This window comes from Gobio gobio (assembly GCF_949357685.1).
Source record: "Gobio gobio genome assembly, chromosome: 5".
NCBI lineage: Eukaryota > Metazoa > Chordata > Actinopteri > Cypriniformes > Gobionidae > Gobio > Gobio gobio.
In genome coordinates, this window is record NC_137101.1 from 53,656,014 (window position 1) to 53,728,102 (window position 72,089).

Here is a 72,089-nt window from a genome sequence, read left to right on the forward strand (position 1 = left end):
AACAAATTGTCCCGTCGATTTTAGGCAATCTAGGGAGTGGCCTGTGTCCCACCCACCACCTTACAAGACACACCCTAGTCCTAACTCAAGGTGCTGACTTGGGGTGAACAGTCCTCTCTCCCAAAATGGGCAGTAAGTCCCGCCCAGAGTGCTGCACCAGAGCTAGGAGCCAATACGTCAAAAAGGCCAATTCATCACAGATTTCGTATTTTAAAATATTTATATCTGGGTATTAGTTTTGCTTTGTCATTTGAACGTGTATTTGACTGTTTCATTACAAATGTAACTATATTTCAGATATTAGCTTCTTTAAAAAAATTAAAAGAATTGTCCCGTCGATTTTTGGCAATCTAGGGAGTGGCCTGTGTCCCACCCACCACCTTACAAGACACACCCTAGTCCTAACTCAAGGTGCTGACTTGGGGTGAACAGTCCTCTCTTCAGAAATAGCCAGTAAGTCCCGCCCAGAGTGCTGCACCAGAGCTAGGAGCCAATACGACAAAAAGGCCAATTCATCACAGATTTCGTATTTTAAAATGATTATATCTGGGTATTAGTTTTGCTTTGTCATTTGAACGTGTATTTGACATTGTTTCATTACAAATGTAACTATATTTCAGATATTAGCTTCTTTAAAAAAAAAGTAATAATTGTCCCGTCGATTTTAGGCAATCTAGGGAGTGGCCTGTGTCCCACCCACCACCTTACAAGACACACCCTAGTCCTAACTCAAGGTGCTGACTTGGGGTGAACAGTCCTCTCTCCCAAAATGGGCAGTAAGTCCCGCCCAGAGTGCTGCACCAGAGCTAGGAGCCAATACGACAAAAAGGCCAATTCATCACAGATTTCGTATTTTAAAATAATTATATCTGGGTATTAGTTTTGCTTTGTCATTTGAACGTGTATTTGACATTGTTTCATTACAAATGTAACTATATTTCAGATATTAGCTTCTTTTATTAAAAAAAAAGAATTGTCCCGTCGATTTTTGGCAATCTAGGGTGTGGCCTGTGTCCCACCCACCACCTTACAAGACACACCCTAGTCCTAACTCAAGGTGCTGACTTGGGGTGAACAGTCCTCTCTCCCAAAATGGCCAGTAAGTCCCGCCCAGAGTGCTGCACCAGAGCTAGGAGCCAATACGACAAAAAGGCCAATTCATCACAGATTTCGTATTTTAAAATAATTATATCTGGGTATTAGTTTTGCTTTGTCATTTGAACATGTATTTGACATTGTTTCATTACAAATGTAACTATATTTCAGATATTAGCTTCTTTAAAAAAAATAATAATAATTGTCCCGTCGATTTTTGGCAATCTAGGGAGTGGCCTGTGTCCCACCCACCACCTTACAAGACACACCCTAGTCCTAACTCAAGATGCTGACTTGGGGTGAACAGTCCTCTCTTCAGAAATAGCCAGTAAGTCCCGCCCAGAGTGCTGCACCAGAGCTAGGAGCCAATACGACAAAAAGGCCAATTCATCACAGATTTCGTATTTTAAAATATTTATATCTGGGTATTAGTTTTGCTTTGTCATTTGAACGTGTATTTGACTGTTTCATTACAAATGTAACTATATTTCAGATATTAGCTTCTTTAAAAAAAAATTAAAAAATTGTCCCGTCAATTTTTGGCAATCTAGGGAGTGGCCTGTGTCCCACCCACCACCTTACAGGACACACCCTAGCCCTAACTCAAGGTGCTGACTTGGGGTGAACAGCCATCTCTCCCAAAATGGGCAGTAAGTCCCGCCCAGAGTGCTGCACCAGAGCTAGGAGCCAATACGACAAAAAGGCCAATTCATCCCAGATTTCGTATTTTAAAATAATTATATCTGGGTATTCGTTTTGCTTTGTCATTTGAACGTGTATTTGACTATTTCATTACAAATGTAACTATATTTCAGATATTAGCTTCTTTTATTAAAAAAAAAGAATTGTCCCATCGATTTTAGGCAATCTAGGGAGTGGCCTGTGTCCCACCCACCACCTTACAAGACACACCCTAGTCCTAACTCAAGGTGCTGACTTGGGGTGAACAGTCCTCTCTTCAGAAATAGCCAGTAAGTCCCGCCCAGAGTGCTGCACCAGAGCTAGGAGCCAATACGACAAAAAGGCCAATTCATCACAGATTTCGTATTTTAAAATATTTATATCTGGGTATTAGTTTTGCTTTGTCATTTGAACGTGTATTTGACTGTTTCATTACAAATGTAACTATATTTCAGATATTAGCTTCTTTAAAAAAAAATTAAAAAATTGTCCCGTCAATTTTTGGCAATCTAGGGAGTGGCCTGTGTCCCACCCACCACCTTACAAGACACACCCTAGTCCTAACTCAAGGTGCTGACTTGGGGTGAACAGCCATCTCTCCCAAAATGGGCAGTAAGTCCCGCCCAGAGTGCTGCACCAGAGCTAGGAGCCAATACGACAAAAAGGCCAATTCATCACAGATTTCGTATTTTAAAATAATTATATCTGGGTATTAGTTTTGCTTTGTCATTTGAACGTGTATTTGACTATTTCATTACAAATGTAACTATATTTCAGATATTAGCTTCTTTTATTAAAAAAAAAGAATTGTCCCGTCGATTTTTGGCAATCTAGGGTGTGGCCTGTGTCCCACCCACCACCTTACAAGACACACCCTAGTCCTAACTCAAGGTGCTGACTTGGGGTGAACAGTCCTCTCTCCCAAAATAGCCAGTAAGTCCCGCCCAGAGTGCTGCACCAGAGCTAGGAGCCAATACGACAAAAAGGCCAATTCATCACAGATTTCGTATTTTAAAATAATTATATCTGGGTAGTAGTTTCGCTTTGTCATTTGAACGTGTATTTGACATTGTTTCATTACAAATGTAACTATATTTCAGATATTAGCTTCTTTTATTAAAAAAAAAGAATTGTCCCGTCGATTTTTGGCAATCTAGGGAGTGGCCTGTGTCCCACCCACCACCTTACAAGACACACCCTAGTCCTAACTCAAGATGCTGACTTGGGGTGAACAGTCCTCTCTCCCAAAATAGCCAGTAAGTCCCGCCCAGAGTGCTGCACCAGAGCTAGGAGCCAATACGACAAAAAGGCCAATTCATCACAGATTTCGTATTTTAAAATATTTATATCTGGGTATTAGTTTTGCTTTGTCATTTGAACGTGTATTTGACTGTTTCATTACAAATGTAACTATATTTCAGATATTAGCTTCTTTAAAAAAATGTTAAAAAATTGTCCCGTCAATTTTTGGCAATCTAGGGAGTGGCCTGTGTCCCACCCACCACCTTACAAGACACACCCTAGTCCTAACTCAAGGTGCTGACTTGGGGTGAACAGTCCTCTCTCCCAAAATGGGCAGTAAGTCCCGCCCAGAGTGCTGCACCAGAGCTAGGAGCCAATACGACAAAAAGGCCAATTCATCACAGATTTCGTATTTTAAAATAATTATATCTGGGTATTAGTTTTACTTTGTCATTTGAACGTGTATTTGACTGTTTCATTACAAATGTAACTATATTTCAGATATTAGCTTCTTTAAAAAAAAAGTAATAATTGTCCCATCGATTTTAGGCAATCTAGGGAGTGGCCTGTGTCCCACCCACCACCTTACAAGACACACCCTAGTCCTAACTCAAGGTGCTGACTTGGGGTGAACAGTCCTCTCTCCCAAAATAGCCAGTAAGTCCCGCCCAGAGTGCTGCACCAGAGCTAGGAGCCAATACGACAAAAAGGCCAATTCATCACAGATTTCGTATTTTAAAATATTTATATCTGCGTATTAGTTTTGCTTTGTCATTTGAACGTGTATTTGACATTGTTTCATTACAAATGTAACTATATTTCAGATATTAGCTTCTTTAAAAAAAAAGTAATAATTGTCCCATCGATGTTTGGCAATCTAGGGAGTGGCCTGTGTCCCACCCACCACCTTACAAGACACACCCTAGTCCTAACTCAAGGTGCTGACTTGGGGTGAACAGTCCTCTCTCCCAAAATGGGCAGTAAGTCCCGCCCAGAGTGCTGCACCAGAGCTAGGAGCCAATACGACAAAAAGGCCAATTCATCACAGATTTCGTATTTTAAAATAATTATATCTGGGTATTAGTTTTGCTTTGTCATTTGAACGTGTATTTGACATTGTTTCATTACAAATGTAACTATATTTCAGATATTAGCTTCTTTAATAAAATAAACAAATTGTCCCGTCGATTTTAGGCAATCTAGGGAGTGGCCTGTGTCCCACCCACCACCTTACAAGACACACCCTAGTCCTAACTCAAGGTGCTGACTTGGGGTGAACAGTCCTCTCTCCCAAAATGGGCAGTAAGTCCCGCCCAGAGTGCTGCACCAGAGCTAGGAGCCAATACGACAAAAAGGCCAATTCATCACAGATTTCGTATTTTAAAATATTTATATCTGGGTATTAGTTTTGCTTTGTCATTTGAACATGTATTTGACATTGTTTCATTACAAATGTAACTATATTTCAGATATTAGCTTCTTTTATTAAAAAAAAAGAATTGTCCCGTCGATTTTTGGCAGTCTAGGGAGTGGCCTGTGTCCCACCCACCACCTTACAAGACACACCCTAGTCCTAACTCAAGGTGCTGACTTGGGGTGAACAGTCCTCTCTTCAGAAATAGCCAGTAAGTCCCGCCCAGAGTGCTGCACCAGAGCTAGGAGCCAATACGTCAAAAAGGCCAATTCATCACAGATTTCGTATTTTAAAATATTTATATCTGGGTATTAGTTTTGCTTTGTCATTTGAACGTGTATTTGACTGTTTCATTACAAATGTAACTATATTTCAGATATTAGCTTCTTTAAAAAAATTAAAAGAATTGTCCCGTCGATTTTTGGCAATCTAGGGAGTGGCCTGTGTCCCACCCACCACCTTACAAGACACACCCTAGTCCTAACTCAAGGTGCTGACTTGGGGTGAACAGTCCTCTCTTCAGAAATAGCCAGTAAGTCCCGCCCAGAGTGCTGCACCAGAGCTAGGAGCCAATACGACAAAAAGGCCAATTCATCACAGATTTCGTATTTTAAAATGATTATATCTGGGTATTAGTTTTGCTTTGTCATTTGAACGTGTATTTGACATTGTTTCATTACAAATGTAACTATATTTCAGATATTAGCTTCTTTAAAAAAAAAGTAATAATTGTCCCGTCGATTTTAGGCAATCTAGGGAGTGGCCTGTGTCCCACCCACCACCTTACAAGACACACCCTAGTCCTAACTCAAGGTGCTGACTTGGGGTGAACAGTCCTCTCTCCCAAAATGGGCAGTAAGTCCCGCCCAGAGTGCTGCACCAGAGCTAGGAGCCAATACGACAAAAAGGCCAATTCATCACAGATTTCGTATTTTAAAATAATTATATCTGGGTATTAGTTTTGCTTTGTCATTTGAACGTGTATTTGACATTGTTTCATTACAAATGTAACTATATTTCAGATATTAGCTTCTTTTATTAAAAAAAAAGAATTGTCCCGTCGATTTTTGGCAATCTAGGGTGTGGCCTGTGTCCCACCCACCACCTTACAAGACACACCCTAGTCCTAACGCAAGGTGCTGACTTGGGGTGAACAGTCCTCTCTCCCAAAATAGCCAGTAAGTCCCGCCCAGAGTGCTGCACCAGAGCTAGGAGCCAATACGACAAAAAGGCCAATTCATCACAGATTTCGTATTTTAAAATAATTATATCTGGGTATTAGTTTTGCTTTGTCATTTGAACATGTATTTGACATTGTTTCATTACAAATGTAACTATATTTCAGATATTAGCTTCTTTAAAAAAAATAATAATAATTGTCCCGTCGATTTTTGGCAATCTAGGGAGTGGCCTGTGTCCCACCCACCACCTTACAAGACACACCCTAGTCCTAACTCAAGATGCTGACTTGGGGTGAACAGTCCTCTCTTCAGAAATAGCCAGTAAGTCCCGCCCAGAGTGCTGCACCAGAGCTAGGAGCCAATACGACAAAAAGGCCAATTCATCACAGATTTCGTATTTTAAAATATTTATATCTGGGTATTAGTTTTGCTTTGTCATTTGAACGTGTATTTGACTGTTTCATTACAAATGTAACTATATTTCAGATATTAGCTTCTTTAAAAAAAATTTAAAAAATTGTCCCGTCAATTTTTGGCAATCTAGGGAGTGGCCTGTGTCCCACCCACCACCTTACAGGACACACCCTAGCCCTAACTCAAGGTGCTGACTTGGGGTGAACAGCCATCTCTCCCAAAATGGGCAGTAAGTCCCGCCCAGAGTGCTGCACCAGAGCTAGGAGCCAATACGACAAAAAGGCCAATTCATCCCAGATTTCGTATTTTAAAATAATTATATCTGGGTATTAGTTTTGCTTTGTCATTTGAACGTGTATTTGACTATTTCATTACAAATGTAACTATATTTCAGATATTAGCTTCTTTTATTAAAAAAAAAGAATTGTCCCATCGATTTTAGGCAATCTAGGGAGTGGCCTGTGTCCCACCCACCACCTTACAAGACACACCCTAGTCCTAACTCAAGGTGCTGACTTGGGGTGAACAGTCCTCTCTTCAGAAATAGCCAGTAAGTCCCGCCCAGAGTGCTGCACCAGAGCTAGGAGCCAATACGACAAAAAGGCCAATTCATCACAGATTTCGTATTTTAAAATATTTATATCTGGGTATTAGTTTTGCTTTGTCATTTGAACGTGTATTTGACTGTTTCATTACAAATGTAACTATATTTCAGATATTAGCTTCTTTAAAAAAAAATTAAAAAATTGTCCCGTCAATTTTTGGCAATCTAGGGAGTGGCCTGTGTCCCACCCACCACCTTACAAGACACACCCTAGTCCTAACTCAAGGTGCTGACTTGGGGTGAACAGCCATCTCTCCCAAAATGGGCAGTAAGTCCCGCCCAGAGTGCTGCACCAGAGCTAGGAGCCAATACGACAAAAAGGCCAATTCATCACAGATTTCGTATTTTAAAATAATTATATCTGGGTATTCGTTTTGCTTTGTCATTTGAACGTGTATTTGACTATTTCATTACAAATGTAACTATATTTCAGATATTAGCTTCTTTTATTAAAAAAAAAGAATTGTCCCATCGATTTTAGGCAATCTAGGGAGTGGCCTGTGTCCCACCCACCACCTTACAAGACACACCCTAGTCCTAACTCAAGGTGCTGACTTGGGGTGAACAGTCCTCTCTTCAGAAATAGCCAGTAAGTCCCGCCCAGAGTGCTGCACCAGAGCTAGGAGCCAATACGACAAAAAGGCCAATTCATCACAGATTTCGTATTTTAAAATAATTATATCTGGGTATTAGTTTTGCTTTGTCATTTGAACGTGTATTTGACTGTTTCATTACAAATGTAACTATATTTCAGATATTAGCTTCTTTTATTAAAAAAAAAGAATTGTCCCGTCGATTTTTGGCAATCTAGGGTGTGGCCTGTGTCCCACCCACCACCTTACAAGACACACCCTAGTCCTAACTCAAGGTGCTGACTTGGGGTGAACAGTCATCTCTCCCAAAATGGGCAGTAAGTCCCGCCCAGAGTGCTGCACCAGAGCTAGGAGCCAATACGACAAAAAGGCCAATTCATCACAGATTTCGTATTTTAAAATATTTATATCTGGGTATTAGTTTTGCTTTGTCATTTGAACGTGTATTTGACTGTTTCATTACAAATGTAACTATATTTCAGATATTAGCTTCTTTAAAAAAAAATTAAAAAATTGTCCCGTCAATTTTTGGCAATCTAGGGAGTGGCCTGTGTCCCACCCACCACCTTACAGGACACACCCTAGCCCTAACTCAAGGTGCTGACTTGGGGTGAACAGCCATCTCTCCCAAAATGGGCAGTAAGTCCCGCCCAGAGTGCTGCACCAGAGCTAGGAGCCAATACGACAAAAAGGCCAATTCATCCCAGATTTCGTATTTTAAAATAATTATATCTGGGTATTCGTTTTGCTTTGTCATTTGAACGTGTATTTGACTATTTCATTACAAATGTAACTATATTTCAGATATTAGCTTCTTTTATTAAAAAAAAAGAATTGTCCCATCGATTTTAGGCAATCTAGGGAGTGGCCTGTGTCCCACCCACCACCTTACAGGACACACCCTAGTCCTAACTCAAGGTGCTGACTTGGGGTGAACAGTCCTCTCTTCAGAAATAGCCAGTAAGTCCCGCCCAGAGTGCTGCACCAGAGCTAGGAGCCAATACGTCAAAAAGGCCAATTCATCACAGATTTCGTATTTTAAAATATTTATATCTGGGTATTAGTTTTGCTTTGTCATTTGAACGTGTATTTGACTGTTTCATTACAAATGTAACTATATTTCAGATATTAGCTTCTTTAAAAAAAATTTAAAAAATTGTCCCGTCAATTTTTGGCAATCTAGGGAGTGGCCTGTGTCCCACCCACCACCTTACAGGACACACCCTAGCCCTAACTCAAGGTGCTGACTTGGGGTGAACAGTCCTCTCTCCCAAAATGGGCAGTAAGTCCCGCCCAGAGTGCTGCACCAGAGCTAGGAGCCAATACGACAAAAAGGCCAATTCATCACAGATTTCGTATTTTAAAATAATTATATCTGGGTATTAGTTTTGCTTTGTCATTTGAACATGTATTTGACATTGTTTCATTACAAATGTAACTATATTTCAGATATTAGCTTCTTTAAAAAAAATAATAATAATTGTCCCGTCGATTTTTGGCAATCTAGGGAGTGGCCTGTGTCCCACCCACCACCTTACAAGACACACCCTAGTCCTAACTCAAGGTGCTGACTTGGGGTGAACAGTCCTCTCTTCAGAAATAGCCAGTAAGTCCCGCCCAGAGTGCTGCACCAGAGCTAGGAGCCAATACGACAAAAAGGCCAATTCATCACAGATTTCGTATTTTAAAATAATTATATCTGGGTATTAGTTTTGCTTTGTCATTTGAACGTGTATTTGACTGTTTCATTAGAAATGTAACTATATTTCAGATATTAGCTTCTTTAAAAAAAAAAAAGAATTGTCCCGTCGATTTTTGGCAATCTAGGGAGTGGCCTGTGTCCCACCCACCACCTTACAGGACACACCCTAGTCCTAACTCAAGGTGCTGACTTGGGGTGAACAGTCCTCTCTCCCAAAATGGGCAGTAAGTCCCGCCCAGAGTGCTGCACCAGAGCTAGGAGCCAATACGACAAAAAGGCCAATTCATCACAGATTTCGTATTTTAAAATAATTATATCTGGGTATTAGTTTTGCTTTGTCATTTGAATGTGTATTTGACATTGTTTCTTTACAAATGTAACTATATTTCAGATATTAGCTTCTTTTATTAAAAAAAAAGAATTGTCCCGTCGATTTTTGGCAATCTAGGGAGTGGCCTGTGTCCCACCCACCACCTTACAGGACACACCCTAGTCCTAACTCAAGGTGCTGACTTGGGGTGAACAGTCCTCTCTCCCAAAATGGGCAGTAAGTCCCGCCCAGAGTGCTGCACCAGAGCTAGGAGCCAATACGACAAAAAGGCCAATACATCACAGATTTCGTATTTTAAAATAATTATATCTGGGTATTAGTTTTGCTTTGTCATTGGAACGTATATTTGACTGTTTCATTACAAATGTAACTATATTTCAGATATTAGCTTCTTTAAAACATTTTTAAAAATTGTCCCGTCGATTTTTGGCAATCTAGGGAGTGGCCTGTGTCCCACCCACCACCTTACAAGACACACCCTAGTCCTAACTCAAGGTGCTGACTTGGGGTGAACAGTCCTCTCTTCAGAAATAGCCAGTAAGTCCCGCCCAGAGTGCTGCACCAGAGCTAGGAGCCAATACGACAAAAAGGCCAATTCATCACAGATTTCGTATTTTAAAATAATTATATCTGGGTATTACTTTTGCTTTGTCATTTGAACGTGTATTTGACATTGTTTCATTACAAATGTAACTATATTTCAGATATTAGCTTCTTTTATTAAAAAAAAAGAATTGTCCCGTCGATTTTTGGCAATCTAGGGAGTGGCCTGTGTCCCACCCACCACCTTACAAGACACACCCTAGTCCTAACTCAAGGTGCTGACTTGGGGTGAACAGTCCTCTCTCCCAAAATGGGCAGTAAGTCCCGCCCAGAGTGCTGCACCAGAGCTAGGAGCCAATACGACAAAAAGGCCAATTCATCACAGATTTCGTATTTTAAAATAATTATATCTGGGTATTAGTTTTGCTTTGTCATTTGAACTTGTATTTGACATTGTTTCATTACAAATGTAACTATATTTCAGATATTAGCTTCTTTAAAAAAATTTAAATAATTGTCCCGTCGATTTTTGGCAATCTAGGGTGTGGCCTGTGTCCCACCCACCACCTTACAGGACACACCCTAGTCCTAACTCAAGGTGCTGACTTGGGGTGAACAGCCATCTCTCCCAAAATGGGCAGTAAGTCCCGCCCAGAGTGCTGCACCAGAGCTAGGAGCCAATACGACAAAAAGGCCAATTCATCACAGATTTCGTATCTTAAAATAATTATATCTGGGTATTAGTTTTGCTTTGTCATTGGAACGTATATTTGACTGTTTCATTACAAATGTAACTATATTTCAGATATTAGCTTCTTTAAAACATTTTTAAAAATTGTCCCGTCGATTTTTGGCAATCTAGGGAGTGGCCTGTGTCCCACCCACCACCTTACAAGACACACCCTAGTCCTAACTCAAGGTGCTGACTTGGGGTGAACAGTCATCTCTCCCAAAATGGGCAGTAAGTCCCGCCCAGAGTGCTGCACCAGAGCTAGGAGCCAATACGACAAAAAGGCCAATTCATCACAGATTTCGTATTTTAAAATAATTATATCTGGGTATTAGTTTTGGTTTGTCATTTTAACGTGTATTTGACTGTTTAATTACAAATGTAACTATATTTCAGATATTAGCTTCTTTTATTAAAAAAAAATAATTGTCCCGTCGATTTTTGGCAATCTAGGGAGTGGCCTGTGTCCCACCCACCACCTTACAGGACACACCCTAGTCCTAACTCAAGGTGCTGACTTGGGGTGAACAGCCATCTCTCCCAAAATGGGCAGTAAGTCCCGCCCAGAGTGCTGCACCAGAGCTAGGAGCCAATACGACAAAAAGGCCAATTCATCACAGATTTCGTATTTTAAAATAATTATATCTGGGTATTAGTTTTGCTTTGTCATTTGAACGTGTATTTGACATTGTTTCATTAAAAATGTAACTATATTTCAGATATTAGCTTCTTTTATTAAAAAAAAAGAATTGTCCCGTCGATTTTTGGCAATCTAGGGAGTGGCCTGTGTCCCACCCACCACCTTACAAGACACACCCTAGTCCTAACTCAAGGTGCTGACTTGGGGTGAACAGCCATCTCTCCCAAAATGGGCAGTAAGTCCCGCCCAGAGTGCTGCACCAGAGCTAGGAGCCAATACGACAAAAAGGCCAATTCATCACAGATTTCGTATTTTAAAATAATTATATCTGGGTATTAGTTTTGCTTTGTCATTTGAACGTGTATTTGACTGTTTCATTACAAATGTAACTATATTTCAGATATTAGCTTCTTTAAAAAAATAAACAAATTGTCCCGTCGATTTTTGGCAATCTAGGGAGTGGCCTGTGTCCCACCCACCACCTTACAGGACACACCCTAGTCCTAACTCAAGGTGCTGACTTGGGGTGAACAGTCCTCTCTTCAGAAAGCGGCAGTAAGTCCCGCCCAGAGTGCTGCACCAGAGCTAGGAGCCAATACGACAAAAAGGCCAATTCATCACAGATTTCGTATTTTAAAATATTTATATCTGGTTATTAGTTTTGCTTTGTCATTTGAACGTGTATTTGACATTGTTTCATTACAAATGTAACTATATTTCAGATATTAGCTTCTTTAAAAAAAAAGTAATAATTGTCCCGTCGATTTTTGGCAATCTAGGGAGTGGCCTGTGTCCCACCCACCACCTTACAAGACACACCCTAGTCCTAACTCAAGGTGCTGACTTGGGGTGAACAGTCCTCTCTCCCAAAATGGGCAGTAAGTCCCGCCCAAAGTGCTGCACCAGAGCTAGGAGCCAATACGACAAAAAGGCCAATTCATCGCAGATTTCGTATTTTAAAATAATTATATCTGGGTATTAGTTTTGCTTTGTCATTTGAACGTGTATTTGACTGTTTCATTACAAATGTAACTATATTTCAGATATTAGCTTCTTTAATTAAAAAAAAGAATTGTCCCGTCGATTTTAGGCAATCTAGGGAGTGGCCTGTGTCCCACCCACCACCTTACAAGACACACCCTAGTCCTAACTCAAGGTGCTGACTTGGGGTGAATAGTCCTCTCTCCCAAAATGGGCAGTAAGTCCCGCCCAAAGTGCTGCACCAGAGCTAGGAGCCAATACGACAAAAAGGCCAATTCATCACAGATTTCGTATTTTAAAATAATTATATCTGGGTATTAGTTTTGCTTTGTCATTTGAACGTGTATTTGACATTGTTTCATTACAAATGTAACTATATTTCAGATATTAGCTTCTTTTATTAAAAAAAAAGAATTGTCCCGTCGATTTTTGGCAATCTAGGGAGTGGCCTGTGTCCCACCCACCACCTTACAAGACACACCCTAGTCCTAACTCAAGGTGCTGACTTGGGGTGAACAGCCATCTCTCTCAAAATAGCCAGTAAGTCCCGCCCAGAGTGCTGCACCAGAGCTAGGAGCAAATACGACAAAAAGGCCAATTCATCACAGATTTCTATTTTAAAATAATTATATCTGGGTATTAGTTTTGCTTTGTCATTTGAACGTGTATTTGACATTGTTTCATTACAAATGTAACTATATTTCAGATATTAGCTTCTTTAAAAAATTTTTTAATAATTGTCCCATCGATTTTAGGCAATCTAGGGAGTGGCCTGTGTCCCACCCACCACCTTACAAGACACACCCTAGTCCTAACTCAAGGTGCTGACTTGGGGTGAACAGTCCTCTCTCCCAAAATGGGCAGTAAGTCCCGCCCAGAGTGCTGCACCAGAGCTAGGAGCCAATACGACAAAAAGGCCAATTCATCACAGATTTCGTATTTTAAAATAATTATATCTGGGTATTAGTTTTGCTTTGTCATTTGAACGTGTATTTGACTGTTTCATTACAAATGTAACTATATTTCAGATATTAGCTTCTTTAAAAAAATAAAAAGAATTGTTCCATCGATTATAGGCAATCTAGGGAGTGGCCTGTGTCCCACCCACCACCTTACAGGACACACCCTAGTCCTAACTCAAGGTGCTGACTTGGGGTGAACAGTCATCTCTCCCAAAATGGGCAGTAAGTCCCGCCCAAAGTGCTGCACCAGAGCTAGGAGCAAATACGACAAAAAGGCCAATTCATCACAGATTTCGTATTTTAAAATAATTATATCTGGGTATTAGTTTTGCTTTGTCATTTGAACGTGTATTTGACATTGTTTCATTACAAATGTAACTATATTTCAGATATTAGCTTCTTTAAAAAAAAAGTAATAATTGTCCCATCGATTTTAGGCAATCTAGGGAGTGGCCTGTGTCCCACCCACCACCTTACAAGACACACCCTAGTCCTAACTCAAGGTGCTGACTTGGGGTGAACAGTCATCTCTCCCAAAATGGGCAGTAAGTCCCGCCCAGAGTGCTGCACCAGAGCTAGGAGCCAATACGACAAAAAGGCCAATTCATCACAGATTTCGTATTTTAAAATAATTATATCTGGGTATTAGTTTTGCTTTGTAATTTGAACGTGTATTTGACATTGTTTCATTACAAATGTAACTATATTTCAGATATTAGCTTCTTTAAAAAAAAGTAATAATTGTCCCATCGATTTTAGGCAATCTAGGGAGTGGCCTGTGTCCCACCCACCACCTTACAGGACACACCCTAGTCCTAACTCAAGGTGCTGACTTGGGGTGAACAGCCATCTCTCTCAAAATAGCCAGTAAGTCCCGCCCAGAGTGCTGCACCAGAGCTAGGAGCCAATACGACAAAAAGGCCAATTCATCACAGATTTCGTATTTTAAAATAATTATATCTGGGTATTAGTTTTGCTTTGTCATTTGAACGTGTATTTGACATTGTTTCATTACAAATGTAACTATATTTCAGATATTAGCTTCTTTAAAAAAAAGTAATAATTGTCCCATCGATTTTAGGCAATCTAGGGATTGGCCTGTGTCCCACCCACCACCTTACAAGACACACCCTAGTCCTAACTCAAGGTGCTGACTTGGGGTGAACAGTCCTCTCTCCCAAAATGGGCAGTAAGTCCCGCCCAGAGTGCTGCACCAGAGGTAGGAGCCAATACGACAAAAAGGCCAATTCATCACAGATTTCGTATTTTAAAATAATTATATCTGGGTATTAGTTTTGCTTTGTCATTTGAACGTGTATTTGACATTGTTTCATTACAAATGTAACTATATTTCAGATATTAGCTTCTTTAAAAAAAAGTAATAATTGTCCCATCGATTTTAGGCAATCTAGGGAGTGGCCTGTGTCCCACCCACCACCTTACAGGACACACCCTAGTCCTAACTCAAGGTGCTGACTTGGGGTGAACAGTCCTCTCTCTCAAAATAGCCAGTAAGTCCCGCCCAGAGTGCTGCACCAGAGCTAGGAGCCAATACGACAAAAAGGCCAATTCATCACAGATTTCGTATTTTAAAATAATTATATCTGGGTATTAGTTTTGCTTTGTCATTTGAACGTGTATTTGACTGTTTCATTACAAATGTAACTATATTTCAGATATTAGCTTCTTTTATTAAAAAAAAAGAATTGTCCCATCGATTTTTGGCAATCTAGGGAGTGGCCTGTGTCCCACCCACCACCTTACAAGACACACCCTAGTCCTAACTCAAGGTGCTGACTTGGGGTGAACAGTCCTCTCTCCCGAAATGGGCAGTAAGTCCCGCCTAAAGTGCTGCACCAGAGCTAGGAACCAATACGACAAAAAGGCCAATTCATCACAGATATCGTATTTTAAAATAATTATATCTGGGTATTAGTTTTGCTTTGTCATTTGAACGTGTATTTGACTGTTTCATTACAAATGTAACTATATTTCAGATATTAGCTTCTTTAAAAAAAAAGTAATAATTGTCCCATCGATTTTAGGCAATCTAGGGAGTGGCCTGTGTCCCACCCACCACCTTACAAGACACACCCTAGTCCTAACTCAAGGTGCTGACTTGGGGTGAACAGTCCTCTCTCCCAAAATGGGCAGTAAGTCCCGCCCAGAGTGCTGCACCAGAGCTAGGAGCCAATACGACAAAAAGGCCAATTCATCACAGATTTCGTATTTTAAAATAATTATATCTGGGTATTAGTTTTGCTTTGTCATTTGAACGTGTATTTGACTGTTTCATTACAAATGTAACTATATTTCAGATATTAGCTTCTTTAAAAAAATAAAAAGAATTGTTCCATCGATTATAGGCAATCTAGGGAGTGGCCTGTGTCCCACCCACCACCTTACAGGACACACCCCAGTCCTAACTCAAGGTGCTGACTTGGGGTGAACAGTCATCTCTCCCAAAATGGGCAGTAAGTCCCGCCCAAAGTGCTGCACCAGAGCTAGGAGCAAATACGACAAAAAGGCCAATTCATCACAGATTTCGTATTTTAAAATAATTATATCTGGGTATTAGTTTTGCTTTGTCATTTGAACGTGTATTTGACATTGTTTCATTACAAATGTAACTATATTTCAGATATTAGCTTCTTTAAAATTTTTTTTAAAAATTGTCCCATCGATTTTAGGCAATCTAGGGAGTGGCCTGTGTCCCACCCACCACCTTACAAGACACACCCTAGTCCTAACTCAAGGTGCTGACTTGGGGTGAACAGTCCTCTCTCCCAAAATGGGCAGTAAGTCCCGCCCAGAGTGCTGCACCAGAGCTAGGAGCCAATACGACAAAAAGGCCAATTCATCACAGATTTCGTATTTTAAAATAATTATATCTGGGTATTAGTTTTGCTTTGTAATTTGAACGTGTATTTGACTGTTTCATTACAAATGTAACTATATTTCAGATATTAGCTTCTTTTATTAAAAAAAAAGAATTGTCCCGTCGATTTTTGGCAATCTAGGGAGTGGCCTGTGTCCCACCCACCACCTTACAAGACACACCCTAGTCCTAACTCAAGGTGCTGACTTGGGGTGAACAGCCATCTCTCCCAAAATGGGCAGTAAGTCCCGCCTAAAGTGCTGCACCAGAGCTAGGAACCAATACGACAAAAAGGCCAATTCATCACAGATATCGTATTTTAAAATAATTATATCTGGGTATTAGTTTTGCTTTGTCATTTGAACATGTATTTGACATTGTTTCATTACAAATGTAACTATATTTCAGATATTAGCTTCTTTTATTAAAAAAAAAGAATTGTCCCATCGATTTTTGGCAATCTAGGGAGTGGCCTGTGTCCCACCCACCACCTTACAAGACACACCCTAGTCCTAACTCAAGGTGCTGACTTGGGGTGAACCGTCCTCTCTCCCAAAATGGGCAGTAAGTCCCGCCCAAAGTGCTGCACCAGAGCTAGGAGCCAATACGACAAAAAGGCCAATTCATCACAGATTTCATATTTTAAAATAATGATATTTGGGTATTAGTTTTGCTTTGTCATTTGAACGTGTATTTGACTGTTTCATTACAAATGTAACTATATTTCAGATATTAGCTTCTTTAAAAAAAATAATAATAATTGTCCCGTCGATTTTTGGCAATCTAGGGAGTGGCCTGTGTCCCACCCACCACCTTACAAGACACACCCTAGTCCTAACTCAAGGTGCTGACTTGGGGTGAACAGTCCTCTCTTCAGAAATAGCCAGTAAGTCCCGCCCAGAGTGCTGCACCAGAGCTAGGAGCCAATACGACAAAAAGGCCAATTCATCACAGATTTCGTATTTTAAAATAATTATATCTGGGTATTAGTTTTGCTTTGTCATTTGAACATGTATTTGACATTGTTTCATTACAAATGTAACTATATTTCAGATATTAGCTTCTTTTATTAAAAAAAAGAATTGTCCCGTCGATTTTAGGCAATCTAGGGAGTGGCCTGTGTCCCACCCACCACCTTACAAGACACACCCTAGTCCTAACTCAAGGTGCTGACTTGGGGTGAATAGTCCTCTCTCCCAAAATGGGCAGTAAGTCCCGCCCAAAGTGCTGCACCAGAGCTAGGAGCCAATACGACAAAAAGGCCAATTCATCACAGATTTCGTATTTTAAAATAATTATATCTGGGTATTAGTTTTGCTTTGTCATTTGAACGTGTATTTGACTATTTCATTACAAATGTATCTATATTTCAGATATTAGCTTCTTTTATTAAAAAAAAAGAATTGTCCCGTCGATTTTAGGCATTCTAGGGAGTGGCCTGTGTCCCAACCACCACCTTACAAGACACACCCTAGTCCTAACTCAAGGTGCTGACTTGGGGTGAACAGTCCTCTCTCCCAAAATGGGCAATAAGTCCCGCCCAGAGTGCTGCACCAGAGCTAGGAGCCAATACGACAAAAAGGCCAATTCATCACAGATTTCGTATTTTAAAATAATTATATCTGGGTATTAGTTTTGCTTTGTCATTTGAACGTGTATTTGACTATTTCATTACAAATGTATCTATATTTCAGATATTAGCTTCTTTTATTAAAAAAAAAGAATTGTCCCGTCGATTTTAGGCATTCTAGGGAGTGGCCTGTGTCCCAACCACCACCTTACAAGACACACCCTAGTCCTAACTCAAGGTGCTGACTTGGGGTGAACAGTCCTCTCTCCCAAAATGGGCAATAAGTCCCGCCCAGAGTGCTGCACCAGAGCTAGGAGCCAATACGACAAAAAGGCCAATTCATCACAGATTTCGTATTTTAAAATAATTATATCTGGGTATTAGTTTTGCTTTGTCATTTGAACGTGTATTTGACATTGTTTCATTACAAATGTAACTATATTTCAGATATTAGCTTCTTTTATTAAAAAAAAGAATTGTCCCGTCGATTTTTGGCAATCTAGGGAGTGGCCTGTGTCCCACCCACCACCTTACAGGACACACCCTAGTCCTAACTCAAGGTGCTGACTTGGGGTGAACAGTCCTCTCTTCAGAAATAGCCAGTAAGTCCCGCCCAGAGTGCTGCACCAGAGCTAGGAGCCAATACGACAAAAAGGCCAATTCATCACAGATTTCGTATTTTAAAATAATTATATCTGGGTATTAGTTTTGCTTTGTCATTTGAACGTGTATTTGACATTGTTTCATTACAAATGTAACTATATTTCAGATATTAGCTTCTTTAAAAAAATAAAAAGAATGGTCCCGTCGATTTTTGGCAATCTAGGGAGTGGCCTGTGTCCCACCCACCACCTTACAAGACACACCCTAGTCCTAACTCAAGGTGCTGACTTGGGGTGAACAGTCCTCTCTCCCAAAATGGGCAGTAAGTCCCGCCCAGAGTGCTGCACCAGAGCTAGGAGCCAATACGACAAAAAGGCCAATTCATCACAGATTTCGTATTTTAAAATAATTATATTTGGGTATTAGTTTTGCTTTGTCATTTGAACGTGTATTTGACATTGTTTCATTACAAATGTAACTATATTTCAGATATTAGCTTCTTTAAAAAAAAATAATAATAATTGTCCCGTCGATTTTTGGCAATCTAGGGAGTGGCCTGTGTCCCACCCACCACCTTACAAGACACACCCTAGTCCTAACTCAAGGTGCTGACTTGGGGTGAACAGTCATCTCTTCAGAAATAGCCAGTAAGTCCCGCCCAGAGTGCTGCACCAGAGCTAGGAGCCAATACGACAAAAAGGCCAATTCATCACAAATTTCGTATTTTAAAATAATTATATTTGGGTATTAGTTTTGCTTTGTCATTTGAACGTGTATTTGACTATTTCATTACAAATGTAACTATATTTCAGATATTAGCTTCTTTTATTAAAAAAAAGAATTGTCCCGTCGATTTTAGGCAATCTAGGGTGTGGCCTGTGTCCCACCCACCACCTTACAAGACACACCCTAGTCCTAACTCAAGGTGCTGACTTGGGGTGAACAGTCCTCTCTTCAGAAATAGCCAGTAAGTCCCGCCCAGAGTGCTGCACCAGAGCTAGGAGCCAATACGACAAAAAGGCCAATTCATCACAGATTTCGTATTTTAAAATAATTATATCTGGGTATTAGTTTTGCTTTGTCATTTGAACGTGTATTTGACTGTTTCATTACAAATGTAACTATATTTCAGATATTAGCTTCTTTAAAAAAATAAAAAGAATTGTCCCGTCGATTTTTGGCAATCTAGGGAGTGGCCTGTGTCCCACCCACCACCTTACAAGACACACCCTAGTCCTAACTCAAGGTGCTGACTTGGGGTGAACAGTCATCTCTTCAGAAATAGCCAGTAAGTCCCGCCCAGAGTGCTGCACCAGAGCTAGGAGCCAATACGACAAAAAGGCCAATTCATCACAGATTTTTTATTTTAAAATGATTATATCTGGGTATTAGTTTTGCTTTGTCATTTGAACGTGTATTTGACATTGTTTCATTACAAATGTAACTATATTTCAGATATTAGCTTCTTTTATTAAAAAAAAAGAATTGTCCCGTCAATTTTTGGCAATCTAGGGAGTGGCCTGTGTCCCACCCACCACCTTACAGGACACACCCTAACTCAAGGTGCTGACTTGGGGTGAACAGTCATCTCTCCCAAAATGGGCAGTAAGTCCCGCCCAGAGTGCTGCACCAGAGCTAGGAGCCAATACGACAAAAAGGCCAATTCATCACAGATTTCGTATTTTAAAATAATTATATCTGGGTATTAGTTTTGCTTTGTCATTTGAACATGTATTTGACATTGTTTCATTACAAATGTAACTATATTTCAGATATTAGCTTCTTTAAAAAAATAAACAAATTGTCCCGTCGATTTTAGGCAATCTAGGGTGTGGCCTGTGTCCCACCCACCACCTTACAAGACACACCCTAGTCCTAACTCAAGGTGCTGACTTGGGGTGAACAGTCATCTCTCCCAAAATGGGCAGTAAGTCCCGCCCAGAGTGCTGCACCAGAGCTAGGAGCCAATACGACAAAAAGGCCAATTCATCACAGATTTCGTATTTTAAAGTAATTATATCTGGGTATTAGTTTTGCTTTGTCATTTGAACGTGTATTTGACATTGTTTCATTACAAATGTAACTATATTTCAGATATTAGCTTCTTTTATTAAAAAAAAAGAATTGTCCCGTCGATTTTAGGCAATCTAGGGAGTGGCCTGTGTCCCACCCACCACCTTACAAGACACACCCTAGTCCTAACTCAAGGTGCTGACTTGGGGTAAACAGTCCTCTCTCCCAAAATGGGCAGTAAGTCCCGCCCAGAGTGCTGCACCAGAGCTAGGAGCCAATACAACAAAAAGGCCAATTCATCACAGACTTCGTATTTTAAAATAATTATATCTGGGTATTAGTTTTGCTTTGTCATTTGAACGTGTATTTGACTGTTTCATTACAAATGTAACTATATTTCAGATATTAGCTTCTTTAAAAAAATTTTAAAAAATTGTCCCGTCAATTTTTGGCAATCTAGGGAGTGGCCTGTGTCCCACCCACCACCTTACAAGACACACCCTAGTCCTAACTCAAGGTGCTGACTTGGGGTGAACAGTCCTCTCTTCAGAAATAGCCAGTAAGTCCCGCCCAGAGTGCTGCACCAGAGCTAGGAGCCAATACGACAAAAAGGCCAATTCATCACAGATTTCGTATTTTAAAATAATTATATCTGGGTATTAGTTTTGCTTTGTCATTTGAACGTGTATTTGACATTGTTTCATTACAAATGTAACTATATTTCAGATATTAGCTTCTTTTATTAAAAAAAAAGAATTGTCCCGTCAATTTTTGGCAATCTAGGGAGTGGCCTGTGTCCCACCCACCACCTTACAGGACACACCCTAGTCCTAACTCAAGGTGCTGACTTGGGGTGAACAGTCCTCTCTTCAGAAATAGCCAGTAAGTCCCGCCTAAAGTGCTGCACCAGAGCTAGGAGCCAATACGACAAAAAGGCCAATTCATCACAGATTTCGTATTTTAAAATATTTATATCTGGGTATTAGTTTTGCTTTGTCATTTGAACGTGTATTTGACATTGTTTCATTACAAATGTAACTATATTTCAGATATTAGCTTCTTTAAAAAAAAAGTAATAATTGTCCCATCGATTTTAGGCAATCTAGGGAGTGGCCTGTGTCCCACCCACCACCTTACAAGACACACCCTAGTCCTAACTCAAGGTGCTGACTTGGGGTGAACAGTCCTCTCTCCCAAAATGGGCAGTAAGTCCCGCCCAGAGTGCTGCACCAGAGCTAGGAGCCAATACGACAAAAAGGCCAATTCATCACAGACTTCGTATTTTAAAATAATTATATCTGGGTATTAGTTTTGCTTTGTCATTTGAACGTGTATTTGACTGTTTCATTACAAATGTAACTATATTTCAGATATTAGCTTCTTTAAAAAAAATTTAAAAAATTGTCCCGTCAATTTTTGGCAATCTAGGGAGTGGCCTGTGTCCCACCCACCACCTTACAAGACACACCCTAGTCCTAACTCAAGGTGCTGACTTGGGGTGAACAGTCCTCTCTTCAGAAATAGCCAGTAAGTCCCGCCCAGAGTGCTGCACCAGAGCTAGGAGCCAATACGACAAAAAGGCCAATTCATCACAGATTTCGTATTTTAAAATATTTATATCTGGGTATTAGTTTTGCTTTGTCATTTGAACGTGTTTTTGACTGTTTCATTACAAATGTAACTATATTTCAGATATTAGCTTCTTTAAAAAAAAAGTAATAATTGTCCCATCGATTTTAGGCAATCTAGGGAGTGGCCTGTGTCCCACCCACCACCTTACAAGACACACCCTAGTCCTAACTCAAGGTGCTGACTTGGGGTGAACAGTCCTCTCTCCCAAAATGGGCAGTAAGTCCCGCCCAGAGTGCTGCACCAGAGCTAGGAGCCAATACGACAAAAAGGCCAATTCATCACAGATTTCGTATTTTAAAATATTTATATCTGGGTATTAGTTTTGCTTTGTCATTTGAACATGTATTTGACATTGTTTCATTACAAATGTAACTATATTTCAGATATTAGCTTCTTTTATTAAAAAAAAGAATTGTCCCATCGATTTTTGGCAATCTAGGGAGTGGCCTGTGTCCCACCCACCACCTTACAAGACACACCCTAGTCCTAACTCAAGGTGCTGACTTGGGGTGAACAGTCCTCTCTTCAGAAATAGCCAGTAAGTCCCGCCCAGAGTGCTGCACCAGAGCTAGGAGCCAATACGACAAAAAGGCCAATTCATCACAGATTTCGTATTTTAAAATATTTATATCTGGGTATTAGTTTTGCTTTGTCATTTGAACGTGTATTTGACATTGTTTCATTACAAATGTAACTATATTTCAGATATTAGCTTCTTTTATTAAAAAAAAAGAATTGTCCCGTCGATTTTTGGCAATCTAGGGAGTGGCCTGTGTCCCACCCACCACCTTACAAGACACACCCTAGTCCTAACTCAAGGTGCTGACTTGGGGTGAACAGTCATCTCTCTCAAAATGGGCAGTAAGTCCCGCCCAGAGTGCTGCACCAGAGCTAGGAGCCAATACGACAAAAAGGCCAATTCATCACAGATTTCGTATTTTAAAATAATTATATCTGGGTATTAGTTTTGCTTTGTCATTTGAACGTGTATTTGACATTGTTTCATTACAAATGTAACTATATTTCAGATATTAGCTTCTTTAAAAAAATAAAAAGAATTGTCCCGTCGATTTTTGGCAATCTAGGGAGTGGCCTGTGTCCCACCCACCACCTTACAAGACACACCCTAGTCCTAACTCAAGGTGCTGACTTGGGGTGAACAGTCCTCTCTCCCAAAATGGGCAGTAAGTCCCGCCCAGAGTGCTGCACCAGAGCTAGGAGCCAATACGACAAAAAGGCCAATTCATCACAAATTTCGTATTTTAAAATAATTATATCTGGGTATTAGTTTTGCTTTGTCATTTGAACGTGTATTTGACTATTTCATTACAAATGTAACTATATTTCAGATATTAGCTTCTTTTATTAAAAAAAAGAATTGTCCCGTCGATTTTAGGCAATCTAGGGTGTGGCCTGTGTCCCACCCACCACCTTACAAGACACACCCTAGTCCTAACTCAAGGTGCTGACTTGGGGTGAACAGTCCTCTCTCCCAAAATGGGCAGTAAGTCCCGCCCAAAGTGCTGCACCAGAGCTAGGAGCCAATACGACAAAAAGGCCAATTCATCACAGATTTCGTATTTTAAAATAATTATATCTGGGTATTAGTTTTGCTTTGTCATTTGAACGTGTATTTGACTATTTCATTACAAATGTATCTATATTTCAGATATTAGCTTCTTTTATTAAAAAAAAAGAATTGTCCCGTCGATTTTTGGCAATCTAGGGAGTGGCCTGTGTCCCACCCACCACCTTACAGGACACACCCTAGTCCTAACTCAAGGTGCTGACTTGGGGTGAACAGTCCTCTCTCCCAAAATGGGCAGTAAGTCCCGCCCAACGTGCTGCACCAGAGCTAGGAGCCAATACGACAAAAAGGCCAATTCATCACAGATTTCGTATTTTAAAATAATTATATCTGGGTATTAGTTTGGCTTTGTCATTTGAACGTGTATTTGACTATTTCATTACAAATGTAACTATATTTCAGATATTAGCTTCTTTAAAAAAATTTTAAAAAATTGTCCCGTCAATTTTTGGCAATCTAGGGAGTGGCCTGTGTCCCACCCACCACCTTACAAGACACACCCTAGTCCTAACTCAAGGTGCTGACTTGGGGTGAACAGTCCTCTCTTCAGAAATAGCCAGTAAGTCCCGCCCAGAGTGCTGCACCAGAGCTAGGAGCCAATACGACAAAAAGGCCAATTCATCACAGATTTCGTATTTTAAAATAATTATATCTGGGTATTAGTTTTGCTTTGTCATTTGAACATGTATTTGACATTGTTTCATTACAAATGTAACTATATTTCAGATATTAGCTTCTTTTATTAAAAAAAAAGAATTGTCCCGTCGATTTTTGCCAATCTAGGGAGTGGCCTGTGTCCCACCCACCACCTTACAAGACACACCCTAGTCCTAACTCAAGGTGCTGACTTGGGGTGAACAGTCCTCTCTCCCAAAATGGGCAGTAAGTCCCGCCCAGAGTGCTGCACCAGAGCTAGGAGCCAATACGACAAAAAGGCCAATTCATCACAGATTTCGTATTTTAAAATAATTATATCTGGGTATTAGTTTTGCTTTGTCATTTGAACGTGTATTTGACATTGTTTCATTACAAATGTAACTATATTTCAGATATTAGCTTCTTTAAAAAAATAAAAAGAATTGTCCCGTCGATTTTTGGCAATCTAGGGAGTGGCCTGTGTCCCACCCACCACCTTACAAGACACACCCTAGTCCTAACTCAAGGTGCTGACTTGGGGTGAACAGTCCTCTCTCCCAAAATGGGCAGTAAGTCCCGCCCAGAGTGCTGCACCAGAGCTAGGAGCCAATACGACAAAAAGGCCAATTCATCACAAATTTCGTATTTTAAAATAATTATATTTGGGTATTAGTTTTGCTTTGTCATTTGAACGTGTATTTGACTATTTCATTACAAATGTAACTATATTTCAGATATTAGCTTCTTTTATTAAAAAAAAGAATTGTCCCGTCGATTTTAGGCAATCTAGGGTGTGGCCTGTGTCCCACCCACCACCTTACAAGACACACCCTAGTCCTAACTCAAGGTGCTGACTTGGGGTGAACAGTCCTCTCTTCAGAAATAGCCAGTAAGTCCCGCCCAGAGTGCTGCACCAGAGCTAGGAGCCAATACGACAAAAAGGCCAATTCATCACAGATTTCGTATTTTAAAATAATTATATCTGGGTATTAGTTTTGCTTTGTCATTTGAACATGTATTTGACATTGTTTCATTACAAATGTAACTATATTTCAGATATTAGCTTCTTTTATTAAAAAAAAGAATTGTCCCGTCGATTTTAGGCAATCTAGGGAGTGGCCTGTGTCCCACCCACCACCTTACAAGACACACCCTAGTCCTAACTCAAGGTGCTGACTTGGGGTGAACAGTCCTCTCTCCCAAAATGGGCAGTAAGTCCCGCCCAAAGTGCTGCACCAGAGCTAGGAGCCAATACGACAAAAAGGCCAATTCATCACAGATTTCGTATTTTAAAATAATTATATCTGGGTATTAGTTTTGCTTTGTCATTTGAACGTGTATTTGACTATTTCATTACAAATGTATCTATATTTCAGATATTAGCTTCTTTTATTAAAAAAAAAGAATTGTCCCGTCGATTTTTGGCAATCTAGGGAGTGGCCTGTGTCCCACCCACCACCTTACAAGACACACCCTAGTCCTAACTCAAGGTGCTGACTTGGGGTGAACAGTCCTCTCTTCAGAAATAGCCAGTAAGTCCCGCCCAGAGTGCTGCACCAGAGCTAGGAGCCAATACGACAAAAAGGCCAATTCATCACAGATTTCGTATTTTAAAATAATTATATTTGGGTATTAGTTTTGCTTTGTCATTTGAACGTGTATTTGACTGTTTCATTACAAATGTAACTATATTTCAGATATTAGCTTCTTTAAAAAAAAATAATAATAATTGTCCCGTCGATTTTAGGCAATCTAGGGTGTGGCCTGTGTCCCACCCACCACCTTACAAGACACACCCTAGTCCTAACTCAAGGTGCTGACTTGGGGTGAACAGTCCTCTCTTCAGAAATAGCCAGTAAGTCCCGCCCAGAGTGCTGCACCAGAGCTAGGAGCCAATACGACAAAAAGGCCAATTCATCACAGATTTCGTATTTTAAAATAATTATATCTGGGTATTAGTTTTGCTTTGTCATTTGAACGTGTATTTGACTATTTCATTACAAATGTAACTATATTTCAGATATTAGCTTCTTTTATTAAAAAAAAAGAATTGTCCCGTCGATTTTTGGCAATCTAGGGAGTGGCCTGTGTCCCACCCACCACCTTACAAGACACACCCTAGTCCTAACTCAAGGTGCTGACTTGGGGTGAACAGTCCTCTCTCCCAAAATGGGCAGTAAGTCCCGCCCAGAGTGCTGCACCAGAGCTAGGAGCCAATACGACAAAAAGGCCAATTCATCACAGATTTCGTATTTTAAAATAATTATATCTGGGTATTAGTTTTGCTTTGTCATTTGAACGTGTATTTGACATTGTTTCATTACAAATGTAACTATATTTCAGATATTAGCTTCTTTAAAAAAATAAAAAGAATTGTCCCGTCGATTTTTGGCAATCTAGGGAGTGGCCTGTGTCCCACCCACCACCTTACAAGACACACCCTAGTCCTAACTCAAGGTGCTGACTTGGGGTGAACAGTCCTCTCTCCCAAAATGGGCAGTAAGTCCCGCCCAGAGTGCTGCACCAGAGCTAGGAGCCAATACGACAAAAAGGCCAATTCATCACAAATTTCGTATTTTAAAATAATTATATTTGGGTATTAGTTTTGCTTTGTCATTTGAACGTGTATTTGACTATTTCATTACAAATGTAACTATATTTCAGATATTAGCTTCTTTTATTAAAAAAAAGAATTGTCCCGTCGATTTTAGGCAATCTAGGGTGTGGCCTGTGTCCCACCCACCACCTTACAAGACACACCCTAGTCCTAACTCAAGGTGCTGACTTGGGGTGAACAGTCCTCTCTTCAGAAATAGCCAGTAAGTCCCGCCCAGAGTGCTGCACCAGAGCTAGGAGCCAATACGACAAAAAGGCCAATTCATCACAGATTTCGTATTTTAAAATAATTATATCTGGGTATTAGTTTTGCTTTGTCATTTGAACGTGTATTTGACTGTTTCATTACAAATGTAACTATATTTCAGATATTAGCTTCTTTAAAAAAATAAAAAGAATTGTCCCGTCGATTTTTGGCAATCTAGGGAGTGGCCTGTGTCCCACCCACCACCTTACAAGACACACCCTAGTCCTAACTCAAGGTGCTGACTTGGGGTGAACAGTCATCTCTCCCAAAATGGGCAGTAAGTCCCGCCCAAAGTGCTGCACCAGAGCTAGGAGCCAATACGACAAAAAGGCCAATTCATCACAGATTTCGTATTTTAAAATAATTATATCTGGGTATTAGTTTTGCTTTGTCATTTGAACGTGAATTTGACTGTTTCATTACAAATGTAACTATATTTCAGATATTAGCTTCTTTAAAAAAAATAATAATAATTGTCCCGTCGATTTTTGGCAATCTACGGAGTGGCCTGTGTCCCACCCACCACCTTACAAGACACTCCCTAGTCCTAACTCAAGGTGCTGACTTGGGGTGAACAGTCCTCTCTCCCAAAATGGGCAGTAAGTCCCGCCCAGAGTGCTGCACCAGAGCTAGGAGCCAATACGACAAAAAGGCCAATTCATCACAAATTTCGTATTTTAAAATAATTATATTTGGGTATTAGTTTTGCTTTGTCATTTGAACGTGTATTTGACTATTTCATTACAAATGTAACTATATTTCAGATATTAGCTTCTTTAAAAAAATAAACAAATTGTCCCGTCGATTTTAGGCAATCTAGGGAGTGGCCTGTGTCCCACCCACCACCTTACAAGACACACCCTAGCCCTAACTCAAGGTGCTGACTTGGGGTGAACAGTCCTCTCTTCAGAAATAGCCAGTAAGTCCCGCCCAGAGTGCTGCACCAGAGCTAGGAGCCAATACGACAAAAAGGCCAATTCATCACAGATTTCGTATTTTAAAATAATTATATTTGGGTATTAGTTTTGCTTTGTCATTTGAACGTGTATTTGACTGTTTCATTACAAATGTAACTATATTTCAGATATTAGCTTCTTTAAAAAAAAATAATAATAATTGTCCCGTCGATTTTTGGCAATCTAGGGAGTGGCCTGTGTCCCACCCACCACCTTACAAGACACTCCCTAGTCCTAACTCAAGGTGCTGACTTGGGGTGAACAGTCATCTCTCCCAAAATGGGCAGTAAGTCCCGCCCAGAGTGCTGCACCAGAGCTAGGAGCCAATACGACAAAAAGGCCAATTCATCACAGATTTCGTATTTTAAAATAATTATATCTGGGTATTAGTTTTGCTTTGTCATTTGAACGTGTATTTGACTATTTCATTACAAATGTATCTATATTTCAGATATTAGCTTCTTTTATTAAAAAAAAAGAATTGTCCCGTCGATTTTTGGCAATCTAGGGAGTGGCCTGTGTCCCACCCACCACCTTACAGGACACACCCTAGTCCTAACTCAAGGTGCTGACTTGGGGTGAACAGTCATCTCTCTCAAAATGGGCAGTAAGTCCCGCCCAACGTGCTGCACCAGAGCTAGGAGCCAATACGACAAAAAGGCCAATTCATCACAGATTTCGTATTTTAAAATAATTATATCTGGGTATTAGTTTGGCTTTGTCATTTGAACGTGTATTTGACTATTTCATTACAAATGTAACTATATTTCAGATATTAGCTTCTTTAAAAAAAATTTAAAAAATTGTCCCGTCAATTTTTGGCAATCTAGGGAGTGGCCTGTGTCCCACCCACCACCTTACAAGACACACCCTAGTCCTAACTCAAGGTGCTGACTTGGGGTGAACAGTCCTCTCTTCAGAAATAGCCAGTAAGTCCCGCCCAGAGTGCTGCACCAGAGCTAGGAGCCAATACGACAAAAAGGCCAATTCATCACAGATTTCGTATTTTAAAATAATTATATCTGGGTATTAGTTTTGCTTTGTCATTTGAACGTGTATTTGACTATTTCATTACAAATGTAACTATATTTCAGATATTAGCTTCTTTTATTAAAAAAAAAGAATTGTCCCGTCGATTTTTGGCAATCTAGGGAGTGGCCTGTGTCCCACCCACCACCTTACAAGACACACCCTAGTCCTAACTCAAGGTGCTGACTTGGGGTGAACAGTCCTCTCTCCCAAAATGGGCAGTAAGTCCCGCCCAGAGTGCTGCACCAGAGCTAGGAGCCAATACGACAAAAAGGCCAATTCATCACAGATTTCGTATTTTAAAATAATTATATCTGGGTATTAGTTTTGCTTTGTCATTTGAACGTGTATTTGACATTGTTTCATTACAAATGTAACTATATTTCAGATATTAGCTTCTTTAAAAAAATAAAAAGAATTGTCCCGTCGATTTTTGGCAATCTAGGGAGTGGCCTGTGTCCCACCCACCACCTTACAAGACACACCCTAGTCCTAACTCAAGGTGCTGACTTGGGGTGAACAGTCATCTCTCCCAAAATGGGCAGTAAGTCCCGCCCAAAGTGCTGCACCAGAGCTAGGAGCCAATACGACAAAAAGGCCAATTCATCACAGATTTCGTATTTTAAAATAATTATATTTGGGTATTAGTTTTGCTTTGTCATTTGAACGTGAATTTGACTGTTTCATTACAAATGTAACTATATTTCAGATATTAGCTTCTTTAAAAAAAATAATAATAATTGTCCCGTCGATTTTTGGCAATCTAGGGAGTGGCCTGTGTCCCACCCACCACCTTACAAGACACACCCTAGTCCTAACTCAAGGTGCTGACTTGGGGTGAACAGTCCTCTCTCCCAAAATGGGCAGTAAGTCCCGCCCAGAGTGCTGCACCAGAGCTAGGAGCCAATACGACAAAAAGGCCAATTCATCACAAATTTCGTATTTTAAAATAATTATATTTGGGTATTAGTTTTGCTTTGTCATTTGAACGTGTATTTGACTATTTCATTACAAATGTAACTATATTTCAGATATTAGCTTCTTTAAAAAAAATTTAAAAAATTGTCCCGTCAATTTTTGGCAATCTAGGGAGTGGCCTGTGTCCCACCCACCACCTTACAAGACACACCCTAGTCCTAACTCAAGGTGCTGACTTGGGGTGAACAGTCCTCTCTTCAGAAATAGCCAGTAAGTCCCGCCCAGAGTGCTGCACCAGAGCTAGGAGCCAATACGACAAAAAGGCCAATTCATCACAGATTTCGTATTTTAAAATATTTATATCTGGGTATTAGTTTTGCTTTGTCATTTGAACATGTATTTGACATTGTTTCATTACAAATGTAACTATATTTCAGATATTAGCTTCTTTAAAAAAATAAAAAGAATTGTCCCGTCGATGTTTGGCAATCTAGGGTGTGGCCTGTGTCCCACCCACCACCTTACAAGACACACCCTAGTCCTAACTCAAGGTGCTGACTTGGGGTGAACAGTCCTCTCTCCCAAAATGGGCAGTAAGTCCCGCCCAGAGTGCTGCACCAGAGCTAGGAGCCAATACGACAAAAAGGCCAATTCATCACAAATTTCGTATTTTAAAATAATTATATTTGGGTATTAGTTTTGCTTTGTCATTTGAACGTGTATTTGACTATTTCATTACAAATGTAACTATATTTCAGATATTAGCTTCTTTTATTAAAAAAAAGAATTGTCCCGTCGATTTTAGGCAATCTAGGGTGTGGCCTGTGTCCCACCCACCACCTTACAAGACACACCCTAGTCCTAACTCAAGGTGCTGACTTGGGGTGAACAGTCCTCTCTTCAGAAATAGCCAGTAAGTCCCGCCCAGAGTGCTGCACCAGAGCTAGGAGCCAATACGACAAAAAGGCCAATTCATCACAGATTTCGTATTTTAAAATAATTATATCTGGGTATTAGTTTTGCTTTGTCATTTGAACGTGTATTTGACATTGTTTCATTACAAATGTAACTATATTTCAGATATTAGCTTCTTTAAAAAAATAAAAAGAATTGTCCCGTCGATTTTTGGCAATCTAGGGAGTGGCCTGTGTCCCACCCACCACCTTACAAGACACACCCTAGTCCTAACTCAAGGTGCTGACTTGGGGTGAACAGTCATCTCTCCCAAAATGGGCAGTAAGTCCCGCCCAAAGTGCTGCACCAGAGCTAGGAGCCAATACGACAAAAAGGCCAATTCATCACAGATTTCGTATTTTAAAATAATTATATCTGGGTATTAGTTTTGCTTTGTCATTTGAACGTGAATTTGACTGTTTCATTACAAATGTAACTATATTTCAGATATTAGCTTCTTTAAAAAAAATAATAATAATTGTCCCGTCGATTTTTGGCAATCTACGGAGTGGCCTGTGTCCCACCCACCACCTTACAAGACACTCCCTAGTCCTAACTCAAGGTGCTGACTTGGGGTGAACAGTCCTCTCTCCCAAAATGGGCAGTAAGTCCCGCCCAGAGTGCTGCACCAGAGCTAGGAGCCAATACGACAAAAAGGCCAATTCATCACAAATTTCGTATTTTAAAATAATTATATTTGGGTATTAGTTTTGCTTTGTCATTTGAACGTGTATTTGACTATTTCATTACAAATGTAACTATATTTCAGATATTAGCTTCTTTAAAAAAATAAACAAATTGTCCCGTCGATTTTAGGCAATCTAGGGAGTGGCCTGTGTCCCACCCACCACCTTACAAGACACACCCTAGTCCTAACTCAAGGTGCTGACTTGGGGTGAACAGTCCTCTCTTCAGAAATAGCCAGTAAGTCCCGCCCAGAGTGCTGCACCAGAGCTAGGAGCCAATACGACAAAAAGGCCAATTCATCACAGATTTCGTATTTTAAAATAATTATATTTGGGTATTAGTTTTGCTTTGTCATTTGAACGTGTATTTGACTGTTTCATTACAAATGTAACTATATTTCAGATATTAGCTTCTTTAAAAAAAAATAATAATAATTGTCCCGTCGATTTTTGGCAATCTAGGGAGTGGCCTGTGTCCCACCCACCACCTTACAAGACACTCCCTAGTCCTAACTCAAGGTGCTGACTTGGGGTGAACAGTCATCTCTCCCAAAATGGGCAGTAAGTCCCGCCCAGAGTGCTGCACCAGAGCTAGGAGCCAATACGACAAAAAGGCCAATTCATCACAGATTTCGTATTTTAAAATAATTATATCTGGGTATTAGTTTTGCTTTGTCATTTGAACGTGTATTTGACTATTTCATTACAAATGTATCTATATTTCAGATATTAGCTTCTTTTATTAAAAAAAAAGAATTGTCCCGTCGATTTTTGGCAATCTAGGGAGTGGCCTGTGTCCCACCCACCACCTTACAGGACACACCCTAGTCCTAACTCAAGGTGCTGACTTGGGGTGAACAGTCATCTCTCTCAAAATGGGCAGTAAGTCCCGCCCAACGTGCTGCACCAGAGCTAGGAGCCAATACGACAAAAAGGCCAATTCATCACAGATTTCGTATTTTAAAATAATTATATCTGGGTATTAGTTTGGCTTTGTCATTTGAACGTGTATTTGACTATTTCATTACAAATGTAACTATATTTCAGATATTAGCTTCTTTAAAAAAAATTTAAAAAATTGTCCCGTCAATTTTTGGCAATCTAGGGAGTGGCCTGTGTCCCACCCACCACCTTACAAGACACACCCTAGTCCTAACTCAAGGTGCTGACTTGGGGTGAACAGTCCTCTCTTCAGAAATAGCCAGTAAGTCCCGCCCAGAGTGCTGCACCAGAGCTAGGAGCCAATACGACAAAAAGGCCAATTCATCACAGATTTCGTATTTTAAAATAATTATATCTGGGTATTAGTTTTGCTTTGTCATTTGAACGTGTATTTGACATTGTTTCATTACAAATGTAACTATATTTCAGATATTAGCTTCTTTAAAAAAATAAAAAGAATTGTCCCGTCGATGTTTGGCAATCTAGGGTGTGGCCTGTGTCCCACCCACCACCTTACAAGACACACCCTAGTCCTAACTCAAGGTGCTGACTTGGGGTGAACAGCCATCTCTCCCAAAATGGGCAGTAAGTCCCGCCCAGAGTGCTGCACCAGAGCTAGGAGCCAATACGACAAAAAGGCCAATTCATCACAGATTTCGTATTTTAAAAAATTTATATCTGGGTATTAGTTTTGCTTTGTCATTTGAACGTGTATTTGACTGTTTCATTACAAATGTAACTATATTTCAGATATTAGCTTCTTTTATTAAAAAAAAAGAATTGTCCCGTCGATTTTTGGCAATCTAGGGTGTGGCCTGTGTCCCACCCACCACCTTACAAGACACACCCTAGTCCTAACTCAAGGTGCTGACTTGGGGTGAACAGTCCTCTCTCCCAAAATGGGCAGTAAGTCCCGCCCAAAGTGCTGCACCAGAGCTAGGAGCCAATACGACAAAAAGGCCAATTCATCACAGATTTCGTATTTTAAAATAATTATATCTGGGTATTAGTTTTGCTTTGTCATTTGAACGTGTATTTGACTATTTCATTACAAATGTAACTATATTTCAGATATTAGCTTCTTTAAAAAAATTTAAAAAAATTGTCCCGTCAATTTTTGGCAATCTAGGGAGTGACCTGTGTCCCACCCACCACCTTACAAGACACACCCTAGTCCTAACTCAAGGTGCTGACTTGGGGTGAACAGCCATCTCTCCCAAAATGGGCAATAAGTCCCGCCCAGAGTGCTGCACCAGAGCTAGGAGCCAATACGACAAAAAGGCCAATTCATCACAGATTTCGTATTTTAAAATAATTATATCTGGGTATTAGTTTTGCTTTGTCATTTGAACGTGTATTTGACTATTTCATTACAAATGTAACTATATTTCAGATATTAGCTTCTTTTATTAAAAAAAAAGAATTGTCCCGTCGATTTTTGGCAATCTAGGGAGTGGCCTGTGTCCCACCCACCACCTTACAGGACACACCCTAGTCCTAACTCAAGGTGCTGACTTGGGGTGAACAGTCCTCTCTCCCAAAATAGCCAGTAAGTCCCGCCCAAAGTGCTGCACCAGAGCTAGGAGCCAATACGACAAAAAGGCCAATTCATCACAGATTTCGTATTTTAAAATATTTATATCTGGGTATTAGTTTTGCTTTGTCATTTGAACGTGTATTTGACATTGTTTCATTACAAATGTAACTATATTTCAGATATTAGCTTCTTTAAAAAAAAAGTAATAATTGTCCCATCGATTTTAGGCAATCTAGGGAGTGGCCTGTGTCCCACCCACCACCTTACAAGACACACCCTAGTCCTAACTCAAGGTGCTGACTTGGGGTGAACAGTCCTCTCTCCCAAAATGGGCAGTAAGTCCCGCCCAGAGTGCTGCACCAGAGCTAGGAGCCAATACGACAAAAAGGCCAATTCATCACAGATTTGGTATTTTAAAATAATTATATCTGGGTATTAGTTTTGCTTTGTCATTTGAACGTGTATTTGACATTGTTTCATTACAAATGTAACTATATTTCAGATATTAGCTTCTTTAAAAAAATAAACAAATTGTCCCGTCGATTTTAGGCAATCTAGGGAGTGGCCTGTGTCCCACCCACCACCTTACAAGACACACCCTAGTCCTAACTCAAGGTGCTGACTTGGGGTGAACAGTCCTCTCTCCCAAAATGGGCAGTAAGTCCCGCCCAGAGTGCTGCACCAGAGCTAGGAGCCAATACGACAAAAAGGCCAATTCATCACAGATTTCGTATTTTAAAATAATTATATCTGGGTATTAGTTTTGCTTTGTCATTTGAACGTGTATTTGACATTGTTTCATTACAAATGTAACTGTATTTCAGATATTAGCTTCTTTTATTAAAAAAAAAGAATTGTCCCGTCGATTTTAGGCAATCTAGGGTGTGGCCTGTGTCCCACCCACCACCTTACAAGACACACCCTAGTCCTAACTCAAGGTGCTGACTTGGGGTGAACAGCCATCTCTCCCAAAATGGGCAATAAGTCCCGCCCAGAGTGCTGCACCAGAGCTAGGAGCCAATACGACAAAAAGGCCAATTCATCACAGATTTCGTATTTTAAAATAATTATATCTGGGTATTAGTTTTGCTTTGTCATTTGAACGTGTATTTGACTGTTTCATTACAAATGTAACTATATTTCAGATATTAGCTTCTTTAAAAAAAAAGTAATAATTGTCCCATCGATTTTAGGCAATCTAGGGTGTGGCCTGTGTCCCACCCACCACCTTACAAGACACACCCTAGTCCTAACTCAAGGTGCTGACTTGGGGTGAACAATTCTCTCTCCCAAAATGGGCAGTAAGTCCCGCCCAAAGTGCTGCACCAGAGCTAGGAGCCAATACGACAAAAAGGCCAATTCATCACAGATTTCGTATTTTAAAATAATTATATCTGGGTATTAGTTTTGCTTTGTCATTTGAACGTGTATTTGACATTGTTTCATTACAAATGTAACTATATTTCAGATATTAGCTTCTTTTATTAAAAAAAAAGAATTGTCCCGTCGATTTTTGGCAATCTAGGGTGTGGCCTGTGTCCCACCCACCACCTTACAAGACACACCCTAGTCCTAACTCAAGGTGCTGACTTGGGGTGAACAGTCATCTCTCCCAAAATGGGCAGTAAGTCCCGCCCAGAGTGCTGCACCAGAGCTAGGAGCCAATACGACAAAAAGGCCAATTCATCACAGATTTCGTATTTTAAAATAATTATATCTGGGTATTAGTTTTGCTTTGTCATTTGAACATGTATTTGACATTGTTTCATTACAAAGTAACTATATTTCAGATATTAGCTTCTTTTATTAAAAAAAAAAGAATTGTCCCGTCGATTTTTGGCAATCTAGGGAGTGGCCTGTGTCCCACCCACCACCTTACAAGACACACCCTAGTCCTAACTCAAGGTGCTGACTTGGGGTGAACAGTCCTCTCTCCCAAAATGGGCAGTAAGTCCCGCCCAAAGTGCTGCACCAGAGCTAGGAGCCAATACGACAAAAAGGCCAATTCATCACAGATTTCGTATTTTAAAATAATTATATCTGGGTATTAGTTTTGCTTTGTCATTTGAACGTGTATTCGACTGTTTCATTACAAATGTAACTATATTTCAGATATTAGCTTCTTTAAAAAAATGTTAAAAAATTGTCCCGTCAATTTTTGGCAATCTAGGGAGTGGCCTGTGTCCCACCCACCACCTTACAAGACACACCCTAGTCCTAACTCAAGGTGCTGACTTGGGGTGAACAGTCCTCTCTCCCAAAATGGGCAGTAAGTCCCGCCCAAAGTGCTGCACCAGAGCTAGGAGCCAATACGACAAAAAGGCCAATTCATCACAGATTTCGTATTTTAAAATAATTATATCTGGGTATTAGTTTTGCTTTGTCATTTGAACATGTATTTGACATTGTTTCACTACAAATGTAACTATATTTCAGATATTAGCTTCTTTAAAAAAAAATTAATAATTGTCCCATCGATTTTAGGCAATCTAGGGAGTGGCCTGTGTCCCACCCACCACCTTACAAGACACACCCTAGTCCTAACTCAAGGTGCTGACTTGGGGTGAACAGTCCTCTCTCCCAAAATGGGCAGTAAGTCCCGCCCAGAGTGCTGCACCAGAGCTAGGAGCCAATACGACAAAAAGGCCAATTCATCACAGATTTCGTATTTTAAAATAATTATATCTGGGTATTAGTTTTGCTTTGTCATTTGAACATGTATTTGACATTGTTTCATTACAAATGTAACTATATTTCAGATATTAGCTTCTTTTATTAAAAAAAAAGAATTGTCCCATCGATTTTTGGCAATCTAGGGAGTGGCCTGTGTCCCACCCACCACCTTACAAGACACACCCTAGTCCTAACTCAAGGTGCTGACTTGGGGTGAACAGTCCTCTCTTCAGAAATAGCCAGTAAGTCCCGCCCAGAGTGCTGCACCAGAGCTAGGAGCCAATACGACAAAAAGGCCAATTCATCACAGATTTCGTATTTTAAAATATTTATATCTGGGTATTAGTTTTGCTTTGTCATTTGAACGTGTATTTGACTGTTTCATTACAAATGTAACTATATTTCAGATATTAGCTTCTTTAAAAAAAAATTAAAAAATTGTCCCGTCAATTTTTGGCAATCTAGGGAGTGGCCTGTGTCCCACCCACCACCTTACAAGACACACCCTAGTCCTAACTCAAGGTGCTGACTTGGGGTGAACAGCCATCTCTTCAGAAATAGCCAGTAAGTCCCGCCCAGAGTGCTGCACCAGAGCTAGGAGCCAATACGACAAAAAGGCCAATTCATCACAGATTTCGTATTTTAAAATAATTATATCTGGGTATTAGTTTTGCTTTGTCATTTGAACGTGTATTTGACTGTTTCATTACAAATGTAACTATATTTCAGATATTAGCTTCTTTAAAAAAATGTTAAAAAATTGTCCCGTCGTTTTTTGGCAATCTAGGGAGTGGCCTGTGTCCCACCCACCACCTTACAAGACACACCCTAGTCCTAACTCAAGGTGCTGACTTGGGGTGAACAGTCCTCTCTCCCAAAATGGGCAGTAAGTCCCGCCCAAAGTGCTGTACCAGAGCTAGGAGCCAATACGACAAAAAGGCCAATTCATCACAGATTTCGTATTTTAAAATATTTATATCTGGGTATTAGTTTTGCTTTGTCATTTGAACGTGTATTTGACTGTTTCATTACAAATGTAACTATATTTCAGATATTAGCTTCTTTAAAAAAAATAATAATAATTGTCCCATCGATTTTAGGCAATCTAGGGACTGGCCTGTGTCCCACCTACCACCTTACAAGACACACCCTAGTCCTAACTCAAGGTGCTGACTTGGGGTGAACAGTCCTCTCTTCAGAAATAGCCAGTAAGTCCCGCCCAGAGTGCTGCACCAGAGCTAGGAGCCAATACGACAAAAAGGCCAATTCATCACAGATTTCGTATTTTAAAATAATTATATCTGGGTATTAGTTTTGCTTTGTCATTTGAACGTGTATTTGACATTGTTTCATTACAAATGTAACTATATTTCAGATATTAGCTTCTTTTATTAAAAAAAGTAATAATTGTCCCATCGATTTTAGGCAATCTAGGGAGTGGCCTGTGTCCCACCCACCACCTTACAAGACACACCCTAGTCCTAACTCAAGGTGCTGACTTGGGGTGAACAGTCCTCTCTCCCAAAATGGGCAGTAAGTCCCGCCCAGAGTGCTGCACCAGAGCTAGGAGCCAATACGACAAAAAGGCCAATTCATCACAGATTTCGTATTTTAAAATAATTATATCTGGGTATTAGTTTTGCTTTGTCATTTGAACGTGTATTTGACTGTTTCATTACAAATGTAACTATATTTCAGATATTAGCTTCTTTAAAAAAATAAACAAAGTGTCCCGTCGATGTTTGGCAATCTAGGGAGTGGCCTGTGTCCCACCCACCACCTTACAAGACACACCCTAGTCCTAACTCAAGGTGCTGACTTGGGGTGAACAGTCCTCTCTCCCAAAATGGGCAGTAAGTCCCGCCCAGAGTGCTGCACCAGAGCTAGGAGCCAATACGACAAAAAGGCCAATTCATCACAGATTTCGTATTTTAAAATATTTATATCTGGGTATTAGTTTTGCTTTGTCATTTGAACGTGTATTTGACTGTTTCATTACAAATGTAACTATATTTCAGATATTAGCTTCTTTTATTAAAAAAAAAGAATTGTCCCATCGATTTTTGGCAATCTAGGGAGTGGCCTGTGTCCCACCCACCACCTTACAAGACACACCCTAGTCCTAACTCAAGGTGCTGACTTGGGGTGAACAGTCCTCTCTCCCAAAATGGGCAGTAAGTCCCGCCCAAAGTGCTGCACCAGAGCTAGGAGCCAATACGACAAAAAGGCCAATTCATCACAGATATCGTATTTTAAAATAATTATATCTGGGTATTAGTTTTGCTTTGTCATTTGAACATGTATTTGACATTGTTTCATTACAAATGTAACTATATTTCAGATATTAGCTTCTTTAAAAAAATGTTAAAAAATTGTCCCGTCGATTTTTGGCAATCTAGGGAGTGGCCTGTGTCCCACCCACCACCTTACAAGACACACCCTAGTCCTAACTCAAGGTGCTGACTTGGGGTGAACAGTCCTCTCTTCAGAAATAGCCAGTAAGTCCCGCCCAAAGTGCTGCACCAGAGCTAGGAGCCAATACGACAAAAAGGCCAATTCATCACAGATTTCGTATTTTAAAATATTTATATCTGGGTATTAGTTTTGCTTTGTCATTTGAACGTGTATTTGACTGTTTCATTACAAATGTAACTATATTTCAGATATTAGCTTCTTTTATTAAAAAAAAAGAATTGTCCCATCGATTTTTGGCAATCTAGGGAGTGGCCTGTGTCCCACCCACCACCTTACAAGACACACCCTAGTCCTAACTCAAGGTGCTGACTTGGGGTGAACAGTCCTCTCTTCAGAAATGGGCAGTAAGTCCCGCCCAGAGTGCTGCACCAGAGCTAGGAGCCAATACGACAAAAAGGCCAATTCATCACAGACTTCGTATTTTAAAATAATTATATCTGGGTATTAGTTTTGCTTTGTCATTTGAACGTGTATTTGACATTGTTTCATTACAAATGTAACTATATTTCAGATATTAGCTTCTTTTATTAAAAAAAAAGAATTGTCCCGTCGATTTTTGGAAATCTAGGGAGTGGCCTGTGTCCCACCCACCACCTTACAAGACACACCCTAGTCCTAACTCAAGGTGCTGACTTGGGGTAAACAGTCCTCTCTCCCAAAATGGCCAGTAAGTCCCGCCCAGAGTGCTGCACCAGAGCTAGGAGCCAATACGACAAAAAGGCCAATTCATCACAGATTTCGTATTTTAAAATAATTATATATGGGTATTAGTTTTGCTTTGTCATTTGAACGTGTATTTGACTGTTTCATTACAAATGTAACTATATTTCAGATATTAGCTTCTTTAAAAAAATAAACAAAGTGTCCCGTCGATGTTTGGCAATCTAGGGAGTGGCCTGTGTCCCACCCACCACCTTACAAGACACACCCTAGTCCTAACTCAAGGTGCTGACTTGGGGTGAACAGTCCTCTCTCCCAAAATGGGCAGTAAGTCCCGCCCAGAGTGCTGCACCAGAGCTAGGAGCCAATACGACAAAAAGGCCAATTCATCACAGATTTCGTATTTTAAAATAATTATATCTGGGTATTAGTTTTGCTTTGTCATTTGAACATGTATTTGACATTGTTTCATTACAAATGTAACTATATTTCAGATATTAGCTTCTTTAAAAAAATGTTAAAAAATTGTCCCGTCGATTTTTGGCAATCTAGGGAGTGGCCTGTGTCCCACCCACCACCTTACAAGACACACCCTAGTCCTAACTCAAGGTGCTGACTTGGGGTGAACAGTCCTCTCTCCCAAAATGGGCAGTAAGTCCCGCCCAAAGTGCTGTACCAGAGCTAGGAGCCAATACGACAAAAAGGCCAATTCATCACAGATTTCGTATTTTAAAATAATTATATCTGGGTATTAGTTTTGCTTTGTCATTTGAACATGTATTTGACATTGTTTCATTACAAATGTAACTATATTTCAGATATTAGCTTCTTTTATTAAAAAAAAAGAATTGTCCCATCGATTTTTGGCAATCTAGGGAGTGGCCTGTGTCCCACCCACCACCTTACAAGACACACCCTAGTCCTAACTCAAGGTGCTGACTTGGGGTGAACAGTCCTCTCTTCAGAAAGCGGCAGTAAGTCCCGCCCAGAGTGCTGCACCAGAGCTAGGAGCCAATACGACAAAAAGGCCAATTCATCACAGATTTCGTATTTTAAAATAATTATATCTGGGTATTAGTTTTGCTTTGTCATTTGAACGTGTATTTGACATTGTTTCATTACAAATGTAACTATATTTCAGATATTAGCTTCTTTAAAAAAAAAGTAATAATTGTCCCATCGATTTTTGGAAATCTAGGGAGTGGCCTGTGTCCCACCCACCACCTTACAAGACACACCCTAGTCCTAACTCAAGGTGCTGACTTGGGGTGAACAGTCCTCTCTCCCAAAATGGGCAGTAAGTCCCGCCCAGAGTGCTGCACCAGAGCTAGGAGCCAATACGACAAAAAGGCCAATTCATCACAGATTTCGTATTTTAAAATATTTATATCTGGGTATTAGTTTTGCTTTGTCATTTGAACATGTATTTGACATTGTTTCATTACAAATGTAACTATATTTCAGATATTAGCTTCTTTTATTAAAAAAAAAGAATTGTCCCATCGATTTTTGGCAATCTAGGGAGTGGCCTGTGTCCCACCCACCACCTTACAAGACACACCCTAGTCCTAACTCAAGGTGCTGACTTGGGGTGAACAGTCCTCTCTCCCAAAATGGGCAGTAAGTCCCGCCTAAAGTGCTGCACCAGAGCTAGGAGCCAATACGACAAAAAGGCCAATTCATCACAGATATCGTATTTTAAAATAATTATATCTGGGTATTAGTTTTGCTTTGTCATTTGAACATGTATTTGACATTGTTTCATTACAAATGTAACTATATTTCAGATATTAGCTTCTTTTATTAAAAAAAAAGAATTGTCCCGTCGATTTTTGGCAATCTAGGGAGTGGCCTGTGTCCCACCCACCACCTTACAAGACACACCCTAGTCCTAACTCAAGGTGCTGACTTGGGGTGAACAGTCCTCTCTTCAGAAATAGCCAGTAAGTCCCGCCCAGAGTGCTGCACCAGAGCTAGGAGCCAATACGACAAAAAGGCCAATTCATCACAGATTTCGTATTTTAAAATATTTATATCTGGGTATTAGTTTTGCTTTGTCATTTGAACGTGTATTTGACATTGTTTCATTACAAATGTAACTATATTTCAGATATTAGCTTCTTTAAAAAAAAAAGTAATAATTGTCCCATCGATTTTAGGCAATCTAGGGAGTGGCCTGTGTCCCACCCACCACCTTACAAGACACACCCTAGTCCTAACTCAAGGTGCTGACTTGGGGTGAACAGTCCTCTCTCCCAAAATGGGCAGTAAGTCCCGCCTAAAGTGCTGCACCAGAGCTAGGAGCCAATACGACAAAAAGGCCAATTCATCACAGATTTCGTATTTTAAAATATTTATATCTGGGTATTAGTTTTGCTTTGTCATTTGAACGTGTATTTGACTGTTTCATTACAAATGTAACTATATTTCAGATATTAGCTTCTTTAAAAAAAAATAAAAAAATTGTCCCGTCAATTTTTGGCAATCTAGGGAGTGGCCTGTGTCCCACCCACCACCTTACAAGACACACCCTAGTCCTAACTCAAGGTGCTGACTTGGGGTGAACAGCCATCTCTCCCAAAATGGGCAGTAAGTCCCGCCCAGAGTGCTGCACCAGAGCTAGGAGCCAATACGACAAAAAGGCCAATTCATCACAGATATCGTATTTTAAAATAATTATATCTGGGTATTAGTTTTGCTTTGTCATTTGAACATGTATTTGACATTGTTTCATTACAAATGTAACTATATTTCAGATATTAGCTTCTTTAAAAAAAAAGTAATAATTGTCCCATCGATTTAAGGCAATCTAGGGAGTGGCCTGTGTCCCACCCACCACCTTACAAGACACACCCTAGTCCTAACTCAAGGTGCTGACTTGGGGTGAACAGTCCTCTCTCCCAAAATGGGCAGTAAGTCCCGCCCAGAGTGCTGCACCAGAGCTAGGAGCCAATACGACAAAAAGGCCAATTCATCACAGATTTCGTATTTTAAAATAATTATATCTGGGTATTAGTTTTGCTTTGTCATTTGAACATGTATTTGACATTGTTTCATTACAAATGTAACTATATTTCAGATATTAGCTTCTTTAAAAAAATGTTAAAAAATTGTCCCGTCGATTTTTGGCAATCTAGGGAGTGGCCTGTGTCCCACCCACCACCTTACAAGACACACCCTAGTCCTAACTCAAGGTGCTGACTTGGGGTGAACAGTCCTCTCTCCCAAAATGGGCAGTAAGTCCCGCCCAAAGTGCTGTACCAGAGCTAGGAGCCAATACGACAAAAAGGCCAATTCATCACAGATTTCGTATTTTAAAATAATTATATCTGGGTATTAGTTTTGCTTTGTCATTTGAACATGTATTTGACATTGTTTCATTACAAATGTAACTATATTTCAGATATTAGCTTCTTTTATTAAAAAAAAAGAATTGTCCCATCGATTTTTGGCAATCTAGGGAGTGGCCTGTGTCCCACCCACCACCTTACAAGACACACCCTAGTCCTAACTCAAGGTGCTGACTTGGGGTGAACAGTCCTCTCTTCAGAAAGCGGCAGTAAGTCCCGCCCAGAGTGCTGCACCAGAGCTAGGAGCCAATACGACAAAAAGGCCAATTCATCACAGATTTCGTATTTTAAAATAATTATATCTGGGTATTAGTTTTGCTTTGTCATTTGAACATGTATTTGACATTGTTTCATTACAAATGTAACTATATTTCAGATATTAGCTTCTTTAAAAAAAAAGTAATAATTGTCCCATCGATTTTTGGCAATCTAGGGAGTGGCCTGTGTCCCACCCACCACCTTACAAGACACACCCTAGTCCTAACTCAAGGTGCTGACTTGGGGTGAACAGCCATCTCTCCCAAAATGGGCAGTAAGTCCCGCCCAGAGTGCTGCACCAGAGCTAGGAGCCAATACGACAAAAAGGCCAATTCATCACAGATTTCGTATTTTAAAATAATTATATCTGGGTATTAGTTTTGCTTTGTCATTTGAACGTGTATCTGACTGTTTCATTACAAATGTAACTATATTTCAGATATTAGCTTCTTTAAAAAAAAAGTAATAATTGTCCCATCGATTTAGGCAATCTAGGGAGTGGCCTGTGTCCCACCCACCACCTTACAAGACACACCCTAGTCCTAACTCAAGGTGCTGACTTGGGGTGAACAGTCCTCTCTCCCAAAATAGCCAGTAAGTCCCGCCCAGAGTGCTGCACCAGAGCTAGGAGCCAATACGACAAAAAGGCCAATTCATCACAGATTTCGTATTTTAAAATAATTATATCTGGGTATTACTTTTGCTTTGTCATTTGAACATGTATTTGACTGTTTCATTACAAATGTAACTATATTTCAGATATTAGCTTCTTTAAAAAAAATTTAAAAAATTGTCCCGTCAATTTTTGGCAATCTAGGGAGTGGCCTGTGTCCCACCCACCACCTTACAAGACACACCCTAGTCCTAACTCAAGGTGCTGACTTGGGGTGAACAGTCCTCTCTCCCAAAATGGGCAATAAGTCCCGCCCAGAGTGCTGCACCAGAGCTAGGAGCCAATACGACAAAAAGGCCAATTCATCACAGATTTCGTATTTTAAAATAATTATATCTGGGTATTAGTTTTGCTTTGTCATTTGAACGTGTATTTGACTGTTTCATTACAAATGTAACTATATTTCAGATATTAGCTTCTTTAAAAAAAATTAAAAAAATTGTCCCGTCAATTTTAGGCAATCTAGGGAGTGGCCTGTGTCCCACCCACCACCTTACAAGACACACCCTAGTCCTAACTCAAGGTGCTGACTTGGGGTGAACAGTCCTCTCTTCAGAAAGCGGCAGTAAGTCCCGCCCAGAGTGCTGCACCAGAGCTAGGAGCCAATACGACAAAAAGGCCAATTCATCACAGATTTCGTATTTTAAAATAATTATATCTGGGTATTAGTTTTGCTTTGTCATTTGAACATGTATTTGACATTGTTTCATTACAAATGTAACTATATTTCAGATATTAGCTTCTTTAAAAAAAAAGTAATAATTGTCCCATCGATTTTTGGCAATCTAGGGAGTGGCCTGTGTCCCACCCACCACCTTACAAGACACACCCTAGTCCTAACTCAAGGTGCTGACTTGGGGTGAACAGTCCTCTCTCCCAAAATGGGCAATAAGTCCCGCCCAGAGTGCTGCACCAGAGCTAGGAGCCAATACGACAAAAAGGCCAATTCATCACAGATTTCGTATTTAAAATAATTATATCTGGGTATTAGTTTTGCTTTGTCATTTGAACGTGTATTTGACATTGTTTCATTACAAATGTAACTATATTTCAGATATTAGCTTCTTTTATTAAAAAAAAGAATTGTCCCGTCGATTTTTGGCAATCTAGGGAGTGGCCTGTGTCCCACCCACCACCTTACAGGACACACCCTAGTCCTAACTCAAGGTGCTGACTTGGGGTGAACAGTCCTCCCTCCCAAAATGGGCAATAAGTCCCGCCCAGAGTGCTGCACCAGAGCTAGGAGCCAATACGACAAAAAGGCCAATTCATCACAGATTTCGTATTTTAAAATAATTATATCTGGGTATTAGTTTTACTTTGTCATTTGAACGTGTATTTGACTGTTTCATTACAAATGTAACTATATTTCAGATATTAGCTTCTTTAAAAAAAATAATAATAATTGTCCTGTCGATTTTTGGCAATCTAGGGAGTGGCCTGTGTCCCACCCACCACCTTACAGGACACACCCTAGTCCTAACTCAAGGTGCTGACTTGGGGTGAACAGTCCTCCCTCCCAAAATGGGCAATAAGTCCCGCCCAGAGTGCTGCACCAGAGCTAGGAGCCAATACGACAAAAAGGCCAATTCATCACAGATTTCGTATTTTAAAATAATTATATCTGGGTATTACTTTTGCTTTGTCATTTGAACGTGTATTTGACTGTTTCATTACAAATGTAACTATATTTCAGATATTAGCTTCTTTAAAAAAAATTAAAAAAATTGTCCCGTCAATTTTAGGCAATCTAGGGAGTGGCCTGTGTCCCACCCACCACCTTACAAGACACACCCTAGTCCTAACTCAAGGTGCTGACTTGGGGTGAACAGTCCTCTCTCCCAAAATGGGCAGTAAGTCCCGCCCAGAGTGCTGCACCAGAGCTAGGAGCCAATACGACAAAAAGGCCAATTCATCACAGATTTCGTATTTTAAAATAATTATATCTGGGTATTAGTTTTACTTTGTCATTTGAACGTGTATTTGACTGTTTCATTACAAATGTAACTATATTTCAGATATTAGCTTCTTTAAAAAAAATAATAATAATTGTCCTGTCGATTTTTGGCAATCTAGGGAGTGGCCTGTGTCCCACCCACCACCTTACAAGACACACCCTAGTCCTAACTCAAGGTGCTGACTTGGGGTGAACAGTCATCTCTCCCAAAATGGGCAGTAAGTCCCGCCCAAAGTGCTGCACCAGAGCTAGGAGCCAATACGACAAAAAGGCCAATTCATCACAGATTTCGTATTTTAAAATAATTATATCTGGGTATTAGTTTTGCTTTGTCATTTGAACATGTATTTGACATTGTTTCATTACAAATGTAACTATATTTCAGATATTAGCTTCTTTTATTAAAAAAAAAGAATTGTCCCATCGATTTTTGGCAATCTAGGGAGTGGCCTGTATCCCACCCACCACCTTACAAGACACACCCTAGTCCTAACTCAAGGTGCTGACTTGGGGTGAACAGTCATCTCTCCCAAAATGGGCAGTAAGTCCCGCCCAGAGTGCTGCACCAGAGCTAGGAGCCAATACGACAAAAAGGCCAATTCATCACAGATTTCGTATTTTAAAATAATTATATCTGGGTATTACTTTTGCTTTGTCATTTGAACGTGTATTTGACTGTTTCATTACAAATGTAACTATATTTCAGATATTAGCTTCTTTAAAAAAAATTTAAAAAATTGTCCCGTCAATTTTTGGCAATCTAGGGTGTGGCATTTGTCCCAACCACCACCTTACAAGACACACCCTAGTCCTAACTCAAGGTGCTGACTTGGGGTGAACAGTCATCTCTCCCAAAATGGGCAATAAGTCCCGCCCAGAGTGCTGCACCAGAGCTAGGAGCCAATACGACAAAAAGGCCAATTCATCACAGATTTCGTATTTTAAAATAATTATATCTGGGTATTAGTTTTGCTTTGTCATTTGAACGTGTATTTGACATTGTTTCATTACAAATGTAACTATATTTCAGATATTAGCTTCTTTAAAAAAAATTTTAAAAATTGTCCCATCGATTTTAGGCAATCTAGGGAGTGGCCTGTGTCCCACCCACCACCTTAAAAGACACACCCTAGTCCTAACTCAAGGTGCTGACTTGGGGTGAACAGCCATCTCTCCCAAAATGGGCAGTAAGTCCCGCCCAGAGTGCTGCACCAGAGCTAGGAGCCAATATGACAAAAAGGCCAATTCATCACAGATTTCGTATTTTAAAATAATTATATCTGGGTATTAGTTTTGCTTTGTCATTTGAACGTGTATTTGACATTGTTTCATTACAAATGTAACTATATTTCAGATATTAGCTTCTTTTATTAAAAAAAAGAATTGTCCTGTCGATTTTTGGCAATCTAGGGAGTGGCCTGTGTCCCACCCACCACCTTACAGGACACACCCTAGTCCTAACTCAAGGTGCTGACTTGGGGTGAACAGTCCTCTCTCCCAAAATGGGCAGTAAGTCCCGCCCAGAGTGCTGCACCAGAGCTAGGAGCCAATACGACAAAAAGGCCAATTCATCACAGATTTCGTATTTTAAAATAATTATATCTGGGTATTAGTTTTGCTTTGTCATTTGAACGTGTATTTGACTGTTTCATTACAAATGTAACTATATTTCAGATATTAGCTTCTTTAAAAAAATAAAAAGAATTGTCCCGTCGATTTTAGGCAATCTAGGGAGTGGCCTGTGTCCCACCCACCACCTTACAAGACACACCCTAGTCCTAACTCAAGGTGCTGACTTGGGGTGAACAGTCCTCTCTCCCAAAATGGGCAATAAGTCCCGCCCAAAGTGCTGCACCAGAGCTAGGAGCCAATACGACAAAAAGGCCAATTCATCACAGATTTCGTATTTTAAAATAATTATATCTGGGTATTAGTTTTGCTTTGTCATTTGAACGTGTATTTGACATTGTTTCATTACAAATGTAACTATATTTCAGATATTAGCTTCTTTTATTAAAAAAAAGAATTGTCCCGTTGATTTTAGGCAATCTAGGGAGTGGCCTGTGTCCCACCCACCACCTTACAGGACACACCCTAGTCCTAACTCAAGGTGCTGACTTGGGGTGAACAGTCCTCTCTCTCAAAATGGGCAGTAAGTCCCGCCCAGAGTGCTGCACCAGAGCTAGGAGCCAATACGACAAAAAGGCCAATTCATCACAGATTTCGTATTTTAAAATAATTATATCTGGGTATTAGTTTTGCTTTGTCATTTGAACGTGTATTTGACTCTTTCATTACAAATGTAACTATATTTCAGATATTAGCTTCTTTAAAAAAAATAAACAAATTGTCCCGTCGATTTTTGGCAATCTAGGGTGTGGCCTGTGTCCCACCCACCACCTTACAGGACACACCCTAGTCCTAACTCAAGGTGCTGACTTGGGGTGAACAGTCCTCTCTTCAGAAATAGCCAGTAAGTCCCGCCCAGAGTGCTGCACCAGAGCTAGGAGCCAATACGACAAAAAGGCCAATTCATCACAGATTTCGTATTTTAAAATAATTATATCTGGGTATTAGTTTTGCTTTGTCATTTGAACGTGTATTTGACATTGTTTCATTACAAATGTAACTATATTTCAGATATTAGCTTCTTTAAAAAAATAAAAAGAATTGTCCCGTCGATGTTTGGCAATCTAGGGAGTGGCCTGTGTCCCACCCACCACCTTACAAGACACACCCTAGTCCTAACTCAAGGTGCTGACTTGGGGTGAACAGTCATCTCTCCCAAAATGGGCAGTAAGTCCCGCCCAGAGTGCTGCACCAGAGCTAGGAGCCAATACGACAAAAAGGCCAATTCATCACAGATTTCGTATTTTAAAATAATTATATCTGGGTATTAGTTTTGCTTTGTCATTTGAACGTGTATTTGACTCTTTCATTACAAATGTAACTATATTTCAGATATTAGCTTCTTTAAAAAAAATAAACAAATTGTCCCGTCGATTTTTGGCAATCTAGGGTGTGGCCTGTGTCCCACCCACCACCTTACAGGACACACCCTAGTCCTAACTCAAGGTGCTGACTTGGGGTGAACAGTCCTCTCTTCAGAAATAGCCAGTAAGTCCCGCCCAGAGTGCTGCACCAGAGCTAGGAGCCAATACGACAAAAAGGCCAATTCATCACAGATTTCGTATTTTAAAATAATTATATCTGGGTATTAGTTTTACTTTGTCATTTGAACGTGTATTTGACTGTTTCATTACAAATGTAACTATATTTCAGATATTAGCTTCTTTAAAAAAAATTTAAAAAATTGTCCCATCGATTTTAGGCAATCTAGGGAGTGGCCTGTGTCCCACCCACCACCTTACAAGACACACCCTAGTCCTAACTCAAGGTGCTGTCTTGGGGTGAACAGTCCTCTCTCCCAAAATGGGCAGTAAGTCCCGCCCAAAGTGCTGCACCAGAGCTAGGAGCCAATACGACAAAAAGGCCAATTCATCACAGATTTCGTATTTTAAAATAATTATATCTGGGTATTAGTTTTGCTTTGTCATTTGAACGTGTATTTGACATTGTTTCATTACAAATGTAACTATATTTCAGATATTAGCTTCTTTAAAAAAATAAAAAGAATTGTCCCGTCGATGTTTGGCAATCTAGGGAGTGGCCTGTGTCCCACCCACCACCTTACAAGACACACCCTAGTCCTAACTCAAGGTGCTGACTTGGGGTGAACAGTCATCTCTCCCAAAATGGGCAGTAAGTCCCGCCCAGAGTGCTGCACCAGAGCTAGGAGCCAATACGACAAAAAGGCCAATTCATCACAGATTTCGTATTTTAAAATATTTATATCTGGTTATTAGTTTTGCTTTGTCATTTGAACGTGTATTTGACTGTTTCATTACAAATGTAACTATATTTCAGATATTAGCTTCTTTAAAAAAATAAACAAATTGTCCCGTCGATTTTAGGCAATCTAGGGAGTGGCCTGTGTCCCACCCACCACCTTACAAGACACACCCTAGTCCTAACTCAAGGTGCTGACTTGGGGTGAACAGTCCTCTCTCCCAAAATGGGCAGTAAGTCCCGCCCAAAGTGCTGCACCAGAGCTAGGAGCCAATACGACAAAAAGGCCAATTCATCACAGATTTCGTATTTTAAAATAATTATATCTGGGTATTAGTTTTGCTTTGTCATTTGAACGTGTATTTGAAATTGTTTCATTACAAATGTAACTATATTTCAGATATTAGCTTCTTTAAAAAAATAAAAAGAATTGTCCCGTCGATTTTAGGCAATCTAGGGAGTGGCCTGTGTCCCACCCACCACCTTACAAGACACACCCTAGTCCTAACTCAAGGTGCTGACTTGGGGTGAACAGTCCTCTCTCCCAAAATGGGCAGTAAGTCCCGCCCAGAGTGCTGCACCAGAGCTAGGAGCCAATACGACAAAAAGGCCAATTCATCACAGATTTCGTATTTTAAAATAATTATATCTGGGTATTAGTTTTGCTTTGTCATTTGAACGTGTATTTGACATTGTTTCATTACAAATGTAACTATATTTCAGATATTAGCTTCTTTTATTAAAAAAAAAGAATTGTCCCGTCGATTTTTGGCAATCTAGGGAGTGGCCTGTGTCCCACCCACCACCTTACAAGACACACCCTAGTCCTAACTCAAGGTGCTGACTTGGGGTGAACAGTCCTCTCTCCCAAAATGGGCAGTAAGTCCCGCCCAGAGTGCTGCACCAGAGCTAGGAGCCAATACGACAAAAAGGCCAATTCATCACAGATTTCGTATTTTAAAATAATTATATCTGGGTATTAGTTTTGCTTTGTCATTTGAACGTGTATTTGACTGTTTCATTACAAATGTAACTATATTTCAGATATTAGCTTCTTTAAAAAAATAAACAAATTGTCCCGTCGATTTTAGGCAATCTAGGGAGTGGCCTGTGTCCCACCCACCACCTTACAAGACACACCCTAGTCCTAACTCAAGGTGCTGACTTGGGGTGAACAGTCCTCTCTCCCAAAATGGGCAGTAAGTCCCGCCCAAAGTGCTGCACCAGAGCTAGGAGCCAATACGACAAAAAGGCCAATTCATCACAGATTTCGTATTTTAAAATAATTATATCTGGGTATTAGTTTTGCTTTGTCATTTGAACGTGTATTTGACATTGTTTCATTACAAATGTAACTATATTTCAGATATTAGCTTCTTTAAAAAAATAAACAAATTGTCCCGTCGATTTTAGGCAATCTAGGGAGTGGCCTGTGTCCCACCCACCACCTTACAAGACACACCCTAGTCCTAACTCAAGGTGCTGACTTGGGGTGAACAGTCCTCTCTCCCAAAATGGGCAGTAAGTCCCGCCCAAAGTGCTGCACCAGAGCTAGGAGCCAATACGACAAAAAGGCCAATTCATCACAGATTTCGTATTTTAAAATAATTATATCTGGGTATTAGTTTTGCTTTGTCATTTGAACGTGTATTTGACATTGTTTCATTACAAATGTAACTATATTTCAGATATTAGCTTCTTTAAAAAAATAAAAAGAATTGTCCCGTCGATGTTTGGCAATCTAGGGAGTGGCCTGTGTCCCACCCACCACCTTACAAGACACACCCTAGTCCTAACTCAAGGTGCTGACTTGGGGTGAACAGTCCTCTCTCCCAAAATGGACAGTAAGTCCCGCCCAGAGTGCTGCACCAGAGCTAGGAGCCAATACGACAAAAAGGCCAATTCATCACAGATTTCGTATTTTAAAATAATTATATCTGGGTATTAGTTTTGCTTTGTCATTTGAACGTGTATTTGACATTGTTTCATTACAAATGTAACTATATTTCAGATATTAGCTTCTTTTATTAAAAAAAAGAATTGTCCCGTCGATTTTAGGCAATCTAGGGAGTGGCCTGTGTCCCACCCACCACCTTACAAGACACACCCTAGTCCTAACTCAAGGTGCTGACTTGGGGTGAACAGTCATCTCTCCCAAAATAGCCAGTAAGTCCCGCCCAGAGTGCTGCACCAGAGCTAGGAGCCAATACGACAAAAAGGCCAATTCATCACAGATTTCGTATTTTAAAATAATTATATCTGGGTATTAGTTTTGCTTTGTCATTTGAACATGTATTTGACTGTTTCATTACAAATGTAACTATATTTCAGATATTAGCTTCTTTTATTAAAAAAAAAGAATTGTCCCGTCGATTTTTGGCAATCTAGGGTGTGGCCTGTGTCCCACCCACCACCTTACAAGACACACCCTAGTCCTAACTCAAGGTGCTGACTTGGGGTGAACAGTCATCTCTCCCAAAATGGGCAGTAAGTCCCGCCCAGAGTGCTGCACCAGAGCTAGGAGCCAATACGACAAAAAGGCCAATTCATCACAGATTTCGTATTTTAAAATAATTATATCTGGGTATTAGTTTTGCTTTGTCATTTGAACGTGTATTTGACATTGTTTCATTACAAATGTAACTATATTTCAGATATTAGCTTCTTTAAAAAAAAAAGTAATAATTGTCCCATCGATTTTAGGCAATCTAGGGAGTGGCCTGTGTCCCACCCACCACCTTACAAGACACACCCTAGTCCTAACTCAAGGTGCTGACTTGGGGTGAACAGTCATCTCTCCCAAAATGGGCAGTAAGTCCCGCCCAGAGTGCTGCACCAGAGCTAGGAGCCAATACGACAAAAAGGCCAATTCATCACAGATTTCGTATTTTAAAATAATTATATCTGGGTATTAGTTTTGCTTTGTCATTTGAACGTGTATTTGACTGTTTCATTACAAATGTAACTATATTTCAGATATTAGCTTCTTGAAATTTTTTTTTTTTAAATTGTCCCGTCGATTTTTGGCAATCTAGGGAGTGGCCTGTGTCCCACCCACCACCTTACAAGACACACCCTAGTCCTAACTCAAGGTGCTGACTTGGGGTGAACAGCCATCTCTCCCAAAATGGGCAGTAAGTCCCGCCCAGAGTGCTGCACCAGAGCTAGGAGCCAATACGACAAAAAGGCCAATTCATCACAGATTTCGTATTTTAAAATAATTATATCTGGGTATTAGTTTTGCTTTGTCATTTGTACGTGAATTTGACTTTTTCATTACAAATGTAACTATATTTCAGATATTAGCTTCTTTTATTAAAAAAAAAGAATTGTCCCGTCGATTTTTGGCAATCTAGGGTGTGGCCTGTGTCCCACCCACCACCTTACAAGACACACCCTAGTCCTAACTCAAGGTGCTGACTTGGGGTGAACCGTCCTCTCTCCCAAAATGGGCAGTAAGTCCCGCCCAGAGTGCTGCACCAGAGCTAGGAGCCAATACGACAAAAAGGCCAATTCATCACAGATTTCGTATTTTAAAATATTTATATCTGGGTATTAGTTTTGCTTTGTCATTTGAACGTGTATTTGACTGTTTCATTACAAATGTAACTATATTTCAGATATTAGCTTCTTGAAATTTTTTTTTAAAAATTGTCCCGTCGATTTTAGGCAATCTAGGGAGTGGCCTGTGTCCCACCCACCACCTTACAAGACACACCCTAGTCCTAACTCAAGGTGCTGACTTGGGGTGAACAGTCATCTCTCCCAAAATAGCCAGTAAGTCCCGCCCAAAGTGCTGCACCAGAGCTAGGAGCCAATACGACAAAAAGGCCAATTCATCACAGATTTCGTATTTTAAAATAATTATATCTGGGTATTAATTTTGCTTTGTCATTTGAACATGTATTTGACTGTTTCATTACAAATGTAACTATATTTCAGATATTAGCTTCTTGAAATTTTTTTTTTTTAAATTGTCCCGTCGATTTTTGGCAATCTAGGGAGTGGCCTGTGTCCCACCCACCACCTTACAAGACACACCCTAGTCCTAACTCAAGGTGCTGACTTGGGGTGAACAGCCATCTCTCCCAAAATGGGCAGTAAGTCCCGCCCAGAGTGCTGCACCAGAGCTAGGAGCCAATACGACAAAAAGGCCAATTCATCACAGATTTCATATTTTAAAATAATTATATCTGGGTATTAGTTTTGCTTTGTCATTTGAACGTGTATTTGACTATTTCATTACAAATGTAACTATATTTCAGATATTAGCTTCTTTAAAAAAATGTTAAAAAATTGTCCCGTCAATTTTTGGCAATCTAGGGAGTGGCCTGTGTCCCACCCACCACCTTACAAGACACACCCTAGTCCTAACTCAAGGTGCTGACTTGGGGTGAACAGCCATCTCTCCCGAAAACGGCAGTAAGTCCCGCCCAGAGTGCTGCACCAGAGCTAGGAGCCAATACGACAAAAAGGCCAATTCATCACAGATTTCGTATTTTAAAATAATTATATCTGGGTATTAGTTTTGCTTTGTCATTTGAACGTGTATTTGACTGTTTCATTACAAATGTAACTATATTTCAGATATTAGCTTCTTTAAAAAAAAAGTAATAATTGTCCCATCGATTTTAGGCAATCTAGGGTGTGGCCTGTGTCCCACCCACCACCTTACAAGACACACCCTAGTCCTAACTCAAGGTGCTGACTTGGGGTGAACAATTCTCTCTCCCAAAATGGGCAGTAAGTCCCGCCCAGAGTGCTGCACCAGAGCTAGGAGCCAATACGACAAAAAGGCCAATTCATCACAGATTTCGTATTTTAAAATAATTATATCTGGGTATTACTTTTGCTTTGTCATTTGAACGTGTATTTGACATTGTTTCATTACAAATGTAACTATATTTCAGATATTAGCTTCTTTAAAAAAATTAAAAGAATTGTCCCGTCGATTTTTGGCAATCTAGGGAGTGGCCTGTGTCCCACCCACCACCTTACAGGACACACCCTAGTCCTAACTCAAGGTGCTGACTTGGGGTGAACAGTCCTCTCTCCCAAAATAGCCAGTAAGTCCCGCCCAGAGTGCTGCACCAGAGCTAGGAGCCAATACGACAAAAAGGCCAATTCATCACAGATTTCGTATTTTAAAATAATTATATCTGGGTATTAGTTTTGCTTTGTCATTTGAACGTGTATTTGACTATTTCATTACAAATGTAACTATATTTCAGATATTAGCTTCTTTTATTAAAAAAAAAGAATTGTCCCGTCGATTTTTGGCAATCTAGGGAGTGGCCTGTGTCCCACCCACCACCTTACAAGACACACCCTAGTCCTAACTCAAGGTGCTGACTTGGGGTGAACAGTCCTCTCTCCCAAAATGGGCAGTAAGTCCCGCCCAGAGTGCTGCACCAGAGCTAGGAGCCAATACGACAAAAAGGCCAATTCATCACAGATTTCGTATTTTAAAATAATTATATCTGGGTATTAGTTTTGCTTTGTCATTTGAACGTGTATTTGACATTGTTTCATTACAAATGTAACTATATTTCAGATATTAGCTTCTTTTATTAAAAAAAAAGAATTGTCCCGTCGATTTTTGGCAATCTAGGGAGTGGCCTGTGTCCCACCCACCACCTTACAAGACACACCCTAGTCCTAACTCAAGGTGCTGACTTGGGGTGAACAGTCCTCTCTTCAGAAATAGCCAGTAAGTCCCGCCCAGAGTGCTGCACCAGAGCTAGGAGCCAATACGACAAAAAGGCCAATTCATCACAGATTTCGTATTTTAAAATAATTATATCTGGGTATTAGTTTTGCTTTGTCATTTGAACGTGTATTTGACTGTTTCATTACAAATGTAACTATATTTCAGATATTAGCTTCTTTTATTAAAAAAAAAGAATTGTCCCGTCGATTTTTGGCAATCTAGGGAGTGGCCTGTGTCCCACCCACCACCTTACAAGACACACCCTAGTCCTAACTCAAGGTGCTGACTTGGGGTGAACAGTCCTCTCTTCAGAAATAGCCAGTAAGTCCCGCCCAGAGTGCTGCACCAGAGCTAGGAGCCAATACGACAAAAAGGCCAATTCATCACAGATTTCGTATTTTAAAATATTTATATCTGGGTATTAGTTTTGCTTTGTCATTTGAACGTGTATTTGACTGTTTCATTACAAATGTAACTATATTTCAGATATTAGCTTCTTTAAAAAAATAAAAAGAATTGTCCCGTCGATGTTTGGCAATCTAGGGAGTGGCCTGTGTCCCACCCACCACCTTACAAGACACACCCTAGTCCTAACTCAAGGTGCTGACTTGGGGTGAATAGTCATCTCTCCCAAAATGGGCAGTAAGTCCCGCCCAAAGTGCTGCACCAGAGCTAGGAGCCAATACGACAAAAAGGCCAATTCATCACAGATTTCGTATTTTAAAATAATTATATCTGGTTATTAGTTTTGCTTTGTCATTTGAACGTGAATTTGACTGTTTCATTACAAATGTAACTATATTTCAGATATTAGCTTCTTTAAAAAAAAAAATAAAAATTGTCCCGTCAATTTTTGGCAATCTAGGGAGTGGCCTGTGTCCCACCCACCACCTTACAAGACACACCCTAGTCCTAACTCAAGGTGCTGACTTGGGGTGAACAGCCATCTCTTCAGAAATAGCCAGTAAGTCCCGCCCAGAGTGCTGCACCAGAGCTAGGAGCCAATACGACAAAAAGGCCAATTCATCACAGATTTCGTATTTTAAAATAATTATATCTGGGTATTAGTTTTGCTTTGTCATTTGAACGTGTATTTGACTGTTTCATTACAAATGTAACTATATTTCAGATATTAGCTTCTTTAAAAAAATGTTAAAAAATTGTCCCGTCGTTTTTTGGCAATCTAGGGAGTGGCCTGTGTCCCACCCACCACCTTACAAGACACACCCTAGTCCTAACTCAAGGTGCTGACTTGGGGTGAACAGTCCTCTCTCCCAAAATGGGCAGTAAGTCCCGCCCAAAGTGCTGTACCAGAGCTAGGAGCCAATACGACAAAAAGGCCAATTCATCACAGATTTCGTATTTTAAAATATTTATATCTGGGTATTAGTTTTGCTTTGTCATTTGAACGTGTATTTGACTGTTTCATTACAAATGTAACTATATTTCAGATATTAGCTTCTTTAAAAAAAATAATAATAATTGTCCCATCGATTTTAGGCAATCTAGGGACTGGCCTGTGTCCCACCTACCACCTTACAAGACACACCCTAGTCCTAACTCAAGGTGCTGACTTGGGGTGAACAGTCCTCTCTTCAGAAATAGCCAGTAAGTCCCGCCCAGAGTGCTGCACCAGAGCTAGGAGCCAATACGACAAAAAGGCCAATTCATCACAGATTTCGTATTTTAAAATAATTATATCTGGGTATTAGTTTTGCTTTGTCATTTGAACGTGTATTTGACATTGTTTCATTACAAATGTAACTATATTTCAGATATTAGCTTCTTTTATTAAAAAAAGTAATAATTGTCCCATCGATTTTAGGCAATCTAGGGAGTGGCCTGTGTCCCACCCACCACCTTACAAGACACACCCTAGTCCTAACTCAAGGTGCTGACTTGGGGTGAACAGTCCTCTCTCCCAAAATGGGCAGTAAGTCCCGCCCAGAGTGCTGCACCAGAGCTAGGAGCCAATACGACAAAAAGGCCAATTCATCACAGATTTCGTATTTTAAAATAATTATATCTGGGTATTAGTTTTGCTTTGTCATTTGAACGTGTATTTGACTGTTTCATTACAAATGTAACTATATTTCAGATATTAGCTTCTTTAAAAAAATAAACAAAGTGTCCCGTCGATGTTTGGCAATCTAGGGAGTGGCCTGTGTCCCACCCACCACCTTACAAGACACACCCTAGTCCTAACTCAAGGTGCTGACTTGGGGTGAACAGTCCTCTCTCCCAAAATGGGCAGTAAGTCCCGCCCAGAGTGCTGCACCAGAGCTAGGAGCCAATACGACAAAAAGGCCAATTCATCACAGATTTCGTATTTTAAAATATTTATATCTGGGTATTAGTTTTGCTTTGTCATTTGAACGTGTATTTGACTGTTTCATTACAAATGTAACTATATTTCAGATATTAGCTTCTTTTATTAAAAAAAAAGAATTGTCCCATCGATTTTTGGCAATCTAGGGAGTGGCCTGTGTCCCACCCACCACCTTACAAGACACACCCTAGTCCTAACTCAAGGTGCTGACTTGGGGTGAACAGTCCTCTCTCCCAAAATGGGCAGTAAGTCCCGCCCAAAGTGCTGCACCAGAGCTAGGAGCCAATACGACAAAAAGGCCAATTCATCACAGATATCGTATTTTAAAATAATTATATCTGGGTATTAGTTTTGCTTTGTCATTTGAACATGTATTTGACATTGTTTCATTACAAATGTAACTATATTTCAGATATTAGCTTCTTTAAAAAAATGTTAAAAAATTGTCCCGTCGATTTTTGGCAATCTAGGGAGTGGCCTGTGTCCCACCCACCACCTTACAAGACACACCCTAGTCCTAACTCAAGGTGCTGACTTGGGGTGAACAGTCCTCTCTTCAGAAATAGCCAGTAAGTCCCGCCCAAAGTGCTGCACCAGAGCTAGGAGCCAATACGACAAAAAGGCCAATTCATCACAGATTTCGTATTTTAAAATATTTATATCTGGGTATTAGTTTTGCTTTGTCATTTGAACGTGTATTTGACTGTTTCATTACAAATGTAACTATATTTCAGATATTAGCTTCTTTTATTAAAAAAAAAGAATTGTCCCATCGATTTTTGGCAATCTAGGGAGTGGCCTGTGTCCCACCCACCACCTTACAAGACACACCCTAGTCCTAACTCAAGGTGCTGACTTGGGGTGAACAGTCCTCTCTTCAGAAATGGGCAGTAAGTCCCGCCCAGAGTGCTGCACCAGAGCTAGGAGCCAATACGACAAAAAGGCCAATTCATCACAGACTTCGTATTTTAAAATAATTATATCTGGGTATTAGTTTTGCTTTGTCATTTGAACGTGTATTTGACATTGTTTCATTACAAATGTAACTATATTTCAGATATTAGCTTCTTTTATTAAAAAAAAAGAATTGTCCCGTCGATTTTTGGAAATCTAGGGAGTGGCCTGTGTCCCACCCACCACCTTACAAGACACACCCTAGTCCTAACTCAAGGTGCTGACTTGGGGTAAACAGTCCTCTCTCCCAAAATGGCCAGTAAGTCCCGCCCAGAGTGCTGCACCAGAGCTAGGAGCCAATACGACAAAAAGGCCAATTCATCACAGATTTCGTATTTTAAAATAATTATATATGGGTATTAGTTTTGCTTTGTCATTTGAACGTGTATTTGACTGTTTCATTACAAATGTAACTATATTTCAGATATTAGCTTCTTTAAAAAAATAAACAAAGTGTCCCGTCGATGTTTGGCAATCTAGGGAGTGGCCTGTGTCCCACCCACCACCTTACAAGACACACCCTAGTCCTAACTCAAGGTGCTGACTTGGGGTGAACAGTCCTCTCTCCCAAAATGGGCAGTAAGTCCCGCCCAGAGTGCTGCACCAGAGCTAGGAGCCAATACGACAAAAAGGCCAATTCATCACAGATTTCGTATTTTAAAATAATTATATCTGGGTATTAGTTTTGCTTTGTCATTTGAACATGTATTTGACATTGTTTCATTACAAATGTAACTATATTTCAGATATTAGCTTCTTTAAAAAAATGTTAAAAAATTGTCCCGTCGATTTTTGGCAATCTAGGGAGTGGCCTGTGTCCCACCCACCACCTTACAAGACACACCCTAGTCCTAACTCAAGGTGCTGACTTGGGGTGAACAGTCCTCTCTCCCAAAATGGGCAGTAAGTCCCGCCCAAAGTGCTGTACCAGAGCTAGGAGCCAATACGACAAAAAGGCCAATTCATCACAGATTTCGTATTTTAAAATAATTATATCTGGGTATTAGTTTTGCTTTGTCATTTGAACATGTATTTGACATTGTTTCATTACAAATGTAACTATATTTCAGATATTAGCTTCTTTTATTAAAAAAAAAGAATTGTCCCATCGATTTTTGGCAATCTAGGGAGTGGCCTGTGTCCCACCCACCACCTTACAAGACACACCCTAGTCCTAACTCAAGGTGCTGACTTGGGGTGAACAGTCCTCTCTTCAGAAAGCGGCAGTAAGTCCCGCCCAGAGTGCTGCACCAGAGCTAGGAGCCAATACGACAAAAAGGCCAATTCATCACAGATTTCGTATTTTAAAATAATTATATCTGGGTATTAGTTTTGCTTTGTCATTTGAACGTGTATTTGACATTGTTTCATTACAAATGTAACTATATTTCAGATATTAGCTTCTTTAAAAAAAAAGTAATAATTGTCCCATCGATTTTTGGAAATCTAGGGAGTGGCCTGTGTCCCACCCACCACCTTACAAGACACACCCTAGTCCTAACTCAAGGTGCTGACTTGGGGTGAACAGTCCTCTCTCCCAAAATGGGCAGTAAGTCCCGCCCAGAGTGCTGCACCAGAGCTAGGAGCCAATACGACAAAAAGGCCAATTCATCACAGATTTCGTATTTTAAAATATTTATATCTGGGTATTAGTTTTGCTTTGTCATTTGAACATGTATTTGACATTGTTTCATTACAAATGTAACTATATTTCAGATATTAGCTTCTTTTATTAAAAAAAAAGAATTGTCCCATCGATTTTTGGCAATCTAGGGAGTGGCCTGTGTCCCACCCACCACCTTACAAGACACACCCTAGTCCTAACTCAAGGTGCTGACTTGGGGTGAACAGTCCTCTCTCCCAAAATGGGCAGTAAGTCCCGCCTAAAGTGCTGCACCAGAGCTAGGAGCCAATACGACAAAAAGGCCAATTCATCACAGATATCGTATTTTAAAATAATTATATCTGGGTATTAGTTTTGCTTTGTCATTTGAACATGTATTTGACATTGTTTCATTACAAATGTAACTATATTTCAGATATTAGCTTCTTTTATTAAAAAAAAAGAATTGTCCCGTCGATTTTTGGCAATCTAGGGAGTGGCCTGTGTCCCACCCACCACCTTACAAGACACACCCTAGTCCTAACTCAAGGTGCTGACTTGGGGTGAACAGTCCTCTCTCCCAAAATGGGCAGTAAGTCCCGCCTAAAGTGCTGCACCAGAGCTAGGAGCCAATACGACAAAAAGGCCAATTCATCACAGATTTCGTATTTTAAAATATTTATATCTGGGTATTAGTTTTGCTTTGTCATTTGAACGTGTATTTGACTGTTTCATTACAAATGTAACTATATTTCAGATATTAGCTTCTTTAAAAAAAAATAAAAAAATTGTCCCGTCAATTTTTGGCAATCTAGGGAGTGGCCTGTGTCCCACCCACCACCTTACAAGACACACCCTAGTCCTAACTCAAGGTGCTGACTTGGGGTGAACAGCCATCTCTCCCAAAATGGGCAGTAAGTCCCGCCCAGAGTGCTGCACCAGAGCTAGGAGCCAATACGACAAAAAGGCCAATTCATCACAGATATCGTATTTTAAAATAATTATATCTGGGTATTAGTTTTGCTTTGTCATTTGAACATGTATTTGACATTGTTTCATTACAAATGTAACTATATTTCAGATATTAGCTTCTTTAAAAAAAAAGTAATAATTGTCCCATCGATTTAAGGCAATCTAGGGAGTGGCCTGTGTCCCACCCACCACCTTACAAGACACACCCTAGTCCTAACTCAAGGTGCTGACTTGGGGTGAACAGTCCTCTCTCCCAAAATGGGCAGTAAGTCCCGCCCAGAGTGCTGCACCAGAGCTAGGAGCCAATACGACAAAAAGGCCAATTCATCACAGATTTCGTATTTTAAAATAATTATATCTGGGTATTAGTTTTGCTTTGTCATTTGAACATGTATTTGACATTGTTTCATTACAAATGTAACTATATTTCAGATATTAGCTTCTTTAAAAAAATGTTAAAAAATTGTCCCGTCGATTTTTGGCAATCTAGGGAGTGGCCTGTGTCCCACCCACCACCTTACAAGACACACCCTAGTCCTAACTCAAGGTGCTGACTTGGGGTGAACAGTCCTCTCTCCCAAAATGGGCAGTAAGTCCCGCCCAAAGTGCTGTACCAGAGCTAGGAGCCAATACGACAAAAAGGCCAATTCATCACAGATTTCGTATTTTAAAATAATTATATCTGGGTATTAGTTTTGCTTTGTCATTTGAACATGTATTTGACATTGTTTCATTACAAATGTAACTATATTTCAGATATTAGCTTCTTTTATTAAAAAAAAAGAATTGTCCCATCGATTTTTGGCAATCTAGGGAGTGGCCTGTGTCCCACCCACCACCTTACAAGACACACCCTAGTCCTAACTCAAGGTGCTGACTTGGGGTGAACAGTCCTCTCTTCAGAAAGCGGCAGTAAGTCCCGCCCAGAGTGCTGCACCAGAGCTAGGAGCCAATACGACAAAAAGGCCAATTCATCACAGATTTCGTATTTTAAAATAATTATATCTGGGTATTAGTTTTGCTTTGTCATTTGAACATGTATTTGACATTGTTTCATTACAAATGTAACTATATTTCAGATATTAGCTTCTTTAAAAAAAAAGTAATAATTGTCCCATCGATTTTTGGCAATCTAGGGAGTGGCCTGTGTCCCACCCACCACCTTACAAGACACACCCTAGTCCTAACTCAAGGTGCTGACTTGGGGTGAACAGCCATCTCTCCCAAAATGGGCAGTAAGTCCCGCCCAGAGTGCTGCACCAGAGCTAGGAGCCAATACGACAAAAAGGCCAATTCATCACAGATTTCGTATTTTAAAATAATTATATCTGGGTATTAGTTTTGCTTTGTCATTTGAACGTGTATCTGACTGTTTCATTACAAATGTAACTATATTTCAGATATTAGCTTCTTTAAAAAAAAAGTAATAATTGTCCCATCGATTTAGGCAATCTAGGGAGTGGCCTGTGTCCCACCCACCACCTTACAAGACACACCCTAGTCCTAACTCAAGGTGCTGACTTGGGGTGAACAGTCCTCTCTCCCAAAATAGCCAGTAAGTCCCGCCCAGAGTGCTGCACCAGAGCTAGGAGCCAATACGACAAAAAGGCCAATTCATCACAGATTTCGTATTTTAAAATAATTATATCTGGGTATTACTTTTGCTTTGTCATTTGAACATGTATTTGACTGTTTCATTACAAATGTAACTATATTTCAGATATTAGCTTCTTTAAAAAAAATTTAAAAAATTGTCCCGTCAATTTTTGGCAATCTAGGGAGTGGCCTGTGTCCCACCCACCACCTTACAAGACACACCCTAGTCCTAACTCAAGGTGCTGACTTGGGGTGAACAGTCCTCTCTCCCAAAATGGGCAATAAGTCCCGCCCAGAGTGCTGCACCAGAGCTAGGAGCCAATACGACAAAAAGGCCAATTCATCACAGATTTCGTATTTTAAAATAATTATATCTGGGTATTAGTTTTGCTTTGTCATTTGAACGTGTATTTGACTGTTTCATTACAAATGTAACTATATTTCAGATATTAGCTTCTTTAAAAAAAATTAAAAAAATTGTCCCGTCAATTTTAGGCAATCTAGGGAGTGGCCTGTGTCCCACCCACCACCTTACAAGACACACCCTAGTCCTAACTCAAGGTGCTGACTTGGGGTGAACAGTCCTCTCTTCAGAAAGCGGCAGTAAGTCCCGCCCAGAGTGCTGCACCAGAGCTAGGAGCCAATACGACAAAAAGGCCAATTCATCACAGATTTCGTATTTTAAAATAATTATATCTGGGTATTAGTTTTGCTTTGTCATTTGAACATGTATTTGACATTGTTTCATTACAAATGTAACTATATTTCAGATATTAGCTTCTTTAAAAAAAAAGTAATAATTGTCCCATCGATTTTTGGCAATCTAGGGAGTGGCCTGTGTCCCACCCACCACCTTACAAGACACACCCTAGTCCTAACTCAAGGTGCTGACTTGGGGTGAACAGTCCTCTCTCCCAAAATGGGCAATAAGTCCCGCCCAGAGTGCTGCACCAGAGCTAGGAGCCAATACGACAAAAAGGCCAATTCATCACAGATTTCGTATTTAAAATAATTATATCTGGGTATTAGTTTTGCTTTGTCATTTGAACGTGTATTTGACATTGTTTCATTACAAATGTAACTATATTTCAGATATTAGCTTCTTTTATTAAAAAAAAGAATTGTCCCGTCGATTTTTGGCAATCTAGGGAGTGGCCTGTGTCCCACCCACCACCTTACAGGACACACCCTAGTCCTAACTCAAGGTGCTGACTTGGGGTGAACAGTCCTCCCTCCCAAAATGGGCAATAAGTCCCGCCCAGAGTGCTGCACCAGAGCTAGGAGCCAATACGACAAAAAGGCCAATTCATCACAGATTTCGTATTTTAAAATAATTATATCTGGGTATTAGTTTTACTTTGTCATTTGAACGTGTATTTGACTGTTTCATTACAAATGTAACTATATTTCAGATATTAGCTTCTTTAAAAAAAATAATAATAATTGTCCTGTCGATTGGCAATCTAGGGAGTGGCCTGTGTCCCACCCACCACCTTACAAGACACACCCTAGTCCTAACTCAAGGTGCTGACTTGGGGTGAACAGTCCTCCCTCCCAAAATGGGCAATAAGTCCCGCCCAGAGTGCTGCACCAGAGCTAGGAGCCAATACGACAAAAAGGCCAATTCATCACAGATTTCGTATTTTAAAATAATTATATCTGGGTATTACTTTTGCTTTGTCATTTGAACGTGTATTTGACTGTTTCATTACAAATGTAACTATATTTCAGATATTAGCTTCTTTAAAAAAAATTAAAAAAATTGTCCCGTCAATTTTAGGCAATCTAGGGAGTGGCCTGTGTCCCACCCACCACCTTACAAGACACACCCTAGTCCTAACTCAAGGTGCTGACTTGGGGTGAACAGTCCTCTCTCCCAAAATGGGCAGTAAGTCCCGCCCAGAGTGCTGCACCAGAGCTAGGAGCCAATACGACAAAAAGGCCAATTCATCACAGATTTCGTATTTTAAAATAATTATATCTGGGTATTAGTTTTACTTTGTCATTTGAACGTGTATTTGACTGTTTCATTACAAATGTAACTATATTTCAGATATTAGCTTCTTTAAAAAAAATAATAATAATTGTCCTGTCGATTTTTGGCAATCTAGGGAGTGGCCTGTGTCCCACCCACCACCTTACAAGACACACCCTAGTCCTAACTCAAGGTGCTGACTTGGGGTGAACAGTCATCTCTCCCAAAATGGGCAGTAAGTCCCGCCCAAAGTGCTGCACCAGAGCTAGGAGCCAATACGACAAAAAGGCCAATTCATCACAGATTTCGTATTTTAAAATAATTATATCTGGGTATTAGTTTTGCTTTGTCATTTGAACATGTATTTGACATTGTTTCATTACAAATGTAACTATATTTCAGATATTAGCTTCTTTTATTAAAAAAAAAGAATTGTCCCATCGATTTTTGGCAATCTAGGGAGTGGCCTGTATCCCACCCACCACCTTACAAGACACACCCTAGTCCTAACTCAAGGTGCTGACTTGGGGTGAACAGTCATCTCTCCCAAAATGGGCAGTAAGTCCCGCCCAGAGTGCTGCACCAGAGCTAGGAGCCAATACGACAAAAAGGCCAATTCATCACAGATTTCGTATTTTAAAATAATTATATCTGGGTATTACTTTTGCTTTGTCATTTGAACGTGTATTTGACTGTTTCATTACAAATGTAACTATATTTCAGATATTAGCTTCTTTAAAAAAAATTTAAAAAATTGTCCCGTCAATTTTTGGCAATCTAGGGTGTGGCATTTGTCCCAACCACCACCTTACAAGACACACCCTAGTCCTAACTCAAGGTGCTGACTTGGGGTGAACAGTCATCTCTCCCAAAATGGGCAATAAGTCCCGCCCAGAGTGCTGCACCAGAGCTAGGAGCCAATACGACAAAAAGGCCAATTCATCACAGATTTCGTATTTTAAAATAATTATATCTGGGTATTAGTTTTGCTTTGTCATTTGAACGTGTATTTGACATTGTTTCATTACAAATGTAACTATATTTCAGATATTAGCTTCTTTAAAAAAAATTTTAAAAATTGTCCCATCGATTTTAGGCAATCTAGGGAGTGGCCTGTGTCCCACCCACCACCTTAAAAGACACACCCTAGTCCTAACTCAAGGTGCTGACTTGGGGTGAACAGCCATCTCTCCCAAAATGGGCAGTAAGTCCCGCCCAGAGTGCTGCACCAGAGCTAGGAGCCAATATGACAAAAAGGCCAATTCATCACAGATTTCGTATTTTAAAATAATTATATCTGGGTATTAGTTTTGCTTTGTCATTTGAACGTGTATTTGACATTGTTTCATTACAAATGTAACTATATTTCAGATATTAGCTTCTTTTATTAAAAAAAAGAATTGTCCTGTCGATTTTTGGCAATCTAGGGAGTGGCCTGTGTCCCACCCACCACCTTACAGGACACACCCTAGTCCTAACTCAAGGTGCTGACTTGGGGTGAACAGTCCTCTCTCCCAAAATGGGCAGTAAGTCCCGCCCAGAGTGCTGCACCAGAGCTAGGAGCCAATACGACAAAAAGGCCAATTCATCACAGATTTCGTATTTTAAAATAATTATATCTGGGTATTAGTTTTGCTTTGTCATTTGAACGTGTATTTGACTGTTTCATTACAAATGTAACTATATTTCAGATATTAGCTTCTTTAAAAAAATAAAAAGAATTGTCCCGTCGATTTTAGGCAATCTAGGGAGTGGCCTGTGTCCCACCCACCACCTTACAAGACACACCCTAGTCCTAACTCAAGGTGCTGACTTGGGGTGAACAGTCCTCTCTCCCAAAATGGGCAATAAGTCCCGCCCAAAGTGCTGCACCAGAGCTAGGAGCCAATACGACAAAAAGGCCAATTCATCACAGATTTCGTATTTTAAAATAATTATATCTGGGTATTAGTTTTGCTTTGTCATTTGAACGTGTATTTGACATTGTTTCATTACAAATGTAACTATATTTCAGATATTAGCTTCTTTTATTAAAAAAAAGAATTGTCCCGTTGATTTTAGGCAATCTAGGGAGTGGCCTGTGTCCCACCCACCACCTTACAGGACACACCCTAGTCCTAACTCAAGGTGCTGACTTGGGGTGAACAGTCCTCTCTCTCAAAATGGGCAGTAAGTCCCGCCCAGAGTGCTGCACCAGAGCTAGGAGCCAATACGACAAAAAGGCCAATTCATCACAGATTTCGTATTTTAAAATAATTATATCTGGGTATTAGTTTTGCTTTGTCATTTGAACGTGTATTTGACTCTTTCATTACAAATGTAACTATATTTCAGATATTAGCTTCTTTAAAAAAAATAAACAAATTGTCCCGTCGATTTTTGGCAATCTAGGGTGTGGCCTGTGTCCCACCCACCACCTTACAGGACACACCCTAGTCCTAACTCAAGGTGCTGACTTGGGGTGAACAGTCCTCTCTTCAGAAATAGCCAGTAAGTCCCGCCCAGAGTGCTGCACCAGAGCTAGGAGCCAATACGACAAAAAGGCCAATTCATCACAGATTTCGTATTTTAAAATAATTATATCTGGGTATTAGTTTTACTTTGTCATTTGAACGTGTATTTGACTGTTTCATTACAAATGTAACTATATTTCAGATATTAGCTTCTTTAAAAAAAATTTAAAAAATTGTCCCATCGATTTTAGGCAATCTAGGGAGTGGCCTGTGTCCCACCCACCACCTTACAAGACACACCCTAGTCCTAACTCAAGGTGCTGACTTGGGGTGAACAGTCCTCTCTCCCAAAATGGGCAGTAAGTCCCGCCCAAAGTGCTGCACCAGAGCTAGGAGCCAATACGACAAAAAGGCCAATTCATCACAGATTTCGTATTTTAAAATAATTATATCTGGGTATTAGTTTTGCTTTGTCATTTGAACGTGTATTTGACATTGTTTCATTACAAATGTAACTATATTTCAGATATTAGCTTCTTTAAAAAAATAAAAAGAATTGTCCCGTCGATGTTTGGCAATCTAGGGAGTGGCCTGTGTCCCACCCACCACCTTACAAGACACACCCTAGTCCTAACTCAAGGTGCTGACTTGGGGTGAACAGTCATCTCTCCCAAAATGGGCAGTAAGTCCCGCCCAGAGTGCTGCACCAGAGCTAGGAGCCAATACGACAAAAAGGCCAATTCATCACAGATTTCGTATTTTAAAATAATTATATCTGGGTATTAGTTTTGCTTTGTCATTTGAACGTGTATTTGACTCTTTCATTACAAATGTAACTATATTTCAGATATTAGCTTCTTTAAAAAAAATAAACAAATTGTCCCGTCGATTTTTGGCAATCTAGGGTGTGGCCTGTGTCCCACCCACCACCTTACAGGACACACCCTAGTCCTAACTCAAGGTGCTGACTTGGGGTGAACAGTCCTCTCTTCAGAAATAGCCAGTAAGTCCCGCCCAGAGTGCTGCACCAGAGCTAGGAGCCAATACGACAAAAAGGCCAATTCATCACAGATTTCGTATTTTAAAATAATTATATCTGGGTATTAGTTTTACTTTGTCATTTGAACGTGTATTTGACTGTTTCATTACAAATGTAACTATATTTCAGATATTAGCTTCTTTAAAAAAAATTTAAAAAATTGTCCCATCGATTTTAGGCAATCTAGGGAGTGGCCTGTGTCCCACCCACCACCTTACAAGACACACCCTAGTCCTAACTCAAGGTGCTGACTTGGGGTGAACAGTCCTCTCTCCCAAAATGGGCAGTAAGTCCCGCCCAAAGTGCTGCACCAGAGCTAGGAGCCAATACGACAAAAAGGCCAATTCATCACAGATTTCGTATTTTAAAATAATTATATCTGGGTATTAGTTTTGCTTTGTCATTTGAACGTGTATTTGACATTGTTTCATTACAAATGTAACTATATTTCAGATATTAGCTTCTTTAAAAAAATAAAAAGAATTGTCCCGTCGATGTTTGGCAATCTAGGGAGTGGCCTGTGTCCCACCCACCACCTTACAAGACACACCCTAGTCCTAACTCAAGGTGCTGACTTGGGGTGAACAGTCATCTCTCCCAAAATGGGCAGTAAGTCCCGCCCAGAGTGCTGCACCAGAGCTAGGAGCCAATACGACAAAAAGGCCAATTCATCACAGATTTCGTATTTTAAAATATTTATATCTGGTTATTAGTTTTGCTTTGTCATTTGAACGTGTATTTGACTGTTTCATTACAAATGTAACTATATTTCAGATATTAGCTTCTTTAAAAAAATAAACAAATTGTCCCGTCGATTTTAGGCAATCTAGGGAGTGGCCTGTGTCCCACCCACCACCTTACAAGACACACCCTAGTCCTAACTCAAGGTGCTGACTTGGGGTGAACAGTCCTCTCTCCCAAAATGGGCAGTAAGTCCCGCCCAAAGTGCTGCACCAGAGCTAGGAGCCAATACGACAAAAAGGCCAATTCATCACAGATTTCGTATTTTAAAATAATTATATCTGGGTATTAGTTTTGCTTTGTCATTTGAACGTGTATTTGAAATTGTTTCATTACAAATGTAACTATATTTCAGATATTAGCTTCTTTAAAAAAATAAAAAGAATTGTCCCGTCGATTTTAGGCAATCTAGGGAGTGGCCTGTGTCCCACCCACCACCTTACAAGACACACCCTAGTCCTAACTCAAGGTGCTGACTTGGGGTGAACAGTCCTCTCTCCCAAAATGGGCAGTAAGTCCCGCCCAGAGTGCTGCACCAGAGCTAGGAGCCAATACGACAAAAAGGCCAATTCATCACAGATTTCGTATTTTAAAATAATTATATCTGGGTATTAGTTTTGCTTTGTCATTTGAACGTGTATTTGACATTGTTTCATTACAAATGTAACTATATTTCAGATATTAGCTTCTTTTATTAAAAAAAAAGAATTGTCCCGTCGATTTTTGGCAATCTAGGGAGTGGCCTGTGTCCCACCCACCACCTTACAAGACACACCCTAGTCCTAACTCAAGGTGCTGACTTGGGGTGAACAGTCCTCTCTCCCAAAATGGGCAGTAAGTCCCGCCCAGAGTGCTGCACCAGAGCTAGGAGCCAATACGACAAAAAGGCCAATTCATCACAGATTTCGTATTTTAAAATAATTATATCTGGGTATTAGTTTTGCTTTGTCATTTGAACGTGTATTTGACTGTTTCATTACAAATGTAACTATATTTCAGATATTAGCTTCTTTAAAAAAATAAACAAATTGTCCCGTCGATTTTAGGCAATCTAGGGAGTGGCCTGTGTCCCACCCACCACCTTACAAGACACACCCTAGTCCTAACTCAAGGTGCTGACTTGGGGTGAACAGTCCTCTCTCCCAAAATGGGCAGTAAGTCCCGCCCAAAGTGCTGCACCAGAGCTAGGAGCCAATACGACAAAAAGGCCAATTCATCACAGATTTCGTATTTTAAAATAATTATATCTGGGTATTAGTTTTGCTTTGTCATTTGAACGTGTATTTGACATTGTTTCATTACAAATGTAACTATATTTCAGATATTAGCTTCTTTAAAAAAATAAACAAATTGTCCCGTCGATTTTAGGCAATCTAGGGAGTGGCCTGTGTCCCACCCACCACCTTACAAGACACACCCTAGTCCTAACTCAAGGTGCTGACTTGGGGTGAACAGTCCTCTCTCCCAAAATGGGCAGTAAGTCCCGCCCAAAGTGCTGCACCAGAGCTAGGAGCCAATACGACAAAAAGGCCAATTCATCACAGATTTCGTATTTTAAAATAATTATATCTGGGTATTAGTTTTGCTTTGTCATTTGAACGTGTATTTGACATTGTTTCATTACAAATGTAACTATATTTCAGATATTAGCTTCTTTAAAAAAATAAAAAGAATTGTCCCGTCGATGTTTGGCAATCTAGGGAGTGGCCTGTGTCCCACCCACCACCTTACAAGACACACCCTAGTCCTAACTCAAGGTGCTGACTTGGGGTGAACAGTCCTCTCTCCCAAAATGGACAGTAAGTCCCGCCCAGAGTGCTGCACCAGAGCTAGGAGCCAATACGACAAAAAGGCCAATTCATCACAGATTTCGTATTTTAAAATAATTATATCTGGGTATTAGTTTTGCTTTGTCATTTGAACGTGTATTTGACATTGTTTCATTACAAATGTAACTATATTTCAGATATTAGCTTCTTTTATTAAAAAAAAGAATTGTCCCGTCGATTTTAGGCAATCTAGGGAGTGGCCTGTGTCCCACCCACCACCTTACAAGACACACCCTAGTCCTAACTCAAGGTGCTGACTTGGGGTGAACAGTCATCTCTCCCAAAATAGCCAGTAAGTCCCGCCCAGAGTGCTGCACCAGAGCTAGGAGCCAATACGACAAAAAGGCCAATTCATCACAGATTTCGTATTTTAAAATAATTATATCTGGGTATTAGTTTTGCTTTGTCATTTGAACATGTATTTGACTGTTTCATTACAAATGTAACTATATTTCAGATATTAGCTTCTTTTATTAAAAAAAAAGAATTGTCCCGTCGATTTTTGGCAATCTAGGGTGTGGCCTGTGTCCCACCCACCACCTTACAAGACACACCCTAGTCCTAACTCAAGGTGCTGACTTGGGGTGAACAGTCATCTCTCCCAAAATGGGCAGTAAGTCCCGCCCAGAGTGCTGCACCAGAGCTAGGAGCCAATACGACAAAAAGGCCAATTCATCACAGATTTCGTATTTTAAAATAATTATATCTGGGTATTAGTTTTGCTTTGTCATTTGAACGTGTATTTGACATTGTTTCATTACAAATGTAACTATATTTCAGATATTAGCTTCTTTAAAAAAAAAAGTAATAATTGTCCCATCGATTTTAGGCAATCTAGGGAGTGGCCTGTGTCCCACCCACCACCTTACAAGACACACCCTAGTCCTAACTCAAGGTGCTGACTTGGGGTGAACAGTCATCTCTCCCAAAATGGGCAGTAAGTCCCGCCCAGAGTGCTGCACCAGAGCTAGGAGCCAATACGACAAAAAGGCCAATTCATCACAGATTTCGTATTTTAAAATAATTATATCTGGGTATTAGTTTTGCTTTGTCATTTGAACGTGTATTTGACTGT